We start from the raw sequence: 72,089 nt of genomic DNA, 5'->3' as shown, positions 1-72,089 counted from the left end.
TCAGAAGCTAATGCCCAGACACCGAGATCCCATAAGCAGAACTGGGTGCTGGTGCTGTGGTGGTGGAGGGGGAGGGGGCCGGTGCAGGAGACGCCCACTCTTCCAGCACAGTGATGGCAAGCTTCTGTCCGTAGTTGGCACAATGGTCGTTTACACCGCAAATATACCACTTCCTTCCAGGGGTGGCCAGTGTAATCACATCATTTCCAGTGGTAAGAGCTTCATTTGGTGGTGGTATAGTGCAGTTCGTGAAGACGGTACCATTCACTTTGAAGACATTGTGCCGCCCCGCCGTGTATTTGAAGACTGAATGTATGAGAATTGATAACAGGACTTTTAGCAGCTTGAATCAAAAGAAACTACAAAAGGAAAATAAAGTGACAGTTTAAGGCTAAAGCCACATTACCTAGTTCATCGCCAACCCGAAATACTTTGTCCTTGGCCCAAGCTTCGTAGTCGAAATTAATGGTCCAACCTTGATCATCCCCAACAGTAAACTCAGTTGCCATGGCCACAGCGGGAAGAACAATTGCGAAGACTGCAAGGGCAATATTCAACAGTTTAGACGCCATTGCAGCTGATTAAAGTTGAGGAGTACTGTAATTCAATGGTTTCTTGGATTGTTGATGTTCATCCTAGGCTCTAAAGGGTGTATTTATAGTTAATGTTTAGACCAGAATATTGTTGAAAGCGTCTAAAACATGAAGAACGGGATGGGTCTGCAGGCCACAAAGCGTTGCCGCGGAAAAAGCTTTGGTTAGTGCGCAATTATTCCATGACTAATTAATATTATTGTATGACAATTGTAAAGCCATAATTCTCTTGGCCGTTTTCTTCGGTCCAGACATACACACTCGAGCATTGAATGGTCAATGTTTAGCTTTAAAAGCACAAATTGAAGTTCCCTGGAAAAGTGAATCTTGGGGCCGGCTTTGTGGCTAGGTGGACATGCACAACGACAAAGTGCTGTTGTGCCAAACCCAACTCAATTTTCATCACCTTAGCCTAAGTTGATGCATGGGTTTTGGTATTGGGCTTGTGGTAACCCTAAGGTCCAACCTATCAGGGTTGAGGAGCGTTTTTTTGTTCTTAGCTCAGTTTTTTGTGCCCATTATCATGGGCTACAGCTGGCCCTGTCTTTGGCCCAATATATCAGTTCGAGTAAAAGTAGATTACAGGGCAATAGTACAGAAGAGTATCCACCAGTCCTCTTCCTAGGGTTTTAAACTTCATCATTCTCTTGCAATCTCCGTCTTATTCTTTCTTCATGCTTAAGGAAGGACTATAGTGATGAGATTTGTTCCTATTTCTTTCTAGTTGTGGGCTTATCCTTGTATTAATTGAAAGCTTATATTCTTGATCACGGTATTACCTAGGATATCTTAAATTAATAACCTGTAGACTTATTTCTGATTGATTAAATTAAGTTTATTTTCTCGTTTTGATTGATCAAGTGCATTTGATAACAATCATGAATATTCAGTCACACATGGAAAATCACCAATAGAGATTGTCTCAACGCTAAACATATGGAAAACCACTAACTAGTCAACTGATTTTAGTCAAATTTCACTAAATATAAAATACTAGTACACAATTTTATAAAATTGACTGGTGTGGAATATTTTTTTTATTATTATAAAAATTAGTTTAATTAAATTGTTTCCTTTTTTTTTTCTTTTTGAACATTTATGAAATACAAATGTAAGTTTGGCTTTTCACTAAAAATTTATAATTTGATACCATCCCTACCTAATAGTCCTTAGGACGGTAGGTGGACTTAGCAAATAAGAGAAATAAATAAGTAGTGAGGTTTGAACTTATAACCTTTGATAAAATAATATACTTTGATATCATATTGTCAATTAAAGCTTTGTTAAGTACAAGGATTAAAATATCGAAAAATACAGAAATATTGATGGTTGAATTTGACAAAAATATCAAATCAAAATTTGAATAAAAAATATCAATAGAATAGAAGTAAATAAAAACTTATAGAAATATCGATAAAACTACAAGAAATGATAAAACAATGAAAGTTATTTTTTAAAGACCATATTACCAATATTGAACTTTGGATAATGATATATAATACTTGAAAACACATTTAATATTAAATAAATTATTTATCTAGTTTATACATATTTAAAGACATAAAAGAAATTATGACATATAACATTATTTTTATTTAAAAATATTTATCATTTTATTTATAAATTTATGCTTCATTTATATTTGATAATTATAATGAGATAGAAAAAAAATTATTAAAAGGATTTTTCAAATTTTATATTTTAAAAAATCAATCTATTCAAATTTAAAAACAAAATAATTAAAATTAGTTTATTTACTAAATTAAACTTATTAGAATTTAATTTTAATTTTAGTTACCTTATTGGTAGTTGAAACAACATTATATATAGAATTTTGGGTCAAGTTAGCCGTTGATCCAAATAAAATATTAGCTTAATTTGAGCTTCTTTTGAAACTATTGTTCAAATTAGTAATTTTGGTTTTGTTTTGTTTTTTTGTTTTTTGTTTTTTAATTTCTATGAAACTACAATTTGAAAGTAAGGTTTCAATATAAATTTATAGACACAATTTTAATACTAAAACCATATTTTGAAACCTTATTTTCAAAATGTGATTTTAAATTTATACTGAAATCACATTTTCAAAATGCAGTTTCAATTTCTTTTTCTTTTTTTCTAATAGAAGATAAAGGATGAAAGAGAAAGAGGTCATTTTGAACAAAAGTTTCAAATGAGGGCCAAAATGCATATTTGTTTGGCCAATGGGGTTGTTTTTAACCCAAACTCTTATATATATAGACATACACAAGTCTGTGTGTACTTTTTTTGCCACTTCTAGGCATTACTAATACAATCTCTCATTTACTTATATATATATATATATATATATATATATATATATATAAATCTATACATACTCAAGGATGAAAATATCAATAAATATAGATATATTGATACTTGAATCTTACATATATATTGAAAATTATGTCAGTGGATATTTTGACAAAAATATCAATGGACTGAAAATTGTTCAAAATTCATAAAAATGCTTGGAAATTTTTTTAAAAATGATAAAATAAATAAGAATACACATGTTAAAGTTATTTTGTAAGTGTAATTGATATACGTATGTATTATTATTACTTTTAATTAATTAATTAATTAATTATTGTTTTATTGCTTTCTATTTGTGTATATCAATTGGGGAATTGGTGGAACTCCTACATAAAAATCATTTTTCAAAAACCTTCTTTTGATCAACTTATTCAATTTATTGCACACTTGAAAATAAAATTTAATTTGACCTATTTATGATGTTTTTTTAAAAAAATTTAGTGATTGTATGATATTTTAGACATCTTGAATATGAAGTTAGAACTTTGTTTAAATTAAAAAGCAATTCTAAAATAGAAGATATAAATGACTCTTTTAGGGATTCTATTTTCACCCGATTTTGGACATTCAAAATATTTTTGTAAAAATAAATTATTAGGTGACCTTGTAAATTTTATTTGATATTTTTACTTGATTATAGACTTCTTGAAATTGACTTTACACACATAAAATATTGAAAATAGTTTCCCTAATCAAAATATATTTTTTTTCCTTGTTGCATTCACTGTATTGCCCTAATTTTGAATAGAGGAGTTGTTTGATTGTTTTTAAAATTGATTTGCCTTCTGATCACCTTGTATTTATTTTTCTTGTAAAGTAGACATTCTAAACATTTTGAGTGATTTTTTTGTATGATTTTTTGGCACTTCTATGTTAGTTTAAAAAACCATTTTATGCATACTATTGAATTTTGTTATGGTCTGGACCTTTAGAGATGTTTTTGTAAAACTGGAATCAATCAAAGCTTTACTAAATTTCTTGGCCTTTTGGTTGATAATCTAGACATATAGAAGAGGCCTCCAAAATTTTTTTTAATTAAAATCTACTTCTAGATATTGTTTTAGGATTTATTCTTTAAAGGTTCTTGTTGTGATTGCATGTTGGGATTTCTATACAATGTTTAACTTACCTTTTAACTTGGAGTTAATTGATATGTCTTTACTTGATTTTGGCTTTGGTATTGTAATATAGACATAATGAGAATGCCATATGATTCCTCCCATGTTGAAATGATGTCTCTAGATATTTGTTTAGGATTTTTCAAGTGAATGCAATTGTTCTACCCATTTACTGCATGTTTTTGTCTTAGTTACTAACTTTGATACTTATGACTACCTAAAGTATTAGTTTAAATTTAATAATGAGCTTATATGTATGTCCTAGGTGATAGATGATATTCCTTTGGAATCTTGCCTTTTTTTAGCTATACAAATGTTATATATATTAGTGTTTTTTTTTTATCATAGTTATTTATTATCATGAATTATTCTAACCCTATTTCATCATGTGTAAGCACATTGTAAGTTATGCATACTATCCAGGTATGTCTCTCATGCCTTTTATCCCTATAATTATGCAAATATACAAACTTTGAGTGTGCAAATTTAGATATATGTTGTTGGTTTGTATGTTTTGTTTGTTACTTGATTATTTGAATGAGATGAAATGCATGTTGTATGTTATATTTGTTAAACTAACTTCAATATTTTTATGAAAGCGCTTTGGGATGTAGCTCAGGTACGCCAATCCCTTCTTACTACATGAGTGTTTCTTGCGGTATGATTGTTTGGTTATGAATATTATGTTGTTTACTCTTAAGCTTGATCACCTTTGCTATCTTTGCAGTTTCAATCAAGCAATTAATTATCATCCTTCCCTCAACCTAGCTAATAGAGACCTTTTTAGGGTTTAGAGGGGTGCTACACTTTAAGGTATCTTCCTAATAGGTAACTTGATCCCTAGACCTAGATTCGGGTTTTTCAAAAGTTTAAGGAGTCATTTTTTCTTAGGGTTTTAGTTTCTTATTTTATTTTTCCTTAAATAAAATAATAAAAATAAGTGGCGACTCTAGTTTTTTATAAAATACAATATTTCAGTCAACAAAAACAAGTCTTGCCGATTGAGTGGGGATGCATGTGAAAAATATGGGTCCATAGTATGGTTGATGATGAAAATATTAGTAAATACAGATATATCGATATTTGGATTTTAAGGATACAAAATATGAATTTTGGAAGTGCACACTTACAATTAGGATAAGAAATATTTGGTTTCATTCAGTGAGAACAATTTATACATATTATATGGTAATAGTACTTTAGTACCAAAATGAATATCGTTGTGGTTTCATCGCATTATTAGACAAAGGGACCCCATTTTGTTGAAAGGATTGATAGTATTGATTGTAAGTTTGAACATGTCATACATAAATTTATGATATTAATAATAATATGTCAAACTTGAAAATATATTTAATATTAAAACTATAATCTATTTAATTCAAATGCATTTAATGATGTAAAATAAATTATGATATATGTATGATTTTTTTTAATATTTATATTATTTATATTTAATTATCATATAAATGATATAAAAAAAAGACTTACTAAGAAAATTATAATGATGGTTGGTAATCAATTAAATGAAATTTAAAATAAAATAATTATAATTAATTTGTATATTAAAATATTCTTTTAATATTAAAATTATAATCTATTTAATATAGTAATGTTTGTCTAAATACAACAAAGTGCAAAGTTGGCCCAATGGCTGCCAAGGGTTCAATTTGAACTTTTTAACTTGGGTTTGAGTTGGCCAAGTAAGACGATAAGAGGAGCATGAAAATATATTTGATAGAAATATTGGGAAATTTTTTAAAATATCGTTGATATATCAGCCGATGATAATCAATGATCAATTTCATATTTACCCCTCCCTTTCGTCCATGTGCATACTTGATGGTTAAAGTGCCCATGACTCCATTCCTACCTTTTTAAAACACCTCAATTCCTTGCTTAGTTGCCCCACCTATAGAAAAGTTTGTAATAAAATCATTGGTTAGTCTTTCCTTATCATATTTCGTATCCGTGGAGCCCGATACCTAATATTGCACCAAATCCCATTGAAACTCTAATCCTTGCTTAGATCATGATGGTCAATACTATATATTAAGCTAGGCAACAAAGTTACAATGCCATATTTGGCATTTCATCACATAATGAAACTTTATTGTTCCACGTGAATTTGATTCATAAAATTTTCCATTTAAAAAAAGTTCAGGATCACTTTAGTCAATCATAAAGCCGTAGAAGTTCATTATCAACCATGGAAACTCAGGTGGAGTCGTTGATTAAAAGTTTGACATTGCTTGCTTCTTGCTAAATGTTCTAAGACTCCCAATATAATCAGCCCAGGTTAAGGTCATGTAAATTGAGTTTGGATTGGGACTTTTGTTGTTCCACTTTCTAGTTTTGTAAGAATGGCCTAGTGTCCAAGCTGGCCAGAATAACTTCTTCAAGGGACTTCCATTTGTGGTACTTTTGAAGTTAAACGTAATCATTATTTAATTTATACTTAAAACACACTAGTGATTGCTCAGAGAAATTATCATTCGATATTTGTGTATATATGTGTAGGCCAAAGGAAACCGCCAAAACATACATGTTTTTATAATTTTCATACAACATTAGGCATGGCTTAACTGCTTACCAACCAAAGTTTTCTCCGGCAACACCCATGGTCGGCGATCCGGCCTGTTCCTCATTTTTTTTTTTTAAGGCTTTCAATGAGATTCTGTAGGTCAAAACATTTTGCTATAAATAGACTTTTAATTTAGACCCCAAGATGAAAATCACCGGTTCAAGTAACCATTGAAGTTGATCATTAGAAGAAACTTGGTGCCTACTCAACTTCAATAAGCTCCAACGACTTCTAAGCAGTTTGTTGGCGCCATAGCAATCTTGGCATTTGTTCTTCCAATTGTAGCCATGGCAACAGAGTTTACTGTTGGACATGACCAAGAATGGACCATTAATTTCAACTATGAAGCCTGGGCTAAGGACAAAGTATTTCATGTTGGAGATGAGCTAGGTAATGTAGCTCAAGCCTTAAGCTAAGCTAGGATTTCATGTTCCTTTTATCACTTCCTTCGATTCAAGCTGCTAAAAGTATTACGGTCGATTCTCATACATGTAGCCTTCAAATACACGGCGGGACGACACAATGTCTTCAAAGTGAATGGTATGGCCTTCATGAATTTCTCAAAACCTATATTTTTTTCTTCAAATAATTTTCAACAATAAATAAAAATCATAAGGCATGAATGCATCAACACTCTCCCAATAATTTATAAATACAAGTCACATGCAAATGCTTCAATACTCTCCAACACAAATTTATAAAAACAAATTCCTTCTTCATATATTTCCAATTACTTGATATTTTTATCAAATTGAGCATAAAATTATTTAAGAATATCCAAAAGATAATTACACCAATTTCAACTCATATTTCATCCATTCAACTTACATGCTCAAGTAATATATGATATCAATAACTGGAAATAAATCAAAAAAGCAGAATGAGAGAAAGAGAGACAATGACACCAGATTTTAGGTGGAAAATCTCTTAAGAAATAAAAATCCACGGGTATACAAGTGATAAAAAATATTCATTATGAAGAATAAAAACTGAATAGTGCAAAGTTTTATATAACTCAGGCCTACCAATCATTTTCGAACCACTTAATTAATACCTTTCTATTTTAACTTCACACCTTCTTTCGAAGCATACTTGAAGTCCACACCAAACTCAATATTAATATCTTCTTGAATTCACACAAGAAGAAAATGAGTTTTTGAAAGTATTAAGTAGTAGATTTGAATGTCCTATTTATATATTCTCGATGAATAACAAGTATGAAGCCAAATTTCAAATCCTGAATTCTAATTTCATATCAGCCTAAACTTTTGAATTTTCATAGTCTATCGTAGATTTGAACTTGATTAGCCAAAGGACATCTTTAAATCCACAAATTGGGTGGAAAATATATATGTTCTTCTTACTATTCTCAAGCTATGATTTATTTATTTTTTTAAATATTATTAAAATACGACCTTTTGCAAAATGTTAAGACTTTTTCAATAAAAATTATCACTTGAAACCCATCTCTTAAAAAAATGAATTTACTGTAAATGGGTGACCCTTAATCTTGTATTTTTGTTCTACATAAAAAACATAATTTTTTTTTTTATATATACAAAACTCATAACATGGATTTCATCAGGCATAAAATTACTGTAGTTTTAGAAATGTTTTTTTTTTCTAATTTTTTTATTAGAGAATGATATTTTAAAAAATAAAAACCACAGCACTTGTGCAGAATGATCTTTCAAGTTAAATGATTTACTGTGAAGCAAGCAAAGAAATGCACGACCAGAATTCTAAGTGCCTGCCTGTGTCTTGTCTATCACTTTTTTCATTGAAACATATGCTAATAAATTTGCATGTAGACATTATAAATATATTGGTGTTTGACTCTTGTTCTTAATTTCCGATGTAGGTAGAGATGCCGAGGAGGCATACATTCAAAGGACTCCACTAGTCTCAAGTATGTATTGAAACTGCATTATCAAAATCCGATTTCCTTTTTTTTGAAAGAACAATAAAAAGTAAAGGGTGAAAGAGAAAGAGATCATTTTGAACAAAAGTTTAAAAAGAAAAGCTAAAATGCACATTAGTTTGGTGAAAAAGGTTGTTTATAACCCCAAAAAGGTTGAAAAATTGGTGATGAAATCATTGGACTTTCTTGCCTTGTCGTATTTGTATCGAAGGAATGTGACACCCGATGTTTCAAGGCATTACATTGAAACTTTAATCCTTGGTTAGATCATGATGTCCAATACTATATACTAAGCTAGGGTACAAAGTTACAATGTCATATTTAGCATTTCATCACATAATGAAACTTCAAAATATTGTTCCACATGAATTTGATTCATAAAATTTTCCATTTAAAAAAAGCTGTAGACGCTTATTATCAACCATGGAAACTCAGGTGGAGTCGTTGATTAAAAGTTTGATATTGCTAGCTTGCTAAATGTTCTAAGAGACTCCCAATATAATCAGCCCAGGTTAAGGTCACGTAAATTGAGTTTGAATTGGGACTTTTGTTGTTTCACTTTCTAGTTGTGTAAGTATGGCCTAGTGTCCAAGCTGGCCAAAATAACTTCTTCAAGAGACTTCCATTTGTACTATTTTCAAAGTTAATCACTATTTAATTTATACCTAAAACACACTAGTGATTGCTCAAAGAAATTATGATTCAATATTTGTGTATATATGTGTAGGCCAAAGGAAACCATCAAAAGAAATATGTTTTTAAAATTGTCATACAACATTAGGCATGGCATAAATGCGTACCAACCAAAGGTTTCTCCGGCAACACCCTCTGGCCGGCTGACCCAGCCTGTTCATGTTGTTTTTAAGGTTTTCAATGAAATTCTGCAGGTCAAAACATTTAGCTATAAATAGACCCTTAATTTAGACCCCAAGATGAAAATCACCTGTTCAAGTAACCATTGAAGCTGAACATTAGAAGAAACTTGGTGACTACTCAACTTCAATAAGCTCCAATGGCTTCTAAGCGGTTTGTTGGCGCCATGGCAATCTTGGCATTTGTTCTTCCTGTTGTGGCCATGGCAACTGAATTTACTATTGGAGATGACTAAGGATGGACCATTAATTTCGACTATGAAGCCTGGGCCAAGGAGAAAGTATTTCATGTTGGAGATAAACTAGGTAATGTAGCTCAAGCCTTAAGCTATGATTTCATGTTCCTTTTATTACTTCCTTTTATTCCAGCTGCTAAAAGTATTATGGTCAATTCTCATACATGCAGTCTTCAAATACACGGCGGGACGGCACAATGTCTTCAAAGTGAATGGTACAGCCTTCACGAACTGCACTATACCACCAGCAAATGAAGCTATTACCACTGGAAATGATGTAATTACACTGGCCACCCTTGGAAGGAAGTGGTACATATGTGGTGTAAACGACCATTGCGCCAACTATGGACAGAAGCTTGTCATCACTGTATTGGAAGAGTCTGCGTCTCCTGCACTGGCCCCCTCCAACCCCACAGCACCGGCACCCAACTCTGCTCATGGGATCTCTGGGTCCAGGTATCAACTTCTGATGGCAGCCATGGTTGCTCTTGCCTTCCTAGCTATTTGATGATCTGCTTTTACTCCAGGAGTACCTTTGATCATCTAGTTTTCAAGAATTTTCTTCTGGCTTATGGTTTTTTTATTCAATTATTTTTTATATGATTGAAAGAAAATGGTATCTTCGAATATGAAAGATGGAAAAGAAAAATGAGGATGAATACCTGTTGTGACAGTCTGACAATTTTTTTATTTTTTTAAAGTTTATTGATGTTTTTATACCTTGCTGTTTTATTATTATTTAATCAATATAATATAAAGTTAATGTAGCAGTATGAAGAAATAATGTGAGCCTATAGAAGCCTTTAGATTATTGAAGAATGATGAGTTATACTTTCAAAGACCACTCAAAGAATGGGAGGATATTTTTAATTTGTTTTCCATTTATAGAGACTTATGCTTTGTTTGGATTATGAAAATAATTGGGAAATATTTTTTTTTTTTTAAAAAGGAAGAAATCTCACATTCTCTTATTAGGTTCAATGTAAGAAAATTAGAAGGAAAATCAAATTCAATAAAATTTATTTGGTTTCAAATCCTTCACTATCGGATGAACTTCCTCCCCTAGTTTGGTGTGATAACAAAAGTGCAGCTGCCCTAGCTGCCAATCCAATCTTCCATGCCTTCTCAAAACACATTGATATAGATCTTCATTTTATTCTTAATAAAGTCCTTCATAAAACCCTTAGTAAGTATATTCCCTCATCTGGTCAGGTCGCCGATATCTTCACCAAGCATCTTCCAAGCTTACAGTTCTCCACCTTTTATGTCAAACTCTCCATTGTCCCATGCCCTATAACTGAACAACATAACATTACTAGGAGTAGTAACTGAACCTCAACACTTGCAACAACAAGAACATACTACCAGAAACAACAACCGCACCTCAAGACTTGCAACAATATGAACAGACTATTGTTAATGATTAGTTAGACTGTTATCAAGAACTGCTAAAGCAACAACTACAGTTAGAAGGATTTGTATATATATATATATATATATGTAGTAGGCTTCAGAACAAAGTAATCAATAATAAATATCCCTATGATTGTTTTTTTGCTAAAACAAAAAAATCATTCCCTGGTAACTCGTAGCCTACTATGAATAGTGGCAATGATTGTCGAGGGTGGCCCTAGAGGTGGAAGGAGGAGTCTCTCTTTGTTATCTTATTCTTCTTCTTGCAAATCCTCTTCTTATCCATGAACTCCTTTAACTTCCCACTTTTTACAAACTCTTTTATATGTCGTTTTGGACTTCAATACTTGTCGGTCTGATTCCCTCGATCCTCATTGTAGTTGCAATACTTATGAGGCTTGCACTCCCCCACTATGACCGAAAAGGGTTTGGATGGTCAAAATCCTTTTAGTGACTTAATCTCTTAGAGGATGTGTTAGTAGGACACTTTCTGCAGCATATAGTTGGTTTGGAACGATTTTCTAGATGAAGGTTAATATTTTCTCTACATTGCTTCTTCTCTTCCCTTTCAATTTGAGATACATCTTTCCTATTACTTCCCGACTAGTTACGAATTTGACCGAATGATGCTTCAAAAATGAGGGCACCATAGGAGGTAGCTTTCTTTATCACTGAGACTTCAGGTCTTCTCTGGCATGGTCTGTTTCCTTGCTTTAGCAAATAATCCCTATATGGTTGTCCGTGTTGAATTAGAGAGTGAGTTAATGAGGTTTAGACCCTTTAGAAGTCCTTTGAAAGCCATCATCACTGCTTGCGTGGTGGATCACCAAACTTGAGATATTTCAATGTTAAATCACTGCAAATATGCATGCCTTTATTAACTCTCCTACACCTTTTGCTTCCAACCCCTTTTCCTATCAAATAGAGTGAATATAGTATGCTATAAACACAACTTCCAAAGCTCAAGATTAATTCGGACAAGCATTGATGGAAGCATAATAATGTTGGTACCTTCAGACATAAGGGAAGACTTTGCATAATAAGTGGTTATGTACCATCATTTGGCATAAATGCATTAGATACTTGTGGGGATCACTAGTACTGCTAAACATGTTGAACTTCGAGAGAACATACTCATTGTCGTAGCCTCCTCATGGAGAATGTCATGAGTAAATGGTGTTAAGACAATATCTCACAAGAGATGAAGACGATGAGCTCTACATTACTTTCTTGTACCAATAGTGGAGTCTTATTTGGTCCACCCCAGTTGCCTATTAAGGCCTTCCTCTAAGACAACAAGGTCATGCACCTCAGATAATGTTTTGATAACTTAGAATCAACAAATCCCTTTCTTGATCATTTTCTCTGTAATGTTACTGCAAAGGGCATCAGAATTGGACATGTGTCTGCACTTCTTTACTGAACTTTCGAAAATAATGAAGCTTAACATGGACTGAGTTCGGATCAGTACATACTTTCCTTATGTTCCCTTTGAAATATTAAATGGTACAAACTTTTGCATGTTGGTCACAAAACATAGTGCAGGTTGCTGTGTATGCCCATTTGAGTCTCAACATTCTGCACATCTCCCTATCTTCTTTTAATGCTAGAACCACTCCACAAATTCTGTCAAACATCCATCAATTGGGTAACAGAATCATCTTTGTGCATTGTCATTTTTGAGTGTGATCTGCTACCTTCTTTCTGTTACTTGTTTCCAGATTGATTCCACTTAAGGTGATTGAAGGAGACTTGAACGAGCATGACAGAATTGTTGGTGAACTGTGTGCGTGAGACAATGAGGGACTATCTGAATTTGATTGATTTAGGTCTCAAAAATAAGCATGCAAGAATGTATGACATGGTAGTGGCACTTAAATTTTTTTGCTAATTCTTGGTTTTACATTACCAAGTTGTAATTGAAACGATGAGCATTTCATTCTTATTTTACCATCTGGTTTGTATGGGAGAGATTGATGCTCATCACTTAGAGAGAAAGGATTTGGTGAAAATGACAACACTAACTTAAGTTTCTTATTGAGTTTGATATATATAACAATTACTTATTAATTTTGATATATATAGCTATTACAAGAAGGATTAGTTAGTTACTTATAGTCTAAGCTGGCATAACAAACTCTTAACAAACTTCCTAATAGGTAATAAGCTTAATTTAACTGTATCACTAATATACCCCTCACAAGCTAAACGATGGTACTAAGTGAAAGCTTGTTACACAGAAAAAGAAAACGAGAAATAGACAAAGGCTCAGAAAAGACATTAGTTGTTTGCTCTTTATATGGAATATAACAAACATCCACTTCATTATTGAGCACTTTCTCAAGCACGAATGAAATATCAATCTCGATATGCTTAGTTTTGGCATGAAAAATAGGATTTGAAGTAACACAATAACACCAATGTTATCACACCACCACATGAGGGTTTTTCAAGAGAAAGATCCAACTCATGAAATAGAGATTGAATCCAAATCAATTTTGTAGTGGTAGAAGATGAAGCACAATATAGGAACAAATACTTTTTTTTATTAAAGAATTGATTGAGACACTTTGACAACTAGATTGAGAAACACTAGGCTCTTGTAGTAGAGAAAGCAAGGCCTTAAACATAGAAGATGACTTGGACTATGAAGATTGTGATTGTGTGAGATCAAGTTGATAGAGACCATTCCTAAGAGCTCGTTTCACCATAATTTTCTTTGAAGCTTTGTCCTTGCTTAGACAATAGTCATAACAGAATTCAATTAAAACATTATTATATTTTGTAAATTGAGAAATACTGAAAATATTTTTGGTAATATGTGGAACATGTAAGATGTTATTAAGGAGAAGAGGTTTAGAAGAATTTTTGTAAGGTAAAAAGGAATTTCCAAACTGAGAAATAGCAAGTTTAGAACCATTACCAACCATAAGCTTCTCATTGCCCATATAATCTACCTTGATAGTCAGATTGTTCATATCAACAGTGATGTCGTTTGTTGCGCTACTATCGACATACCACTCGTGATATGCAAAGTTAGAGGTGAAAGCAATATTTGCCTAATAACTAGTCAAATCAACACTTAAAAAGCTAATATCAAACCTTTTGTAGCATTTAACAACCACATGACCAATCTTGCCACAAAGTTGACAGATTGGCTTGTTGCCATGACTAGAACCACCATTGTCAAGGCCATGATGACCACAGAAATGAGAGTTACCACCATGATTGGCATTACTCAATACAACAAGAAAAGATCTGCGATAAGCAACATTAGTAGAGGGAGAATTTTGCAAATCAGTTGGCAAAAAGACCAATTGATGTTGAATCATCATTTCATGAGTCTATATGACAAATTGAACCTCTTGAAGAGTGAGAGCATTGTTTCCTGAAGTAAGATTAACAATGATTGACTCATATTCAGGATAAAATCCAATAAGAATATAAAGAATAAGATCTTTATCAATAATGACCTAACCAATAGAGTTAAGATTGTCAGTCAAACCTCACATCTTAAGAATATACTCCTCTACACTAAGAGCTCATTTCTTCAATGTCTATAGCATAATACAAAGTTGCATCACTTTGGCCTTCGATTGAGACCAAAAAAGTTATTCACGTGTGGACCAAAGTTCAATAGTAGTAGCACAATGATTGACATGATTAAGCATTGATTCGCTCATCAATAAAAGAATCTAGCTTAGAAGAAACTGATCATGCCTCATTCAAATTAGGAAATCAAGATTTTAAACCCTAGTTGGTGGAGAACTAGGACTATTACAAGGAACTTTGACAAATTAAGGCAGAATTAGAACAGATCCAAACAGAAAGCCTTCACATCCTTAAGCTCGTATAGATGAAAGCACTTGAGCTTGCCATTAGTAGCACTTAGAGGCAAGAGGCAAATTAGGAGCACCAAAGGAAGTAGAAGAGGTCAAGACATGTTTCTAGAGAAAAATTTTGAGAAAAAAAATGGAAGAATTTAGAAAGAGAAAAAAGAGAAAGGGAGAGAGAGATAGAGAAAAGAATTCTCAAATGCAAACTTGCTTTGATACCAACTTAGAGAGAGAAAGGATTTGGTGAGAATTACGACACTCACTTAAGTCTATTATTGATTATGCTATATATAGCTATTACAAGAGGGTTCAGTTACTTACAGTCTGAGTTGGCATAACAAACTCTTAACAAACTTCCTAACAAATACAAGTGTAATTTAATTATATCACTAATATCATCAAATGTGTTTGTACATCTTTACAAGAACGGAAAATATTGTTAAAATATTGACTAAAGAAATGCAAGTTGTATTCTTATTAGGCCACTCTTCTAATCAAGCTCACCAAGAAATCCTTATAGTTTCCAAGAGCTACATCTTCAATCTTCTGGGTTAAAGGAACTTTATATTGCTTATCAAATTCTTCTATGATTTCCTTCATATCAACATTGCTCCATGTCATTATTACTCGGGTTAGGGCTTCTTTTGTATTCTCGTCTGCATCATCTTTGAATGCATTATTTAAGACCTAAAAGAATTGAAACAATCAATCCAATACATGATTATACAAACAAATATAAGATCATTTCTAAGATGTTGGTTGTGATGAATTAATCTTACCTTACTGAAATATGATTGGGGATTGCATAGGCACTGAAGTGTCTCCTTCAAACTCATTAGAGTGTCAAGATCCTAAGCAGATTAATGAGAATCATACTAAATTGGTAATTTAAGATGATAAGAAAAGTAAATCAAAGAAACCCTTCATGTGATTTTTCATTGTTTTTCCTACTTAATTCATTCACTTTTTATAAAAAGAAAAAAGAAATAAAATATGAAAATATTAAATTGTTTTCCTTTGCTACATTTCATTTTTTTTTTAATTTATAATTCGGTAGGTATGTTATACTCCTTCCCCAAAGATTTAGACTTAGTAACTAGAGCTCTCTTGGTAAAAATCTTGGCTCTTACTCACCATGGTTTTTAAAACAGATGACATAATTAAGAAAAGTCTACTATATAAAAAAACACCTAAAACTTCTCTTCTAACTAATATGGAATATGATATTACATTTTCAATTTTATTATTATATATCTACTAAGGGGTTTACTTATCATTGTTATTCCTTCAAACAACTATGGTACCTTCTTTTTTTTTCTTTATTTAAAATTTATTTTAATTCCAACTGTTGTTGAATTAAAGTTTAAAGAAGAAAAATTAAGGTATATTACACATTTATTATAATATCATTCTCGTTCCTTACCTCATCTATATTTTTGCCATAAATCTTCTTATAGTACTTGACCACTGCCTTGAGATGGAACTTGCTCCTTGTTGTTAGAATCCTCACTATCCCATCATCTTCAATTGGGTTCTTCTTATCAACATTCTTAACCACAATTGCAAGTGTCATGGCCTCTAATCTAGCAATCCCCTCATTAACCCGCAACCCTTCATATCTATACGAACTCACAAGGGCTACTAGGAGCTATCAATGTAGGAAAACAAATTTTCGTTATACCATAATTTACATTAATTATGGAAGTATTTAACTTTTATTAAATACCTTTAAAATCAAAGATGTCAAATAGGGCCTTAATCTATCATAAACAAGTTAGATTTGTGTTCTTTTGCCCTTGTACTAATTCAAATTGGGTCAAACATAAGATGAGGCATGAGAGGGAAGAACTTTGGTGTTAGCCAACTATATTGTCATGCGTTTGAGGCTTAATTTTTAGGTTATCAACAAAAGAGCCATGCATATTATGGCACAATGATTGGGCCACATTGCTTGGGCTAGCTCAATCTTGAAACATATGAGCTGCCCTAGTTTGAGCACAAAGTGGGCTCTTGTCATCATATAAAAATCAATCCCACAAACCATAATAAATGCTTTTAATTTTATAAAAATATTATAATATATTTTTAATCATATAAATAAAACCGTTAAGAGAAGTATTTGAAAATTTTAATATTTTACAAGAAGTAATAAAACTATCATGAAATGGATTCTCAAAAAGATTATAAAGTATAACAATTGTGTGATAAAATTGTTATTTTCATATAAAAACTATGTTCATGCTTTGAATATCATTCATTTGATGTGATAACCTGACTGAAGTGGCAGGAACCTTGCGTTTGATGCCTTCAAGTCGAGAAGCAACATCCTCGATCGATTGGTCGAAGAGGGATTGATAAGCTTTCCTAGCACCAAGCAACTCTTCTGATGATCTTGTGCATGCAATCTCAATGAGCAAGCCATATGCTTGAGGACCCTTAGAAATAGCCTCATGCACCAAACGAGCATCCCTTTCCCAAGGATGCATGATCCATTGCACCACAATATCCTGACCATAAAAAAATTCAAAAGAGTCATAAGATTGCAAAAAATTCAACCATTCATAACTAACATATTATCACATCCTAATATATGTGCCTTGGCAAAATATAATACAATACTCTTAGGAAAATACTAAGATACTAAATTAATGCCTCTAAAACTTTGAATTTCAGTTTCTAGAAATATACAATGAAATTTGGATCATTGAATAAAAGTACAAATATAAAGAAAGAATCATGGTATAAAAACAAATTAAATTAAGGCATAAGGGAACAAAATTAAGGTATAAACAAATGAGACCAAGGTATAATGGGATAAAACCAATATATAGAGTAAGGAGACCTCGAAATGTGATACAAATGAATGAGCTTGGAATAGTACAAAATAATGAGACTTGAATTACATATGCGACACCATTTATTGGTGGTGCCTTTTGAATAGGTTCCACAAAAAGTATATTTGGATATTGTACTAAAATGTGTCATCGTGTCAATTAAAAGCACTTAAAAAATAAGTCAATCCAATTGATCCATGAGTACAAATTGGGCATGAAACAATGATATGAAAGGGTAAGTGTTAGCAAACAATAAGTTTATGAAAAGAAAATTTCATTTTATTTTATTTTTCATTATTTGAAGTAATGGTACTATATCATTATATATATATATATATATACTTTAGAATTTTCTCATATTATATATTGCAATTTTTTGAATACAAAAAAGTATTTATAGGTTATATCTAGTACCAAAATACATTAAACTAGGTTAAAAAGAGAACATTTTTCATCCATTTTCCATGTGATATCCATAATTATGACTTTCAGCTAACATTTCTATTACAAGAAGAAGAACATGAGTACCTTAAACCGCAGAAATTCTTTCGTTAAGCAAGCAATATGGTGATCATCCCACCTCTCAAAAAGACGTTCATCCTCCAAGAAGAATTTAGGAGTTCTCTTTCTAAAGGATTCCAAGTGCTCCGAATGCCACTTTCCTAGGATCGATACCATCGAATCCTCATCAACTCCAAATCCTAAAAAATGCAAATTAAGGTTGCTTCAAATAGATGGACTACATATAATTCTTGGTACGCCTATATAAAATAAAGCAAATAGAAAATAACAAAAGGCTAAAAAAGTTGAATTTCACAATTTAAGACTATTATACCATAATTTAGAGTGTAATAGGCTGTGATTTTAAGAAGTATTTTTAATATTTCTAACATTTGAAAATTTTTATCTTTTGAATATTAAAAATGTTAGAAACACTTCTTAAAATCACTATCAAATACATTCTTAAAGTTCGTTTAGTTGTAATTCTAAAAAATGTTTATAACATTTCTAACATTTGAAAATTTTTATCATTCAAGTACTAAAACAACGAAAAACATTTCTTAAAATAATTTCTAAACACATTCTTAGTGTCCAACTAAAATAAACAAAATTAAATAAAAAAAAATGATAAGAAAAATATAAGGGGCAAACCTGAGAAAGCCTTGGTGAGAGCTTCAAAGTCATTTGGAGGATCTATTTTGGTTGTTTTTCTTTTCCCGAGTCACGCAATAAGATGAAAGGCTTCTCATTCACACATGAATGTGAGATGATGATTTAGTAAGCGATCCATCCAAGGGGATGGATGCAGTAGAATAAAATGTACACAAAAAATGGAATGACTTGTGGGAAGAGGAAAGGCATCTGTCCTCAAAGGACTGCATGTCAATATCATGGAGTCCTTTCACTGATTATGAGATTCCGACTATAGTGTTTGAATTTTGCTTTTAAGACTTGATTTTCTGATCAAGACTTTGACCTAGGTTTGGGTGATTTTAGTTCATGGAATAATGATTTTGAACAATTTGAATATGTTTTGATCTAATAATAATGAATTTATAGTTGGGCTTGGGCTTGGGCTGAGCTCCTATATCTCTTGTGGGCCGGCATGGGAATTGAATACTAGTACTGGTACAGTGTTGGTCAAAGCTGCTTTAGAATTTTGTCGTGAAAAGATTCATGGAAACATAGGCACTCATCACGGTGCTGAATGTTCATGTGCCTCTTCTATGGGGGTCAAATTATGATGAATGTATTGTGTGATCAAGTCCTTATGTATATACATGATCCTACACAAAAAAAAAAAAAAAAAAAAAGTTGATTAGCATTTAGAGCCCGTTTGATAGTGATTCTATGAAACGTTTTTAATATTTCTAACTTTTGAAAATTTTTGTCATTTAAGTATTAAAAATACTAAAAATGTTTTCTAAAATCACTCACAAACGCATTCTTAGACTCCATTCGATAGTGTTTTCGAAAAACACTTTGAACCTAAAAGGTATTTTTGAAAAAAATAATTTTTTTGATAAAATTTAATAAACACTTTTAAAAACCATTTATAGTATTAAAAAAATAATTAACAATGTTTTTTAAAGAAACATTTGATAATTGATTCTCTTAAAAAACTTTTAGAAAAAAAAAAAATTCGGTAAAAAAAAAAAAATTGGGTAAAAACACTATCAAATAAACTCTTGAACCTGTTTGATAGTACTTTTAGGCGAAGTGTTTTTATTGAAAATGTTTTCTCTATAATATTTCTATGAAAAACTATCTTATGAGATTATGGAAAAATGATTTTAATAATGTTTTTGACAATATGTTGCATAAGTATAAAAATATTTTAATATTAATAAATTATCAAAAAGGACATATAATTTAATTACAAAAAGTAAATATTATAATAAATCCAAAACTTTTCATTGTAAAAGAATGTGTAAACATTTATATTGTTAAAAAAACTAAAAATAATAATTTTTATAATTACAAGAAAATTTTGGAAAATATATATTTTTAAATGGATTAATAAATAAACATCAATCATAATATAACAATTTTTTTAACTAAAAAATGAAACAAACTATTTGATTATATATTAAATTAAAAATAATAAATTTTTATTATAAAATGATGGGTGGTAGCTACTTAATATTCAAAAGTTTTCTTAAATTGTATTTGTTTAAAATTAAAAGAGTCAAATATTAATTCTTACCCCGTTGTATTCCTATGTGGAGTGGAGAGTTGGGTTATAAAATATGGTTAAAATTATACCTTTTATGATGCCCACATAATGTCCATTATAAGCATATGCGAGTTTCTTTCCTTTTGTGAGGTAGGAATGCCTAAAAGCATTCATTTCCAATATATATTTGCAATGTACACATTATTCACTTTATAAAACTTGCTCATCTAGAACGGAGAGTACTTTGGAGCAGATTTCAACGATGTCGAACGAGAGTGATAAAAGCCTTTGACTGTAGAGTCTCCACTCGGATGGAGAGGGAATGAGGAAGAGAAAAGTGAAAGGGAAATGGAAATGGAGGGTATCAGAAAACACTTGGGGGTATTTCAGAAATATTTGTAAGCTTTTAAAGTGATTTTTAAATAAATCACTTCCTAAGTGCTTCTCTAAAAATCGCTATTTCAACGATGTCGAACGAGAGTGATAAAAGCTTTTGACTGTAGAGTCTCCACTCGGATGGAGAGGGAATGAGGAAGAGAAAAGTGAAAGGGAAATGGAAATGGAGGGTATCAGAAAACACTTGGGGGTATTTCAGAAATATTTGTAAGCTTTTAAAGTGATTTTTAAATAAATCACTTCCTAAGTGCTTCTCTAAAAATCGCTATTTCAACGATGTCGAACGAGAGTGATAAAAGCCTTTGACTGTAGAGTCTCCACTCGGATGGAGAGGGAATGAGGAAGAGAAAAGTGAAAGGGAAATGGAAATGGAGGGTATCAGAAAACACTTGGAGGTATTTGAGAAATATTTGTAAGCTTTTAAAGTGATTTTAAAAAAAATCACTTCCTAAGTGCTTCTCTAAAAATCGCTTCAAGTATTTTTCTAAATTTTTAAAAGTGTTTTTTTTTAAATATTATCAAATACCTATTTTTTACCTTAAAAATGCTTTTAAATATTTTTAGGACAAGAAACACTTTTAAGAAGCATTACCAAATGGGCTTTTAATTATTTTTTACATAAAAGTTTAAGACATATTTGGATGTATAGTATTGTTAGACACCTTAAGAGCTATGTGAATATATAGGATCTAATATTAAAAGCTTCAAAAAGCATCCATCCCTAAAATTGGAAACCCTTTTTATGATCCCCTCATTTTTTAAGCTCTTAAATTTATAAAAAAAAAAAATGGTAAAGATCCTATATCTTCATTTCTAATATTATCGGAAATGATTATTTGTTTTTTTTATTATTCTAAAATTATAATTTTTAGAAAAAAAAATTATTAGAGTTATGAAAAGATTAAGAAAAAAAAAAAAGTGGGACGATGATCTGAATTAATTTGTAAAAAAATTTCAATCTTCTCACAACTACTTTTATCTTTAAAAAACCTATAATTCTAATGGATATATAGAAAGTTTATCCTTGAAAAATCACAATTCTAATGGATATATAGAAAGTTTGGTAGATGCCAATATAATTTCTCTTTTAACACTTCGAAACAATCCAATAAATTGGTGCTAGCCTACTAAGCCTTGAGGCCAAAAAGAGAGCGGGCTTGAACAGTGAAGGGATACTGCCCAGCCCGTATAATTACATGGTCATACTATTTGGGTCAGCCTAGTCTTGAGATCTATGGGCCATCTTGGTTTTGGCTCACTAAGGTATCTCTTAGGCAAACTCAACATGCTTGATGCACTTCTTTTCTTGGAATAAGCCCAGAGTTGGGATGACCCAATTGATTACTACTCAAAAAGTACTATTTCATAGCTTGTAATTAACTCTTTTAAACACTTTTGAGTAGTAGTTATCACCTTTTAACCCAATTAACATATTAAGGACCCTTGCAATCAATTCTAATCAAATTGTGTTAAGTTTTGGTGTTTTGATAGCTTTTTTTATCACCAAAGCAATCCCAGATTGAGGAGAGTTCTTTGGAATCCTTAAGCAAATCCAGAATACAAGGAGTATGGGATCCTGCACATTCCACCCGGGAAGGAATTCCATCCGGCTGCTAAAAGCTTTCCCATCCGACTGCCGCCACTTTCCACCCGGATGTATCACATCCGGAAATCGGCTGCCGCCGCCATTCCATCCGGCTGCCGCCACTTTCCACCCAGATGTATCACATCCGGAAATCGGCTGCCGCCACTTTCCACCTGGATGTATCACATCCGGAAATCTGCTGCCACCGCCATTCCACTCGGATGTTCACATACGGAATTCTGACGCAGGATAGGAGTGGAGAACGTTTCAACTTCCCCGGTCACACATTTCCGGATCCGCTTATAACGCTTACCCGGAGAGTTTCGCAGCCATTTTGCACAATGCCGCGGGGTTCTCCTGAAGCTTCCCAATATGTGTGACCAACATTTTGAGATATTTTGCGATATTTTTGCTTTAGATATTTGATGTCTAAATCCCCAAACTCTCCTTGTAACCCACCAATTATAGGATTCCTTAGTTATTAAGTTAGGAAAAAGGGTGAATAACCTGGTAGATATTATTATTGTAATTTTCATATAATGATCTCTCGGGAGCCTATCCAGGGGGGGACACAACTTTTGTATAGTTTTAAAAAGAAGAAAAATACAGAGCTTTGCTCTGCTTTTACTTTCTCATTTTGATTGTATTTTCTTACTTGCCAAACAACCTTTGAGGATGTTTTCCCAGAGGATGAGAGGCTAAACCTTTGGTTTCTTGGAGTGAAGAAAGCTAGGTGAAAAGTCCAGATGCAAAAGTGGAAAACTCTCGTGCTTTAAATACAGGTAGTTGGAGTTCATAAATGGCTTTTAAATCTAAAGTTTTTCTTTAAATCCCTTAGAATCACTTTGAATGGCCAATACATGATAAGCTTTTAGATCTCTGTGGATACTTATTGTTAGATCCACTTAAGACCATTAGTTATCATGTATGAGCCATTAGGAAGTGGCTCAGGGTGAAGACCCCTAGTGTCTAAAGCCATTAATGGAACTCGACTACCATTTCTATTAGACTTTTTATGGATTAAATCTTCATTGTTAAACCTATACCGGTTCGGGAAACAACCATCCTTTATGTTGTTGTCCCCAATACGAGGAGAAAAATCCGGAATTTCCCACTTTGCATTCTGAACTTGATTCGTGCAAGCTTTAGCTCCGGGAGACTTTCTCTCTTCCATTTTTACTTAGTTCTATGTTAGTTTAGTTTCAAACACCACTTTCAAAACAAATTTTATTTTCTTTTAAACTTTAAGTTTTTGATAAAGGAAATCATCAGATTCAATTTCTAATCTTGAGTCTATCACTGGTAGAATGAAAACCCATCCCAAAGTTCGACCCTAGAGCTGCTATACTATAGTAGCTTTGCTACGCTAGTATGAGGTCATAGGATTTATAAATATTTTTTATTAAAATACCCAACTAGGCACGAATCAAAATGGCATCGTTGCCAGGGATGGTGCCACGATACAGTGATACAACTTTTTAGAGGCTACTTGTGATTTCCATCACAAGTTTGGTGAATTCCTTTTTCACTAACTTCATTTCCTTTCTTCTAATTGTAGAATTCCTTTTGTTAAGTTTATTTTCATTTTCTTTCTAACCTTAACTTTCTTCTAGTTTTCTTTTGTTTTTTTTGTCTTTGTTTTGTTTTAGGGAAGTGGTAACTTGTGCATGCCCTATTGGATTCGGGACCAAGAGGGAAGACTAGTAAGGATAGGGAATCCTCAAGACACAGAGTTGGATATCTGTGTAAACGTCATGGACCCTCCAAAAGAGGATCAGAATTCTCAACATGGTCAAGGGGATAATCCAAATGCATATCTATCCATGAGGGATAGAATGCACCCACCAAGGATGAGTGCACCCTTATGCATCGTACCTTCTCTTGAGCAGCTGATTATAAGGCCCCATATTGTGCCCCTCCTACCAAATTTCCATGGAATGGAGAGTGAGAACCCATATGCTCACATCAAGGAGTTTGAGGAGGTGTGCAATACTTTTAGAGAGGGAGGAGCTTCAATAGACTTGATGAGACTCAAGCTATTCCCTTTTACTTTGAAGGACAAGGCAAAAATATGACTTAACTCTTTAAGGCCAAGGAGCATAAGGAATTGGGTTGATCTTCAGGCCGAATTTTTGAAGAAATTTTTCCCCACCCATAGGACCAATGGGTTGAAGAGATAAATCTCAAACTTTTCTACACAAGAAAATGAGAAGTTCTATGAATGTTGGGAAAGGTATATGGAGGCCATTAATGCTTGTCCTCATCATGGCTTTGATACATGGCTCTTGGTGAGCTATTTTTATGATGGGATGTCTTCCTCCATGAAGCAAATTCTTGAAACCATGTGTGGGGGAGATTTTATGAGTAAGAATCCAGAAGAAGCCATGGAGTTTTTAAGTTATGTATCTGAGGTATCAAGAGGATGGGATGAGCCCAACTCAAGAGAAATGGGAAGGATGAAAGCTCCTGTAAATCCAAAGGGTGGAATGTACATGTTAAGTGAAGACATGGACATGAAAGCTAAGGTGGCAACAATGGCAAGGAGGTTAGAAGAACTTGAGTTGAAAAAAATGCATGAAGTCCAAGCCATTTCCGAGACACAAGGCCATGTCATGCCATGCACCATTTGCCAATCATGTGATCATGTGGTAGATGAGTGCCCAACCATCCCAGCTGTGAGGGAGATGTTAGGTGATCAAGCCAATGTTGTGGGGCAATTTAGGCCCAACAACAATGCATCTTATGGAAACACCTATAATTCAAGCTGGAGAAACCATCCAAATTTTTCATGGAAACCAAGGCCACCTCCATACCAACCACAAGCCCAAACCCAAGCACCTCAACAAACCTCTTCAGTGGAGCAAGCCATTGTGAACCTAAGTAAAGTCATGGGTGACTTTGTGGGTGAACAAAAGGCAATCAACTCCCAATTGCACCAAAAGATTGAAAATGTTGAGAGTTCTCAAATTAAGAGAATGGATGGGATGCAAAATGATCTATCTCAGAACATAGATAATATTCAATACTCCATCTCTAGGCTTACCAACCTCAACACAGTGAATGAGAAGGGAAAGTTTCCCTCTCAACCAAGCCAAAATCCAAAGGGTGTTCATGAAGTTGAAACCTAAGATGGGGAGTCTTCAAAGTTGAGGGAGGTCAAAACTGTGATCACCTTGAGGAGTGGGAAGGAGGTTGATCAACCTTTGCCTAAGGTAAGGCAAGATGAAGAACTCATGTCAAGGAGAACCTTGGTTAAAGAGAGCAATAACCAAGAAGAGAAGAGTGGGAAGAAAAATGCATCTAATTTAAGCATTGAAGAAGAGACAAGGATAGTGATTAAAGAGGATATGATGAAGAAACATATGCCTCCCCCTTTTCCTCAAGCTTTACATGGAAAGAAGGGAATCAAGAATTCATCAGAAATTCTTGAAGTTTTGAGACAAGTGAAGATGAATATACCCTTACTGGATATGATCAAGCAAGTCCCCACATATGCAAAATTTTTAAAGGATTTGTGCACGGTCAAGAGAGGGTTAATTATGACAAAGAAGGCATTCCTTACTGAGCAAGTAAGTGCCATCATTCAGTGTAAGTCTTCAGTTAAGTACAAAGATCCGGGATGTCCCACCATTTCGGTCAACATTGGGGGGACAAATGTGGAGAAGGCTTTACTAGACTTGGGGGCAAATGTGAATTTGCTCTCATACTCTGTGTATAAGCAACTAGGACTTGGAGAATTGAAGCCCACAACCATCACTCTCTCCTTAGCTGATAGGTCAGTCAAAATCCCAAGGGGGGTGATAGAGGATGTTCTAGTTCAAGTGGACAAATTCTACTATCCCGTGGATTTTGTGGTGCTTGATACTGATCCCACTGTTATGGAAGCAAATTATGTGCCAATCATCCTTGGGAGACCTTTCCTAGCTACCTCCAATGCCATCATCAATTGTAGGAATGGGGTGATGTAGCTCACATTTGGAAACGTGACCTTGGAACTAAACATATTCCACCTATGCAAGAGGCATCTTCAACCCGAAGAGGAGGAAGGATTGGAGGAGGTGTGCTTGATCAACACTTTGGTTGAAGAGCATTGTGACAAGAATTTAGAAGAGAGCTTGAATGAAAGCCTTGGAGTGCTTGAAGTAGGGTTACCTGAACCCTCTGATGTGTTAGCCATCATGTCTCCTTGGAGGAGAAGGGAAGAGATCTTACCCTTGTTCAATAAGGAGGACTCATAAGGAGCAGCTAGGGAGGACCCTCCAAAGCTAGTTTTGAAGTCAGTTCCTGTTGATTTGAAGTATGTATATTTGGAGGAAGATGAGAAATGTCCAGTGGTGATTTCTTCAACTCTCACAAGTGATCAAGAGGATAGTCTTTTGGGAGTCCTCAAAAAATGCAAAAAAAGCCATTAGATGGCAAATTTTTTATCTGAAAGGGATTAGCCCTTTGGTATGCACCCACCATATCTACATAGAGGAAGATGCAAAACCAGTGCGGCAGCCCCAAAGGAGGTTGAATCCTCACATGCAAGAGATGGTAAGGGGTGAAGTTCTGAAGCTACTTCAAGCAAGGATCATATATCCCATTTCAGACAGCTTGTGGGTGAGCCTAACCCAAGTAGTCCCAAAGAAATCTGGAGTTACTGCGATCCAGAATGAGAAATGGGAGGAAGTCTCTACACGTCTTATCTCAGGATGGAGGGTGTGTATAGACTACAGGATGTTGAATTCAGTGACTAGGAAGGACCATTTCCCATTGCCTTTCATGGACCAAGTCCTTGAGAGAGTCTCAGGGCATCCTTTCTACTGTTTTTTGGATGGTTACTCGGGGTACTTCCAAATAGAGATTGATTTGGAAGATCAAGAAAAGACAACCTTCACTTGCCCCTTTGGTACTTTTGCCTATAGGAGGATGCCCTTTGGTCTATGTAATGCACCTGCAACTTTCCAAAGATGTATGCTAAGCATCTTCAGTGATATGGTGGAGCGCATCATGGAAGTCTTCATGGATGACATCACTGTATATGGAGGTTCTTATAAGGAGTGTTTGTTGCATTTAGAAGCTGTTCTCCAAAGATGTATTGAGAAAGACCTAGTGCTAAATTGGGAGAAGTGCCATTTTATGGTACAACAAGGAATTGCCTTAGGACATATAATCTCCAAGAATGGCATTGAGGTAGATAAGGCAAAGGTGGAGCTAATTGTTAAGTTGCCACCTCCCACAAATGTTAAAGGAATTAGGCAATTCCTAGGACATGTCGGGTTCTATAGGAGGTTCATTAAGGATTTCTTAAAAATCTCAAAACCTCTTTGTGAACTCTTGGTAAAGGATGCCAAGTTTGTGTGGGATGAGAATTGTCAGAAGAGTTTTGAGGAACTGAAGCAATTCCTCACAACTGCACCAATAGTGAGAGCCCCAAATTGGAAATTACCTTTTGAGGTAATGTGTGATGCAAGTGATCTTGCTATGGGGGCTGTTTTGGGGAAAAGAGAAGATGGAAAGCCCTATGTGATTTATTATGCAAGCAAAACTTTGAATGAGGCTCAAAGGAACTACACAACTACTGAGAAGGAGTTGTTGGCAGTAGTTTTTGCCTTGGATAAGTTTCGTGCTTATTTGGTAGGGTCCTTTATAGTGGTGTTCACTGACCATTCTGCTTTAAAGTACTTGCTAACCAAGCAAGATGCCAAGGCAAGATTGATAAGATGAATCCTTTTGCTTCAAGAATTCAATCTCCAAATCCGGGATAAAAAGGGAGTAGAAAATGTGGTGGCTGACCACTTGTCAAGAATTGTGATAGCACATGACTCACATGGTCTACCTATCAATGATGACTTCCCTGAGGAGTCTCTCATGTCAATAGAGGTAGCTCCATGGTATTCTCACATTGCAAATTACTTGGTTACTAGAGAAGTTCCAAGTGAGTGGAGTACCCAAGACAAGAAGCATTTCTTTGCTAAGATCCATGCCTATTATTGGGATGAGCCTTTTCTCTTCAAATATTGTGCGGATCAAATCATAAGGAAATGTGTTCCTGAATAAGAGAAATCAGGAATTCTATCCCATTGTCATGATAGTGCATGTGGAGGTCATTTTGCTTCCCAGAAAACAGCTATGAGAGTGGTCCAATCAGGTTTTTGGTGGCCCTCTCTGTGGACCCGCATTTTTCACGTGCGCCCCCACTCGATCAGCGAGACTCGCTTTTTATTTGTGAAAAATTAATTTTTGGAAAAAAGTTAGAGCCGCCACTTATTTTATTTTTATTTTAAAGGGAAAATAAAACAAGAAATAAAACCCTAAAAAAAATGACTCCATAATTTTTGGAAAAGCATGTCTTTGAAAAAAACCCGAGTCTAAGTTCGGAGATCAGGTTACTTATTGGGAAGGTACCTCTAGGAAGTAGCACCCCTCTAAGCCCTAAAGAGGTCTTTACTGACTAAATTGGGGAAATGGGGCAATTAATTGATTAATTGGGGATACCTAGATAGACTAAAGTGATTTTAAAAAATAACATGCCAAATAGGATCAAATTACCATAAAAGAGAGTTAGGGTGCATACCTGGACGGCTTCTCAAGCGCTATCACAATACATCAAAGGTTAGTTTGAAAATACCACGCATAATATGCATTTTTATCAAAGATGATCAAACAAGCATCAAGGCAATCAATTATGGCATCAACATGGACATGGCTCATGATATCATACACATTCATAGAATTTTAGAGCTTGAGGGCAAGAAGAGCGTACCGGGATAGCAAGCTAATACTCCTCTATGGGAAACAAGTTTGCTTAGTAACAAGTGCAAAATACGATACCACAAAGAGGAAGCACAATCAATCAAACATCAAACAAACAATATTGATGAGAATATCATCAATGTCGGGCCCCCACCAAAGCCCTAGTTGATTTCGCATGAGTTGATCCTATGAATTCCATTGTTTTGGAATCATGGAGTTTGTTCATGCTTGGAGGAAATCGAGAAAATCATGAAAATAGTTGAAAATAAAAGAAAATAGTGAAAATGCATGCCTAGAGGAAAGTGGTAGCATATTTATTAAAATTTGGATTTAAGTGACTAGAAAGACTCTAAAGATGGATTTTTCAAAGCTGGAAATGTTTAGTTGAAAAAAAATAATTTAAAATTTCAATTTAAAACAATAAATTCTCAATCAAAGAAGCAAAAGGAAGAAGAAGTGTGTGTAGCAAGGTAGATATGATGGAGTGGAGTCTGGGAGGTTTAGCTGTATCTAGATTGCTGATGGTTGTGTGAAGAGACCTTTGTACATTGTTAGCATGTTTGGAGAAGAACTGGCCATATTCATTTCAGAGCACGTGCTCACTTGCTGCCACTCATTCTCAAGCTTCAAATCTTCTTTCAGAAGTTCATCTGATTTATCAATTTTCTTATAGTTCACTTCCGGATTTTTCTGTAGTTCAGAATATGAGTTTTCCAGCTCATCACAACTTCATCCTTTGCCTTTTCTGTAGTACTAATTGATCTTCTTTAGCTCGCATAGGGAAATTCACTGATGTAGCTTTTCGAATAAATACATGGACTGTTGCAACATCTCCAAGCTGTATGTGTGTGGTGCCCCTTTTGAATTTTGGCAAGTGCTTTAAAGCTCATTTTCTTTTAAGGCGAATTCCAATGCTAAGTGGTCCGAAGGTTGGATCAATTCTCTCTGTAAGGATGCAAGAGCGTGTCTTGAAGTTATATCTTCAACAGTTTGTACAAGTAAGAGCAGATTCAAACCATCTCTTCCTCTGAAGTCAATAAGCCATGATCAGGCCTTTCTAAACTGAACTTGGCTCTGATGAATCTACTGTTGGTTTAGGACTCTCTAATTTCTTTTTAGCTGACTGCAATGGGAACTCTGAGACCAAAGGTTCGCTTGAAGATTCTTTTAGATAAGATTTTGAAGGAGTATCAAAGCAACTTTCTTGTTCTATACGATTCGAAGTATCGATTTGCGGAATCCATTGAGAAATTAGTGGTGTAAAGCACAAGATTCTGGTCAGTATGCAATATAATCATGGATCTTCCTCTCGAGTTATTCACCTCTGAGAAACGTGCAACAAGTTTACTGCCTTGATTCAGCATCTGAGTGGGTAGTATTGTGTCTGTTGGAGGATTAAAACTCTGCCAGAAATAGGTGGGATCGCAGCCCGCAAGCATAAGATTTCCAATGTCCAGCATGGTAGCATAGGTGACTTCAGTACTATTCAAATCAGCCTTTGAACATGAGAGAGAGAGAGAGCATTATAAATTCTATTTCGATTTTCCCATTTCTAATAGCATTTGCCTCAGCTTTTGGAGAAGAGCTTCATCATCTGACCTGGCCGTTTGCAATGCTTCCAAGAAATTCTTGCAGCCTGCGTCATCTTGATCGCTTGGTTCGCTTTCCACATCGTAAAAAATGACCTTCAATAAATTTAGAAGCTGCTCCAGATGAGCCATATTCCTCAAATAAAAGGGTTGTTTCAAGAGGATCAACAGCAAAGCGATAGATAGGTATCCTTCATAATGCAGCCTTTTATCTACAACTTCATCCTCAAAGAATAAATAGCACTCATAAATCATTTTTTATGCTTCATTGAACCGTATTCTTCTCTCTTCGGGCGCATTTGAAATATGTATTCTGGTTGCTGGCATAGTAGAGTAATTCACCAAAATTTCTCATGAGCATGTTGGGCAAGATTCACAAAGGCGACCTTATTGAGAGGCTCATTATGTTTCAGCTTCAGAAAATTATCTATAATAGACATTAATTCAACACATTGGTAAGAGTTCAAGATGAATCTGCATGTCCACTCTTGAATGACTCAAAGATGACCCCGTCTGAAACTCAAAGCCTGTAGAATTCTCCAACAGCATCCTCTAATAGCTTATCCTGCTCATTAGTTGCTTCTCTGCCACTCCTTGCATAGAGCTTCTTAATATTCCAGAGCCTATTCATGACTTATCTCAAACGCAAGCAAAATAGAGAATCAGGACCTTCAATTGATGCCTGCGTTCAGAAGCTGTAACTGGGCATCAAAATCATCTAGGCATAGATCACAACCCTCAACATGATCAGTTGTAGGTGATCGAGCAGCCAATTCATCATTGAGCAAATCAATAAAAGCTTGGATATCATTGCCGGGTGGCCTAAAATCATTGGATAAATCATTAAAGTCATTAAGTATATTATTGATCTCCATGAAAACCCTTTTCCTTGCTTCTATAGAGCGAACACAAGCTGCCACTAAAATTGGTTAGCCCGGATTGCTAATTTATGCCTCCAATCACTATCGATTTTTCTTTTCCTTTTTAGAACTTCTGGAATATGGATGAAACATGTGAAGGATACGGTGGAATTGCAAGTTTTGGGTTCAAAATCCAGCAGAACTTTGTTACTTTTCCTGCAGCTGCTATGCGTACTTCAGCCTCATTGTCATGAAGCAACCGAACATATGCAGGAACCAAGTCTGACCTGGTAGGCTCAGGACCAACAACTTCACATAGCTCATATAATTGATTTGCAACCATATAGCGAACACGCCAAGACTTATCCTGAGAGAAATTCATAATTTATGGGAGGAATATGTGCTACACAATCTTGAGGTTCCAACAGTTTTCCGAGAGCTGCACAACCCTTAACAGCCAATAACCTAACAGAATCTTGATCATCCTTTGTCAGATCCTCAAATATTGACATGATGTCAGCCTTTGAATGAGCAGTTTCAACAGTAGCAGCAAACTTTCCCAGATTTGATGCAGCGGATCTCTTTACCATTGGCATGTCATCTTGACAAAGCTGGCTATATATTGCTATTCTGAAGTAGATGACGTATTCTGGAAAACTGTGCTTGTCAACTAGACTAATTTTTCATGACATTCAGAGGAACCGTGTACTTTTTCATTTGAATCTTCCCACCAGGCATTTAATTGAATTCTGGATTCTTATATTACCAATAGGATAAACAAACCAATTCTTATAGCTTCACTTACAAAATCGTAAATACCTTGCTGCCATGTGTTCAATATTAGTCCTGTTTCTATCTTTTAGAGCATATATAGGGACATGCTTTAGGAAGTCCTGCATTATTTGCATTTTGCTTAGTTTCTTGCTCAGTAATTCAATCTGAATATGGGGTTGAGGCATCTAGGATGAAAAGATGACTATGGATTGTGCATTTGCTTGTTTGTCCTCTTATCGTTTTCTGAATCAAATCATCTGCTGCTGTGTCCCCTGAAGCTGTAGCCTCATCCAACAATCTCTCAAAAGCATAAACACCAGATTCTACAGCTGTGCTGTTCTCAGATTGCATCAGCAATATAAGGGGTTTTATGCACTCAGAGGCCCTCGGCGAAGCTCGAATTTTTAGAATATTAAACAAAGCAAAGCAGAGTTGTGCAACATTTCCCTTTAGATCTGAGGATGAAGTAGAAGATGACAAAATTTTGCAAAGACTCTCAAGGGGGTTCCCATCCACGTCTGTCATCAAATATGTTTTTTTGATGAATTTCCTATAGTCAACTTGATTAAGACAACAAGAGTAGCTTGTTGCTCACTCTCTGATGCAGCATTAAGCACGTTAATCAAGAGCTGAACCGCCTGCTTAGCTAACTCAAAATCTCTGACATTCTTAGCATCGAAAAACTCATGCGAAGCTCTAGTAGCATCGAATCTATCATTTCTTGACTCCAAACGCAGCACGACTATTAGTTGATTTAAGGAACTGATTGATGCTTCCTAACGAGGAAGATCAAGATTACTAAAAAGTATTCTCAACAGCTCAGACACTGTGGCCTCAGAAAAGTCTTGAGGGCTCAAGGACAAGTACTTGGTTAGAGCATCCAATGCTCCAGCTTCAGCCATGATCAGTTTGTTTGTATCACTTCCATCTGTAATACCAGTCAATTGTTGAGCAGCAATTGGAGGGGCACTTGATCTATCTGGAATTGGTCTCAAAAGATCCATTAATAAAGGTATAAATTTGCGAGCAGTGGAACCAACTCTTATGTCTTCAATTTCAACAAGATTTTCAAGAACAACTTGAACAAGTTTCCGAACCAGACAAAACACTTCAGATAAAGCAACAAGGTTTGGCATATCTGATTCTACGTAACCAATTAGAGTTATTAACCCAGCAACTGCATCTGCATTTATAATCGTAAGATTTATTTCCCTGCTTCTATTACAAACAAGACTTGCCATTGCCTGGGCAGCAAAGAATCTGTCAATCACTTCATCAGGCTTCAGTGCAAGTGATGGTATGATGCACATGGTTGCAGGGACCAGAACAACATTTGCATCTCAGGACAAACAAGCAAATGCACAATCCATAGTCATCTTTGCATCCTAGATGCCTCAACCCCATATTCAGATTGAATTACTGAGCAAGAAACTAAGCGAAATGCAAATAATGCAGGACTTCCTAAAGCATGTCCCTATATATGCTCTAAAAGATAGAAACAGGACTAATATTGAACACATGGCAGCAAGGTATTTACGATTTTGTAAGTGAAGCTATAAGAATTGGTTTGTTTATCCTATTGGTAATATAAGAATCCAGAATTCAATTAAATGCCTGGTGGGAAGATTCAAATGAAAAAGTACGCGGTTCCTCTGAATGTCGTGAAAAATTAGTCTAGTTGACAAGCACAGTTTTCCAGAATACGTCATCTACTTCAGAATAGCAATATATAGCCAGCTTTGTCAAGATGACATGCCAATGGTAAAGAGATCTGCTGCATCAAATCTGGGAAAGTTTGCTGCTACTGTTGAAGCTGCTCATTCAAAGGCTGATATCATGTCAATATTTGAGGATCTGACACAGGATGATCAAGATTCTGTTAGGTTATTGGCTGTTAAGGGTTGTGCAGCTCTCGGAAAACTGTTGGAACCTCAAGATTGTGTAGCACATATTCCTCCCATAAATTATGAATTTCTCTCAGGATAAGTCTTGGTGTGTTCGCTATATGGTTGCAAATCAATTATATGAGCTATGTGAAGCTGTTGGTCCTGAGCCTACCAGGTCAGACTTGGTTCCTGCATATGTTCGGCTGCTTCATGGCAATGAGGCTGAAGTACGCATAGCAGCTGCAGGAAAAGTAACAAAGTTCTGATGGATTTTGAACCCAAAACTTGCAATTCCACCGTATCCTTCACATGTTTCATCCATATTCCAGAAGTTCTAAAAAGGAAAAGAAAAATCGATAGTGATTGGAGGCATAAATTAGCAATCCGGGCTAACCAATTTTAGTGGCAGCTTGTGTTCGCTCTATAGAAGCAAGGAGAAGGGTTTTCATGGAGATCAGTATTATACTTAATGACTTTAATGATTTATCCAATGATTTTAGGCCACCCGGCAATGATATCCAAGCTTTTATTGATTTGCTCAATGTTGAATTGGCTGCTTGATCACCTACAACTGATCATGTTGAGGGTTGTGATCTATGCCTAGATGATTTTGATGCCCAGTTACAGCTTCTGAACGCAGGCATCAATTGAAGGTCCTGATTCTCTATTTTGCTTGCGTTTGAGATAAGTCATGAATAGGCTCTGGAATATTAAGAAGCTTTATGCAAGGAGTGGCAGAGAAGCAACTAATGAGCAGGATAAGCTATTAGAGGATGCTGTTGGAGAATTCTACAGGCTTTGAGTTTCAGACGGGGTCATCTTTGAGTCATTCAAGAGTGGACATGCATATTCATCTTGAACTCTTACCAATGTGTTGAATAAATGTCTATTATAGATAATTTTCTAAAGCTGAAACATAATGAGCCTCTCAATAAGGTCGCCTTTATGAATCTTGCCCAGCATGCTCATGAGAAATTTTGGTGAATTACTCTACTATGCCAGCAACCAGAATACATATTTCCAATGCGCCCGAAGAGAGAAGAATACGGTTCAATGAAGCATAAAAAATGATTTATGAGTGCTATTTATTCTTTGAGGATGAAGTTGTAGATAAAAGGCTGCATTATGAAGGATACCTATCTATCGCTTTGCTGTTGATCCTCTTGAAACAACCCTTTTATTTGAGGAATATGGCTCATTTGGAGCAGCTTCTAAATTTATTGAAGGTCATTTTTTACGATGTGGAAAGAGAACCAAGCGATCAAGATGATGCAGGCTGCAAGAATTTCTTGGAAGCATTGCAAACGGCCAGGTCAGATGATGAAGCTCTTCTCCAAAAGCTGAGGCAAATGCTATTAGAAATGGGAAAATCGAAATAGAATTCATAATGCTCTCTCTCTCTCTCATGTTCAAAGGCTGATTTGAATAGTACTGAAGTCACCTATGCTACCATGCTGGACATTGGAAATCTTATGCTTGCGGGCTGCGATCCCACCTATTTCTGGCAAACTTTTAATCCTCCAACAGACACAATACTACCCACTCAGATGCTGAATCAAGGCAGTAAACTTGTTGCACGTTTCTCAGAGGTGAATAACTCGAGAGGAAGATCCATGATTATATTGCATACTGACCAGAATCTTGTGCTTTACACCACTGATTTCTCAACGGATTCCACAAATCGATACTTCGAATCGTATAGAACAAGAAAGTTGCTTTGATACTCCTTCAAAATCTTGTCTAAAAGAATCTTCAAGCGAACCTTTGGTCTCAGAGTTCCCATTGCAGTCAGCTAAAAAGAAATTAGAGAGTCCTAAACCAGCAGTAGATCCATCAGAGCCAAGTTCAGTTTAGAAAGGCCTGATCATGGCTTATTGACTTCAGAGGAAGAGATGGTTTGAATCTGCTCTTACTTGTACAAACTGTTGAAGATATAACTTCAAGACACGCTCTTGCATCCTTACAGAGAGAATTGATCCAACCTTCGGACCACTTAGCATTGGAATTCGCCTTAAAAGAAAATGAGCTTTAAAGCACTTGCCAAAATTCAAAAGGGGCACCACATACATACAGCTTGGAGATGTTGCAACAGTCCATGTATTTATTCGAAAAGCTACATCAGTGAATTTCCCTATGTGAGCTAAAGAAGATCAATTAGTACTACAGAAAAGGCAAAGGATGAAGTTGTGATGAACTGGAAAACTCAGATTTTGAACTACAGAAAAATCCGGAAGTGAACTATAAGAAAATTGATAAATCAGATGAACTTCTGAAAGAAGATTTGAACCTTGAGAATGAGTGGCAGCAAGTGAGCACGTGCTCTGAAATGAATATGGCCAGTTCTTCTCCAAACATGCTAACAATGTACAAAGGTCTCTTCACACAACCATCAGCAATCTAGATACAGCTAAACCTCCCAGACTCCACTCCATCATATCTACCTTGCTACACACACCTCTTCTTCCTTTTGCTTCTTTGATTGAGAATTTATTGTTTTAAATTGAATTTTTAAATCATTTTTTTTCAACTAAACATTTCCAGCTTTGAAAAATCCATCTTTAGAGTCTTTCTAGTCACTTAAATCCAGATTTTAATAAATATGCTGCCACTTTCCTCTAGGCATGCATTTTCACTATTTTCTTTTATTTTCAATTATTTTCATGATTTTCTCGATTTCCTCCAAGCATGAACAAACTCCATGATTCCAAAACAATGGAATTCATAGGATCAACTCATGCGAAATCAACTAGGGCTTTGGTGGGGGCCCGACATTGATGATATTCTCATCAATATTGTTTGTTTGATGTTTGATTGATTGTGCTTCCTCTTTGTGGTATCGTATTTCGCACTTGTTACTAAGCAAACTTGTTTCCCATAGAGGAGTATTAGCTTGCTATCCCGGTACGCTCTTCTTGCCCTCAAGCTCTAAAATTCTATGAATGTGTATGATATCATGAGCCATGTCCATGTTTGATGCCATAATTGATTGCCTTGATGCTTGTTTGATCATCTTTGATAAAAATGCATATTATACGTCATATTTTCAAACTAACCTTTGATGTCTTGTGATAGCGCTTGAGAAGCCATCCAGGTATGCACCCTAACTCTCTTTTATGGTAATTTGATCCTATTTGGCATGTTATTTTTTAAAATCACTTTAGTCTATCTAGGTATCCCCAATTAATCAATTAATTGCCACATTTCCCCAATTTAGTCAGTAAAGACCTCTTTAGGGCTTAGAGGGGTGCTACCTCCTAGAGGTACCTTCCCAATAAGTAACCTGATCTCCGGACTTAGACTCGGGTTTTTTTCAAAGACATGCTTTTCCAAAAATTATGGAGTCATTTTTTTAGGGTTTTATTTCTTGTTTTATTTTCCCTTTAAAATAAAAATAAAATAATTGGCGGCTCTAACTTTTTTCCAAAAATTAATTTTTCACAAATAAAAAGCGAGTCTCGCCAATCGAGTGGGGGCGCACGTGAAATATGCGGGTCCACACTCTCTTTTCAAGGATGCCCACTCTATGTGCAAGGGATGTGATTGGTGTCAAAGGCTTGGGAAGCTAACACGCCGGAATATGATGCCCTTGAACCCCATCTTGATAGTGGATGTCTTTGATGTTTGGGGGATAGACTTCATGGGACCATTTCCAATGTCATTTGGACACTACTACATTTTGGTGGGAGTGGATTATGTCTCTAAGTGGGTAGAAGCAATCCCATGTAGGAGCAATGATCATAAGGTGGTTCTCAAATTTCTCAAGGAGAACATCTTTTCAAGGTTTGGAGTGCCTAAGGCCATTATCAGTGATGGAGGAACCCATTTTTGCAACAAGCCTTTTGAGACTCTTCTAGCCAAATATGGGGTCAAGCACAAGGTAGATACACCTTATCACCCTCAAACAAGTGGCCAAGTTGAGTTAGCCAACTGGGAAATCAAGAATATACTGATGAAGGTGGTGAATGTGAATAGGAAGGATTGGTCTATTAAGCTCCTGGATTCATTATGGGCTTATAGGACCTCTTATAAGACCATTCTTGGAATGTCTCCTTATCGCCTTGTTTATGGCTAAGCGTGCCATCTCCTAGTGGAGATTGAATATAAAGCATGGTGGGCAATCAAGAAGCTCAACATGGATTTGACAAGAGCCGGGTTAAAGAGATGATTGGATTTGAACGAATTGGAGGAAATGAGGAATGATGCTTACCTCAATTCAAAAATTGCAAAAGAGAGGTTGAAGAAATGACATGATCAGTTGGTAAATCAGAAGAATTTTACCAAGGGACAAAGAGTCTTGCTTTATGACTCTAAAATTCATCTTTTTCTGGGAAAATTGAAATCAAGGTGGACGGGTCCTTTCATAATTCATGACGTGCAATCAAATGGAGTAGTGAAACTACTCAACATCAAGAGCACTCGAACTTTCAAAGTGAATGGGCATCGTCTCAAGCCCTATATGGAATCATTTTCCCGAGACAAGGAGGAATTCATCCTCCTTGATCCACCTCTAACATGAAAACACTCAATTCATGGTTGAACTTAGTCTCTTCAAAGACTAAAAAGTTCATCATCTTTTTGTTTCCTTTTGCATTGATTTTAGTTTAATCTAGTGTTTTTTCTTGTATATATGCATGTTTTGATTTTTATTTTTGACCTTAACTTCATTCTAATGTGGTTTGAATTGGTTTTTGTGTTAACATGCAGCTAGGAAGGCTTGAAGAATGAAGTCAAGGGAAAAACAGGGGAAAACAGGGGAGAAAAGCCAAGACATAGGGAATTTCGCACTACTCAATTCTCTGGTGCGAAATTCGTACCACCCTACCCCCTTGTGCGAATTTTTGGGCAGCCACTCAAAGTAGCCTTGCTCAGGAGATGTCAGCTATTCGTTCTCAGTAGGAGCAGATTTTGATCACCCAGACTCAGCACACTACCATCCTGAGGCAGCTTTAGCACCATCTGGATCTTCCATCAGCTACTGAGCATCTCACACCTACCACTGCAGTGCCCCACTCAGAGACCGCAGAGCCCCATGCCCCTCCTGAGCCGGCTACTGAAGATGCAGAGATCTCTACCTGAGCCATCAGTTTACCAGCATCATCCTCCCCATTTCTGATCATTTACATACTTTACTTTATGTATTTATTTTATAATTCCATATTTTGATGTCTTATATTCTGGGATTGCATGTATTATTGATGATGCATCATATATAGACATCATTTTTGTTTAAACTTGACATATTTCTATTTTCTTTACTCACTAACTTTGTTGTTTTTTTGAAACGTGTGGTTTCTCCTACATGACTCAGATTCCATGTCACTCAGGAGGTACCACTTCCTCCCTATTTTTTAATCGCTTTTATCACATTGAGGACAATGTTCAGCTTGGTTGGGGGGAGAGTTGAGGAAGAAAGTTTTGTTATTAATGCTAAGTTATTTTGGTAATTTAGTTGCTTTTTGCTTAATTTTAAAATATTTTTAAGTTTTTATTCTACTCTTCATGGTTATTAAGGAAAAATTTTCAAAATGAAATGGGACAAATTGAATTTTTGTCTTTTTACTTGACTTAGATTTTGTATTATGTTTATTAAAGCTAATGAATTGTTGAAATTTCTATTGAATTCAAGCTTATGTCTTCCACTTTAAGCTATTCACACACTGTGCACAATAGGTTCCGATTATAAGATGAAAAACTATTTCCCTCTTGACTTAGGAAAATTTTAGACTTGGTACCTTTGACCTCATTTTAATAGTGTTGGGACACCTTGTAAAAGGCCAATGAGCCTTTGAAAAAAAGAAAGAAAGAAAAAATGTTTACTTGCCTTGAAACCCGAGCAAGGTCTGAAGGGTATATGGTGAAAATCTTTAAAACCTAGTGCCCTAAGCCTTAATTGGTTGGGAGTCACCGACCTCAATGCTCGTTACAAGGGTGGATGGGTGGAGTTTAACATACTGTAGGTGCTTGGGTATTAAAATTTCATTCTCAAAAGTCCGGGGTAAAATCCGAGGAGTTAGTGGTTGAAAGATCCTTAAAACCTGATGCCCTAAACCTTAATTGGTTGGGAGTCATCGATGGACCCCCGTTACATGGACAATTTAGAAAAAAATACCTTTAAGCCTTGTACTCCTACAAGAAAAAAATTGTGAAAAAAAAAGGTGCGTTCTTAGCCTATTGGAGGTTGATCAGTTTGCTAAGCTGTGAAAAAAGAACTAGGTTGGGGGTGAGATTAGTTTAGCATACTATATTCGGAAACTATCATCTCACACTTAGATTTTGTGGAAGAGTAAGGATTGGTCATTTGGAAGTGGAAATGATTTTAAAGCTTAAATTTGCATAATGCCTTTTCTTTAAGAATTGTGATTAGATAAGTTATTTGATAACTCTTGTTGAAGTTTGAGTTTTATTTCTTTAATGTTCCATGTGAGAGTTAGATCATCATGCCGCTTGGAAATTGTTTTTTGATCAGCATGATGTTGTAAATTATAATACTGTTTATTTTTATTTTTTATTTTTTCTTCTCTCCTTCATTACTAAGGGACTAGCAATATGTCGGTTGGGGGGAGTGATTACTACTCAAAAAGTACTATTTCATAGCTTGTAATTAACTCTTTTAAATACTTTTGAGTAGTAGTTATCACCTTTTAACCCAATTAACATATTAAGGACCCTTGCAATCAATTCTAATCAAATTGTGTTAAGTTTTGGTGTTTTGATAGCTGATTCGTCCCTAGCAGTGGCAGTGGCAACGACACCATTTGATTCGGGGTTCGATTCCCCGGTAACGGCGCCATTTGATTCGTGCCCAATTGGTGTCTCAGCTGATTCGTGTCTAGCTGGTGCTCCTTGATTGAGGGAGTAATCAACAAAATTTATAACCTATAACACCATATACTAGGGTAGCAAAGACAAAGCTACTATAGTATAGTGGCTCTAGGATCGTTCACTGGGAAGAATTAACAAGCTATCAATGATACCAATTCCAAGTGAATTGGTTTTGTTTCATTTCATGGTTAGCTTAAGAAGTAAAACACAAACTTTGATTGGTAAAGGTTTAGACTTAAACTAACTAACATAACAGAAGTTTGGAATAATTTAGGAAGAAAAGCATTCCCTGGAGAATTAGGTTCACTGGGGTGGTTCCTCATGCAAAAGACATAGCTCCGGTCAGATGGTTCATTTCCTCGTGTTAGAGATTCAACATATAGTCAATTCTCTAACCGGTATTGTACAGAGACTCCTTCAATTAGATTTCACTTTAATTCTCTCACTGATGCAACTTGCAATGGTTTAAGCCTCTCACTAAGCCTTAACCATTCAAGGTGATCTTTAACCTTGGATTACCCGTCAAAAGCTTGCAAGAGATAACTAATGGATGTCTCCTTGGAGTCCAAAAGCTTACCATGTGTTGGCTATTCTAGAAAATCCTACCTTGAAGTCACCTCCCAAAGGCTCGCAAGGGGTAAACTAGTGCATTTCCATGGTTGGAAATCACTTGCCTTACCAAGTGTTGGCCCAGGTGACTCTAAGGTGTTTTAAGTTAACTAAAAACATAGAAATCATTAAAGGATTTCACTTCCTTTTCATTACTAGCTAAAACCACAAAGCTTTGCATTCTTGCACTTGGAACCTTCCCCGGCAACCTTAGCTCCAAGGAATTAGAGGTTTAGTTACTCATTCTCTGGGGAAAACTCCTCAGAGAATTCATAACTTAGAAATAAAATAAAAATACAAAGTGAGAAGGTAAGGCAGTAGAAAGAACTGAACTTTACTTGCTTACCCAAACTTTTTCAGAAGGAACTCTTCTTCTGAGAACAGGCTCACGAGAGGTATATATATGTACATAATATAAAACTAATTATTACATAGATATTTAGTCTTTTTACTAACTTAAAAGCTAAGGAATCATGTAATTGGTGGTTTACAAGGAGTATTTTGGGATTTAGACAACAAAAATCTAATGGAAAATATCTCCCAATGTCGGTAGCAAATATCGGGAGGCTTCAGGCACCATTTCGTACGAGAAAAATGGTGTCTGCGAGATTTCGCAGACACTCAAGAGGGCTGCGAAATAATTTCGCAACACCAAGCTATCTTCACAGGGCTGCGAAGTTGGCTTCCACCTTGAGGTTCCAAGCTTCCTTCTCGCGGTATATGTCGGGAAACTTCAGAAGGAGATACATCACACTGTACAAAAAGGCTGCGGAATCACTTCTCAACAAAAGGGTGATTTCGCAGCACTTTGCAAAATGCTTCCTTCAGCTCGAAGTGATTGGCTTGTAATGGCTGTAACTTCTTCGTTTCAACTCCGAATTGCACACCGTTTGAAGCATTGGATTGTTGACTTCCTGAGCTTTGAAATGGTATATAGTATACATCATTTGGACCTCAGAAAGTGCTCCAAAAGTGGCTGCTACGACTGTCATCAAGAATATGCTTCATGGCAGATTCTCTTTGCTTTTTCTCCTTGCAATCCGGATTTACTCTTGGAAAATGACTTCTAAGCTTTGCCCAAGATTCCTCATAGCTCTCCTTAGTCTTGACTTGCTTTGGTGATCAAAATACTAACAAAAACACCAAAACTTACACAAAGTGATCAAAATTGCTTTCAAGGGTCCTTAACATGCCAATTGAGTTAAAAGGCCAAAACTACTACTCAAAAGTGTTTAAAAGGATTAATTATAGGCTATCAAATAGCACTTTTTGAGTAGTAATCAATAGCTTTTTGATCACCAAAGCAATCCCAGATTAAGGAGAGTTCTTTGGAATCCTTAAGCAAATCCAGAATACAAGGAGTATGGGATCATGCACATTCTACCCGGGAAGGAATTCCATCCGGCTGCTAAAAGCTTTCCCATCCGGCTACAACCACTTTCCACCCGGATCTATCACATCCGAAAATCGGCTGCCGCCGGCATTCCATTCGACTGCCGCCACTTTCTTCTCGAATGTATCACATCCGGAAATCGGCCGCCGCCGCCATTCCATCCGGTTGCCGCCACTTTCCACCCAGATGTTCACATACAGAATTCTGACGCCGGATAGGAGTGGAGAACGTTTCAACTTCCCCGGTCACACATTTCCAGATCCGCTTATAGCTCTTACCCGGAGAGTTTCGCAGCCATTTTGCACAGTGCTGCGGGGTTCTCCTGAAGCTTCCCGATATATGTGACCAACATTTTGAGATATTTTGCGATATTTTTGCTTTAGATATTTCATGTATAAATCCCCAAACTCTCCTTGTAACCCACCAATTATAGGATTCCTTAGTTATTAAGTTAGGAAAAATGGTGAATAACCTGGTAGATATTATTATTGTAATTTTCATATAATGATCTCTCGGGAGCCTGTTCCAATGGGGGACGTAACTTTTGTATAGTTTTAAAAGGAAGAAAAATACAGAGCTTTGCTTTGCTTTTACCTTCTCATTTTGATTGTATTTTCTTACTAGCCAAACAACCTTTGAGGATGTTTTCCCAGAGGATGAGAGGCTAAACCTTTGGTTTCTTGGAGTGAAGGAAGCTAGGTGAAAAGTCCAGATGCAAAAGTGGAAAACTCTCGTGCTTTAAATACAGGTAGTTGGAGTTCATAAATGGCTTTTAAATCTAAAGTTTTGCTTTAAATCCCTTAGAATCACTTTGAATGGCCAATACATGATAAGCTTTTAGATCTCTGTGGATACTTATTGTTAGATCCACTTAAGACCATTAGTTATCATGTATGAGCCATTGGGAAGTGGCTCAAGGTGAAGACCCCTAGTGTCTAAAGCCATTAATGGAACTTAACTACCATTTCTATTGACTTTTTATGGATTAAATCTTCATTGTTAAACCTATACCGGTTCTAGAAACAACCATCCTTTATCTTGTTGTCCCCAATACGAGGAGAAAAATCCGGAATTTCCCACTTTGCATTCTGAACTTGATTCGTGCAACCTTTAGCTCCGGGAGACTTTCTTTCTTCCATTTTTACTTAGTTCTATGTTAGTTTAGTTTCAAACACCATTTTCAAAACAAATTTTATTTTCTTTTAAACTTTAAGTTTTTGACAAAGGAAATCATCAGATTCAATTTCTAATCTTGAGTCTATCACTGGTAGAATGAAAACCCATCCTAGAGTTCGACCCTAGAGCTGCTATACTATAGTAGCTTTGCTACGCTAGTATGAGGTCATAGGATTTATAAATATTTTTGATTAAAATACCCAACTGGGCACGAATCACCAATCTTTGACTAAAGCCCATGTAAGAGCATCTAGGCTTTAGGCAATTACATTTAGGGTTACTCAGTGTACTAATGCATGTGGCAATTTTGACACAGCCTAACATGAGTGAGAAAAGACATAAATTTTAGTGGGTTCGAGTCACACATAATCACGTTTTTGTTATAATCATATAACTCATATAACTCATTCAATTAGTCATGTTTATGATTTGTTTATGAGAAAAGACATTTATGATTTGTTTAACCCAATTTATTAATTTTAAATATTTAAAAATTCTAAAAATTTAAAATACCTTTTAATTATGAATAATATCATATCGTTAAAAAAACTTAAAGAACTAAAGTATAATTTCATAAAAGATTAAAAATATTTTATAATTTAATAAATAAATAAAATTATAACGAGCATATAATTAAAATTTTAATTTAATTTTTATTTTATAAATGTATTCTAACTTAAAATAAATAATTAAGTTAATGAAAAGTTTAAAAATCAAACTTAAAAGTTAAGAACAACTAAAAAAATATTTTAAATTAATATTCTTATAAAATTAAAATTTTAAAAAGGTTAATTAAAATACAATCATATTAATGAGTTTAATGAATTAAAATTATATTAATTAGTTTAATGGGTTATAATCATGTTAACAACTAGGTTTCATAAGAATTAGTCTCACCCATTTACTTTGAAATTCTCTAATAACATGCAGTACAATTTGATTGGGGAAAAAAAAATTAAACATATCATTATTTTCCATGCAAAAATTATGCTCATATACTTTGAATGTCTTCTAAGTGGCACTATCTCTCTTCCATTTGATGTCTTAAATTTGGAAGTCAACATTCTCAATTGATACGTCAAAGAGAGATTGACAAGCTTTTTCAGGCTTTGTGCATGTGATCCCGATGAGCAAGCCGTATGATTGTCGACCCATGCATGGTCACAGCTTCTCAGCATGTCAAATGAGCATCCCTTTCCCAAGTATGCGTGGTCCATTGCACCAAAGCATTCCAACCATGACAAAACTCAAATCTACCACAAGATCGCATTGACATCTTGTCACATCCTAATATGAATGTCATTTTTTTAGAAGAGTTGTGCAGTTCTCTCACTAAAGAAGTATAAATACTCTGAATCCCATTTTCCAAATATCATTATCATCCATTTCTCATCAACTTCAAATCCTATAAAAGCAAATTAAAGGGGTTTCAATATCTAAAAATAATAATTAATATAGGAATTAAATTAATTATGATTGGGTCGAGAACTTTCTCTCTATTGCTGCTTATGATGAAAGCTATTAGAGAATTGCTAAATGAGGGGAACGAGGAGATCTAGGACATGCCAAAACCTAGAGGTGGGCACTTGTAGGAATCTTCCTTGCATATAGGAATGGCAACGAGGTGGGTTCAGGAGGGGTCCCCCCATCCCAATCCTGTCCCGTTTATTCAAAACAATTCTCATCCTCGTCCCATTTAAAAAATTAAACGGGGCGAGGCAGGGTGGGGTAGGTATGATAAATTCTCATACCCGCCCCGCCTCGCCCTGTTTATTTTATTTTATTTTTTTTTTTAAATTTACTTTTAAAATTTTTAATTACATTAAAATAAATATATTTTATAAATAATTAAATTATCATATTTTTTATAACTTATTTTATTAAAAATATTTTATTATTTTCTATATATTAAAAATAGTAAAATAAATTAATTTTAAAATTTAAATTAAATTAAATTTTAAAATTAATTTTATATATAATCGGGACGGGGCGGGGTGGGATGGGGCAATACCCAAACCCGCCCTAGGTTTTAAAAAAAAATCCCATACTCGTCTCAAACCTGTTTATTAAAAATTGAACCTCGTCCCATTAGGGGCGAGTAACCGAAACCACCCCCCCGCAATTGCGATCCCTACCTGCATACGTGTTGTGAGCAGAGAGGGTGTGGGGGCCATTTTGAGAGAAAATAGAGGGAAACTCTATTGAAATTTTCCTAGTCAGACATTGTTTTAACATTTAAGTTCAATTAAAATTTGGTTATTAATTTCCTTTTTTAGAGGATGTTTGGTAAATCAATATGAATTAATGATTTAATGACTTAATTTAAGTCATTAAGTAGATTAAGTATATTTGGTAAAATAACTTAAAATCAAAATTTAAAGTAAAAAAATGACTTTAAGTTTTAATTCAAAATAATGAATTTATTTTTAATCTCAAATATCTTTTATCACATTTATCCATATTTACTAAGAGTATATTTTACAATTATGGCTCTACATTCATAACCCATCTTTTGTAGTAAATATTTTTATAATTAATTTATATATCTACAATATTTTAAATATTAATGTTTAACAAATAAATTTATTATTTAAAATTAGTAAAAATATAAATATTAATTAAAATTAATGAGAGTAAATATGTCAATTTGATGATTTAGAATCAATTTTAAATTAACTTTATCAAACAACCTTAATACTTAATACAAAAATAAGTGATAAGTTTTAAATCAATAACTTATGAATAATTTAACTTAAGGTCAACTTAAGTCATTATTAAGTAATAAGTATTAAGTTTTTATCAAACACCCACTTACTAAGTTACTTAAATTAAAAGATATTGGAGTCATCATAATTTGTCTTTTTTGGTTCTTAGAATCAGGTAAGAGAATGAGAGTAAGAATGGGAGAGAATGCATTGGGTAAGAATAAGCATTGTAGAAGTTTGGTTACAATAGGAAACAAATCGAAGAGTAATGACTTGGGAAATGAAAGGGAATAAGATATAGGATTGCTAATGCACGGGAAAATGGGTAAATAGTAGGGCTATGTACAAAAAAGTGGATTCTATGCTTTTCATTTTTTTTCAATATGTTATAACCATTTTTAAATTGGATTAGATATACTAAATGCATACCTAATTGTTAAGATTTTAGCTAGCTCAATCTCAAGTAATCATTGTAAAGAGAGGGGGAGGGTGAATGGGTGAAGGTCACTTTTTGCAAATTTAAGCTATGTAAGGCAAGTGACAATTATGTGCAAATGTATAACAAATATAATGGAAATTAATTGCATATAAAATAGAGAAAGGAAGAGAAATTATAAACACGGGATTTAATGGTAGTTTAACGCAACTTGACTTATGTCCACTCTTCTCAAGCTCCTAATTGAGTGAGAGTTCCACTAATCCAAGACTTCCAACACAAATATTCAAGATATATAATTGGATTTTTCAACTCTAATGGGCACTACAAATTTCTTCAAGAGATGTCTCACTTTTGAATTCCTTAAGTGATATCCCATATTTGGCAAACACTAAGTGATATCTTATACTTAAATTTTTCTGTTAAGTGATTCCCCACACTTGAGATTTCTTTGCAAAGGTTACAAATTGATAGGAAATATAATCTCACAAGATCCTAGTACAAATTTAAGCTAAGCTCAAATAATATGAAGAAAAACTAGGATTGAGGTGCATTAAATGGATATGCAAGTTCTGAAATAAGGTGCACCTGGATATGTAAGCTTTGAAATAAGGTGCATTAAAAAAACACTCCCCCAAGGTTTAAATATAATCAAGAAAGATTTTGGAATGTTAAACTCTTTTAAACAATGAAGAATGAAACCATTTTATAAGAGATGAAAGCCCAAACTAGCCATAGGCACAGTTTGGGGGTTGATTGGTTGAGCATCGACTTGACTAGTTCACTATCCATTGTGCATTAATTGCATAAGCAATTGACCATTGGGGTTCAATGCTTCAACTAGGCCCTGATCAAAACTCGGCTAGTCCTCGATTGGTCTCAACTTGTTGAACACATGCTACTAGAAATCAAGGGTGCACAAAATGCCCCTCGATTGATAAAGCCTAACTGGCTCAACCAATTCCCTAGACCGTTGACCTATCGCATTGTGAAGTGCTCAAATAATCCGGTTTTGAGGTTTGGAACCTCTAACAACTTGTGTAAAGCAACTTAAAACCTTTAAAGTAAGTTTATAAAGAATTTGACTAAAGGTTTTCATTAAAAACATAAAATCGTCCAAATATAAAATATTTTAAGGCAATTTAACTCTTGGATGATTATGGGTGCATCAATAAAAATACAACATATAATCCTAATGTATCAGCAACCTTACAAAAAGATCCTAAGGAATGAGTTTTCATTGATTTTCTCCTTGAGGTCTTCATTTTCTTTTTGAATTTCTTCTGACTTATTTTATCTTTATGATTACCATTTATAAATCTTCTTGCCTAAACACATTTAAGATAAAATATTAGTTTCAAGCTTTATTTTATTATCATCAAAATGGAGATTAACCAAATCTTGGTTTAACATCTCCACTTTTTTTTGTTTTTTTTTTTATGATGACAAAATCAAGGTTGCTAATTTGCCCCTCCTCAATATATGATCCTTAATTTTTAGAAAATATTTAAGTTTAAGAACTTTAAGGAGTATATTAAAAATGTTAAAAAAATAAATATACCCAAATATAAATAACATAAAGAGCAATTATGAATATGACAAGATAAGACATTAAATATGATGCATGCATAATTGACCAATTATGCACATAACATCAATAATTAAGATTACGAAATACAAGATTGTCATTTTAGTACAATGATAGCCTAATAATAATATTTCATTGTAATTACATCCACTCATAACTGGGGAGAAAAATCAATCATAATACCAACTCTTAAAATTAGCAACCCTTAATTTTTTTTTTTTTAATTATTAAGAGAAGACATTTTGCTCCTATTTTTCTCTATATGCTTGTGGGTGTTTGAAGCTATCTTAGATATATTTGTGGATAGTAGAGAAGAAATTCGTTAAGCAAAGTACAAGGAAAATAAAAACAACTATTGAAATAGAAAGCTCCAAAAGTATTGTTTTTAATTAAAACGATGTTAATTTTTCTTTTTTATTTTATGGCATAGAGTTTAGGTGTAAATAAAATATTTTGATTTAAAAAGATTGCATTTTGTACCCTATCCAATTCTTGCCATGAGATATTGTTGATATCTTTACCATGATGATCAATTAAATAAGAGGGTTAATGCTTTAATATATACTATAGCACAATGAAATTGGACTTGAGAATAACCAATTTATTTAATTGTACAAATATATAGGTCCTTGGTACAAACAAATAAGAGCATGATGCAAAAGCAATAGAACTTTGGTACAAAGCTATAGGAATAACCGTTCAATTGTATTGGTCCAAATGCATAAAGAAATGGGTCCAAAATAAAAGGTAATAAGATCAAAGATACAAAGCAATGGGACCATAGTACAAACTAATTGAACAAATGATTTATAATTCTATCATTGAGAGTGAAATTAGGGATAATAGAAGATGAGTGACTAATTTAGGGGAGGAATGATCAATTTATAAATTGGAATGACTAATTTCATGAAGACAATTAATAGTTAAAGGAGCACAATGTGCCTCAAAAGAGGGTGAAGGGAGGAGACAATAGAGTTTTTCATGTACCCTCTCTTTCCATTGATGGTGGAGTGATTTTTCTCTCTAAATTAGTGTGTCTAATATCATTCAATAATGTAAGTGTGGTACCTCTTGCATATAGTTGTTAAAAAATAATTTTTTTTAAAATTTAATGTTGTTGTATAAGCTAGATGTTGAAGTTAAAAATTAAGAACAAACCAGGGACATGGTAGGACAAATAAAAAATGAGTCTTCACACTGTGATTTGTTAGGGAACATGGGAAATACTGCTGAACCTTGAAACTCAAGTCACTTGCTTCACTATTAAGAAAGAACTAATGGAGCTATTAATTGAAGATTCCTTTAACACATGAAAGCAAGATGCTTAGCTGTTGTTGGTTCATTTTCAGGACTAAGACAAGGGTTGATTTTGGGAAAAAACACATTAAAGAGGGTTTCCACGGTTTTAAAATTCTCCCTTTTAAGTCAGAAAGTTAAGCTTTCTTTATTGGCTTGGAGGATAGAGCATTTTTAGATCGATAAGGTTAGATATTAATTTGGTGTTATAATTTTATGTATTTTTACTTCAATAAAAATTGATATTGAAGTCAATATCACGATTTCCAAAGAACAATGTTGATATATATTATGAAAGTTTACACTAAACAAAGCATTTGCTTGCATAAATCAAAAAACGGTTTTTCCTAAAATCAATATAGTTGGAAAGCATGATATTACCGGCTCAAATTCTATAAACTTAAACTTTTAGAAAATATGATTGTCCAATATGATATCACAATCTCATTTGATAAGAGATCATGTGTTCAAACATTACTACAAGGACATTTATTTGATCATATTTAAGAGGTGTTAAAGACTATAATTTACATTATAGATGTAATGTAAATTATTCTCATTCAAAGAATTTTATATTCTTAGAGGTTACCTAATTTAGGTTTTACTAAGGATTGAAATTTTGGATTTTATCGACGATATTTCGTAGATATATCGAATATTGGACGACCTTGAAACGATTTTGAGCACTGATTATCAAACGAGAGGAATATCGGGAAAATGTTGGAAATATCGCCGAAATATCGGCGATATATCGGTTTGGAACTAATAATCAATAATTAAATCAGTTGTGGAGTGACGCGTAGAGCAATGGGGAGAAATGGAAAAAGTCGTTGATATATTGTTGATTTTTTCAAGCATTTTTTTAAAAAAATTTGAAAATTCATCCAACGGTCAAATTTGAATTTTTGATGATCCGATGGCCTATATTTGACTCGTGTTTTTTTAAAGGCATCCAATAGTCAGATTTGTGATCCAATGGTGGAAAAGCAATATTGACTTGATCCAACGGTCAAAATTAATTTATAACAGCTATTTGACCATCCAACAACTAGTTTGACCAAAAAAAATCCTATAAATACCCACAATCCATTCTATTTCATACATAAAAATTTGATCTTGTTCTATTGCTCTAAATTTTTATTTTATTTTATCTCTAGCAAAATTTTAAAATTTTGAAAATTTGATGGTGAAGGGGATTAACTCTAAGTTAAGGCTAATTAAGGTATACTTTACCTTTCACAAAATTTATTTTTATTATCCATAATTCAATTTTATTTTTTATGTATAGTTTAATTGATATTATCTAATTTTAAAATTTGTTATATTAACATTATATTTCATATGGAATGGAAATTGATTTGACATCTATGCATATTTAGTTTCATTTTTTAATAACTTTAAAATTAAATTTAATTCATATGGAAATTTAATTGTAATGTTTATCTATTTCATGCATAATTCAATTTTAATTTTAATTTTTATTAGTAATGATTCTTATCAATTTCATGAATATGGAAATTTTATTTAATTTAGTTTAATTTAATTTAAATTAAATTAAATTCATATGGAAATTTAATTGTAATGCTTATCTATTTCATATATGCATAATTAAATTTTAATTTCAATGGACATTACATATATGCATAATTCAATTTTAATTTCAATTTTTATTAGTAATGATTCTTATCAATTTCATGAATAATATTAATATTAAATTTCTTAGATGTTTTATCTTTAATAATTTTAAATTTGATATTAGTTTTGTATAGGAATTTAAAATACATGTTTAGCAAATGGCTAGTGGAAGTGGAAACGGTATCATGGGTCGAGATCCTTATTGGAAATATTGTACACTTATGGAAGGGAACAAAAATGGAACAGTATGCAATTACTGTGGGTTGACAATAAAGAGTGGTGGGATTACTCGTTTTACATTTTACCTATGTCATACAGACCCTCATTCAAATACAAAAAAAGTGTTCTAATGTGCCTCCATAAGTGAAACAAGAAATAGGACGACTTCTAAAGGTAAAAAATGAGGCAAAAATGAAGAAAACTACAAAGATAGAAGAGATCCAAGCTGAAGTGAGACACAATAGGAGGAATACATAGACATGTAACTGATAAAAAGGATGAGAAGAACCTTGATGATGATGATGATGTGTATATGTATTTGGTTGACATGCACCCTGATGAGCGGCATGCTTATAGAGCAACAGTTTGAGCATCAAAAGCTATTGAATGGAATCGACAACAAAAAGAACATTTTGTAAGAGGCAAAAGAAAAACAAGTATAATATTAATTTGAATTATTACTATTTCTTATCAACTTCATCAATAATATTAAATTAACATATATGTTTAATTTTAATAATTATAATAGGTGAGTCTTCACATCCAACTAGTCCAACAAGGCATATACGAAGATCGCAAAGTGTTCGATATTCAGATCCATCACCGCCTAGTGCACCCTCATTGTACAAATCTTTAGTAGCAAGACAGAAAAATGCGAAAAATCTTTTCAAATGTGGTGCCATCAAGGAAACCATGGGATGTTTGATTAGTAAGTTCTTCATATATGATAGTGTTGCGCCTAATAAAGCAGACTCTCACCACTTCAAGAACATGATTGTTGGTGTACAACAAACAGATAATTAGTATAATTTTAAAAGTTGTATTTATTTTAACAATATCATTATTATTTATGAAGTATGATTGCCACAAATGTTCTTATATGCTTTAATTATATATGGATTGTAGTTATGGGTATAGAACCACTGTCTCCTTATGAAATCAAACACAAGTACTTGGATATGGAGTACAAAGACATGGAAGCTTATGTTAATATTCAAAAAGAAAAATGGAAGACTTATGGATGCATGATTATGTGTGATGAATGGACTGGGTCCACAAAATTAAGCATAATTAATTTAATGGTATATTCAAAAGGTAGCACAATCTTCCTCAAATATATTGATGCATCAAATTATATAAAATATAACAAATACATATATGGTTTGTTAAAGGATGTGATCAAGGAAGTTGACAAACAAAATGTGGTATAAATAGTGATGGATAATGGGTCGGCATTCGTGAAGGTGGGGAAGTTTTTAATGAAGAAATGCAATCTTAATTAGTCTTCGTGTGTAGCACATTGCATCGATTTGATGTTCGAAGACACCGATAAAAGGTCGAGTATTGCAAATGTGATTACAAAGGCTCGAAAGATAACCAACTTCATCTATAATCATAGTTGGTTGCTTGTGCAAAAGCGCAAGGTGTGTGGTGGAGACATAGTTCACCTTGGAGCAACAAGACTTGCAACCAATTATATTGCCCTGGATAGTCTTTTGAAAAAGAAGGTGGACTTGAAGAAAGTGTTTATCAGTGATAAATGGGCACAACACAAGTTAAGTCGCAAATTAATCGGCAAAGAAGTTGAAAAACTTATGTTCGACCATGCGTACTAGGAGAGAGTGGGAAAGCTAGTGTCAATCTATGAGGCGCTATACACAATTCTTCGCATTGTCGATTTCAGAAGTTGCTCCTACAATGCCATTTGTGTATGAATTGATTCAAGTTATGAAAGAGAACCTCATTCGACTTAATGCTAAAGAATGGGTGTTAGAAATAATTGCATACCATTAGGATATGACTCTTAAACATCCTCTTCATGTAACAAGTAACTAAGTATTATCCATCTTTGAAAGTTATTGGTATTTAATATGTTTCTTTCATAACATTCTAATTCTACATATCTATTTTACTATTGTAGCATTCTTTCTTAATCCAAGGTATCAATATAAATGTACTGATCCTGGTCTACTTCAAGTTGTTCATGAAGTCTTTGCGAAATTAGATCCTGCAACCAAAGGTCTTTGTCAATTTAGAAATTAGGTAAATTATTAGAGTTATAATATAAATTAAAAATTTGAATTTCATTTACTCAATTTTTGACTTTCAATTATTTAATATATATCTTATACTATTCTGAGATGCAAAAAGAGAATTTGGTGATCGAGCAGCGATTGCTTTGAGGTCAGAAATGGTTCCCAATGAGTATTATTTGTGAATTAATAATACATTTCATTAGCATATTATTGTAGCTTTCCAATATAAGTATTGATATCATTTATTTGGTTGTAGCTGAATGGTGGTTCATGTATGGAAACCACACTCCTACATTAAGAAGGTTAGCCATCAAGGTTTTATTGCAAACTGCGTCATCTTCAACTTATGAGAGAAATTAGAGCAAGTTTGCCTTAATTCATACAAAGCAAAGAAATCGGCTTGCTTACCCGAGGTTCCAACTATTAGTTTTCGGTTATTATAACATGAAACTAAAGACCCGTGATATGAAGACAAAAAATGACAAAGTTGCGGAGAACGATTAACTCGATTTACTTGACATTATAGCTAAGGTTGGTGAAGAAGAAGATAACCAATTGTTTTAATGGGTTAGACCTTTTCATTTAGATGATGAAGATGGAAATCTTGACCTACGAATTGTCGCACATGTCCGAGAAGCAGGTGTTGATGTTGAACGGGTGTTATTCGAAGAAGTTCATACTAATAGTTTCATCCAAGACACGAGAGATTCATTTCTACAAGGAACTTCTCAATTGGCAGTCACTTTTCGGCCTTCTTTTGACTCCACGAGCATTGAACATAGTAACAGAACTAATGTTGCTGGTATTTCCGCTTTCGGTTATGATGGTTCAAGATGAGAGAGGACCAATGATGGTAGCGACCCTGGAAATGATGGAGGGGATGCTAGACAACAACAAAAAAGTGGAGAACCATTGGCATTTATTTGTGAAGATGATTTCACACATTGTACTCAAGATGAAGATCACGACTCTAGAAGAGCTAGTCCAATTGTTGGAGCCATTGGAAAGCCATATAGAGGAAGACAACGAAGAATGACGCCATACAACGAGGACTCATTGTTGGCCAATTTTGAGTCAATGAGTATAGAGACTCAATTCAGTGACTCGTCAAATGAAGCCAACATTTATGCCCTTTATGTAATGAGTTATGGTCAACCTCTTCCAAATCTTTCAAATTCCACTGATGAAGAGTGTGAAAGGTATAACTATCCTTTTTTCCACACAAATATTGTACTACCTTCCATATCAGATGCAACAACAAGGATTTCAAATGAGCACATAGGAAAACCCTGGATTTGGTGTCCATGGACAGGTTGTGGGTAGGGCTCAACCTGTCTATTGACTATGAGTTGTAGGGAATCCATTCATATTAAAGTATAATTAAATATTAAAGTTATATGTTATCTTCATTGTGTTATTGATAAGAATGAACACAATTGCATTTTCCATTTGAACCGATAAAAATATACAAGAACACTTAGTAATTACCCATGAAGTAACTAAAGTTCAAAAAAAGAAAAAGGTTTGAAATCAATCTCCTTGTGTATAATTATAAATTATTTTCTATAGAGGATTTTGAATCGATTGTTGAATATTCACTAGGTTTATGAATATTATCAATGGACTTCAAGCCTTAGAAATGACCTACACCAAAATGAAGAAAGTTATGAAGATTTTGAAGTATCTACCAAAGAAATAGGGGGCAAAGGTAATGACAAATCAAGATCTTATTAAGCTCTTTCTTAAAGAATTCATTAGGTCAATTATGACTCATGAGATAAACATGAGAAATCATCAATAATCAATAAGAAAAGAAGAAGAATAATATTGCATTCAAAGCTTTAAAAAGAAGGTTTTATAGTTTCATATATATTAAAAACACATGTCAATTTAATGAAATATAATATATATATATATATATATATATATTATTTACAAAAGAGTATCAATCCTTTTATTAGTATAACATATTTTTTTAGTAATATTTATTTTAGAGAAAAAAATTGTAAATTCATTTACATAAATATTTCAATACTTTTTTTTGTATATATTTCATTACAAACGATTTTTTATTTGATATATATATATATATATATATATATATATATATATATATATATATATATATATATATATATATATATTTTATTTACAAAAGAGTATCAATCCTTTTATTAGGAAAAATATTTTTATTAGTATAAAAGATTTTTTTATAATATTTATTTTAGAGAAAAAAAATTGTAAATTCATTTACATAAATATTTCAATCCTTTTTTTTGTATATATTTCATTAAAAATGATTTTTATTTGATTTTATTATAATAGATTTATTGCAAATTGATTTTATCTTTATTTAGTTTAAGAAGAAGTCTCCCAAGTTTGTTACAAAGATTCTTGCAATTTAGTTCTAAAAAGGTTATTTCTACTTTATAAAAAAAAAAAAAAACTTCAAATTTATTATTTTAAAAAAAGGCTTCAAATTTATTTCAAGAAAACATTAGGAAAAATTTTGTCCTTATTTTATTTTTAAAAAAATCTAGTTTATTTAAAAGATCATATCTCACTTATTTTAAAAGCAAAATGATTTTTTAATTTATTTCTTTTAAAAGGTTTCATAATTTTATTTTTATTTTTTTTAAAATGTTTAAATTTTTTTTTAAGAGAAAAAGGGTTCATATTTATTTTTAAAAAGGTTTGGGATTTATTTTTGAAAAGAAAGAAAGGGTTTCATATCTTATTTTATTTACTTACTTAGTGACTCAAAAATAAAAACAACTAAAACTATCCAATATACAAAACTAAATAAAATATATAGAATGGATAAATATAAAGGGAAAAAAAACAATAAACTATAACCATTTAAATGAAGTATATTTAAAAAAATGAGATCGATTCTTTCAAAGATAGAAACTCATATTCTGTCATGCATTTTATCATCAAAAAAGGTTTTTAATCTTAAGCTTTCAAATGGAACCAATATGAGCTATTAAAGGTCACTTGTGCATCAGGTTCCAATGTTTATTGTATGTTTGATTTGTGGTTGACTAAAGTGGTCAACCAATTGACCTAAATAGTTGATCGATTTAGGGGAATTTTCTTAAATGATTGGCAAAAAGCTTTCAATTGAAGGAGAGCCTTGATCGGTCAAACCAGAGACTTGATCCATTGACTCAATGCTACATTAATTATCATCTTCTACTACCCAATAGCTTGTAAACATTGGTTGAGCCTTATTGTGTTTAATAGTTAGGTTGAGCTTCTATCTCCTATATAAAGTTCTATTCTTCATTTTCAATTATCTATAGAGCCTTAGAAAAGAATTTTGAGTGTGCTAAGTTTAAACTTTAATTTCATTCTTAGTATACCTTATCAATCATACTTTATACTATATCCAATGAGCAAAATTATAAATAATGAGTTTTAAGCTTTGTAAACTCAATCTTGTAACCTTGTGAGGGTAGACTCAAATGTGTGGTATCACTTATGGGAAAATTCAAGTATGAGACATCACTTGATAGTTTTCCAAGTGTGGGGTATCACGTGGAGAGTCCAAGAGTGAGACACCTCTTGATAATTGTTGAACATCACTTGAAACCAAGAATCTAAATTTTCAAATAGATGATGTTTGGTTTGAAGCTTTAAATATAGTGAAATCTGAGTTTGGAATTGAAATGAGAGGATAGTGGATGTAGATTGGGTTGAGTTCGAGGTCGAATCATTACAAAAATCTTGAGCTAGTATTCCCTTCTTTATATATATATATATATATATATATTAGTGTCTAGATAATTGCTCATAACAGTTTAATTTGTTATTTGCATTCATTTTGTAAAAATTGTTAAATTAATAGAAATAAAAATGATAAATGTTTATTGTATTTTTATTTGCAATAAGTTGTTTCATCTATTATGATTAAACAATAATTAATGTGTAATAATTAGTATTTTATTTTTTAATAAATTAATATTTTATAGATAATCATAATTATTTCATTAATAATGGTTCAAAATCAATATTGTATTTATAATAGTGAAAATATTAGTCATAATCTAATTGTTTCCATTTATAGCATTTATTTATTTTTTTCAGTTTTTTTTTTTAATTTTAAATTTCAAGGCATTCTTTGAAGTTTATATGAAGGATAGTTTAAAATTTTCAAATAATTTCTCAATAGTACTTTAATATTAAAATGAGCCCTTAAATTAAAAAAAAAAAAAAAAAAAAAGGTTTTGCCCAACAACAATCCCATGCATGAAAATTCTTAAGATTCCAAATAAGAAAAGAGAGAAGGGAAACCTGAACAAGGAAGAACACGACTCCAATGGGGATCAAACCCAGAGTCTCTGGTTTCGTAGACTAACGCCTTATCCATTTGGCCATGGAGTCCTGATACTTAATACAGAGGTTAGGCATAATCCACATTCTCACTCTAATTGATTTTTTTTTTTCCTTCAGCCACTTATGGCTTATTTGAAAGACATCCTTCCTTTTATTTCTTTTCTATTTTTATTTTTGTTTGAGTAGTTGACAACTTTAATTTATTAACGTTCATCTTTTTAATTTCATGTGTTTATAAATAAATTGAGATGGATCATTTTTATTAACTTCTTGTAATGTAAAAATGGGTTGGTTGTTGCTTATTTTCATATTTGTATTTTCTTTTCATTTTTGGATACTCAAGAGGAATTTTATATTGCTTTTTTATTTGAAATTAATTTAATACATAGGAAAAAAGTTGGGTTATGTTTTAAGATTCGAGTTCAAATATATATTGATTAATCGTCGAATCATATTTAATTATTATATAAATAAAATAATTAACTTGCAAGATGTGATTGGATTAATATGTGCATGGATAAAAAAGTAATTAATTTTTACATAATTAAAAGCTTTTACTAGAAAGATGGAAAAAATATAAAAATATATGGGTTGTTTAGAGGGATGACAATGGGTAGGTTTTTCTTTGAGTACCTATAATGACCTGCACCCAACCATGTAAATATTGTCTACTCTAGACCCAAAGGGGCTCTCATGACTTTAAAACACGTCTACAGGTTAAGGGGAGTTCATACTTATATAACGTCAGAAACTTTTCCCCTATTCAATGTGGGATGCCACAGACACCCCTATGAAGACATAACATTCTCGTTGTATCCTACAAGATTGCGGGGCCAAACAAACCCTTACACTGGGGTCGAGGATCAGTTCTGATATCATTCTATAACGACTTGCACCCAACCGTGTAGATATTGTTCGCTCTGGACCCAAGGGGGCCCTTACGGCTTCAAAATACGTTTACAGGGTTAAGAGAAGTTCATACTTATACAACGTCAGAAAATTTTCCCCTATTTGATGTGGGATGTCACAGTACCCACCTCATCGGGAATGTAATAGGATAGGTATGGGAGGATTGAGGAGTATAAATGGGTCATGATTAGGTTTTGAAAATTTTTAAAAAACTTTAGGTAAGGTTTGGGGCAAGTTCAACTATTGTCTTAGCCCATCCCACCTTGATTATGAATATAATTGAATAAGAATGATTTAATTTAATTTATTTTTATTTTTCTTTTTTATACTTATAAAATAAAAAATTAATTTTTTAAAAATAAAATTTTATAATATTCATTTATTTGTAAATTATATTTCTCATTAATATATTTATTTTTTTAGAAAATAAGCAATTGAAAAAAAAATAAAATATATCAAATAGGGAAGGGAGGGTATGAGAAATTCCCATACCCATTTAAAGTGTTTTTATTTATTTATTTTTGGATGGTTATAAGAATAAGTGTAAATAATTGACCTACAGTCAAGACAAAAGTGACCTATCCTAAACTCATTTTATTGTCATCTTTGGTTGCAAACTTTTTTTTCTCAACATGGTAAAGAGTGGAGATAAGATTTATTTATTTATTCATTTTAACAAAAGTCTACTTATATTACTCTTAAATCTTCAAATAATCATACAAATCACTTATGATATTTTAAAACAGGGTAACACCCTTTCATATTTATTTTTCTAAAACCTTTTCTTCTATACAACACTGTAAAAATTTAACTTAAAATATTATTATGTCCACATACAATTATTTAATGATGAATTATCAAGAGAAAGGTCATTAGTGATACTAATAAATCAAAGAAAAAAAATGAAACATGTGTTTACTTTTCTCCTTTCTTTTATTGGATGGAAGAAATACTTATAATATTTTGTAGAAAAAGAGTTAGAAGAAGGAGAACATAGAATGCTCAAAGAAAAATATTGTCTTATTTCATTAGCGCTAGTTAAAATTTTTCAATATTTATTTGCCCATTTCTCCTATTCCACAACTTCTTTGCTAAACTAAAAACTATCCCAATGAAGAACTACACCTTCGGGCTGAGAGGTGGGATGTGGGGAGTGGGTGGGTTGGGTGAATAGGTGATTTTATAAAAATTCAAAAGGTTCTTCCTTTCTTCCCACAACCATTCAACAAAGGATAAAAATCACAAGCAAGCATGAATGCAACAATACTCTCCTAATAATTTATAGATGCAAGTCATGTGCAAATGCTTCAATACTCCCCAATTACATTAATTCATAAGAATAATTATTTCCCTAATACATTTTGAATTACCCTTTGATACCATTAACAATATGAACAAAAAATTTATTGAAGAATATCCAAAAGGTAATCACACCAATTTTAGCTCATATTTTATCATTTCAACATACATGCTGTAAAAAATAATATCTAACACTGGAAATAAATCAAAGAGTAGAATGAAAGTAAGAGAGATAATGACACCAAATTTTACATGAAAAATCTCCTTAGAGATCAAAACTATGAACCTACCAACGATAAAGAATTCCTCTATGACGAACAACCAATTTGTACAAGGTTTTACTTAACTTAAGCCTGCTAATCCTTCATAGACTACATAACCAACACCTTCTCACTTTAGCTGCATGCGTTCATCTTCCATAATATACTTGGAGTCCTCACCAAGTTTGATCTTGATCTCTTCTTGAAGTTCAATCAAGAAGAAAATGAGTTTTCACCCAAAACCTAAATAGATAGGAAATTGAAAGATGAATGGAATAGAAGAATCAACCCTTTTTTTTTTTTTAAGGAAATCTATTGGAATATAGTTTGGAAATCAAGATGAAAAAGGGAATTTTTGACAACCAAACACCCTTAACTAGATAAGGATAGAGAGAGCTCAAGAGAGAAGGAGAATGGTTGCAGATATCTATTCCCCAAAATAGGAAGGAATTTTAGGTTTTAAATGGAAAGAAGCCCTTGATCCAATGGTTAAGAAAAAAAAAACCTAAATCGATTTGACCAAAACCTGGATCAATTTTGGAACATGACATTTAAACACCTAGACAAAAATAGTTGTCCTGGCTTCCTTAACTCTTTTTAGAAACAAATAGTTCTAGAAGAAACACTTTGAAAAACTTTGGTTGATTCCATCTCATCCATCTACAACCTCAACTATATACCTTAGTCCCTTAGTAAATTCAATATCTTGATCTTCATTAGGCTAGTAGTCCGAGGAAGGATTTGGAAAAACTAAGTTAAATACTTAGGAAATTTGTCTGGAATTACTAATCTAGCTAAACACTCATAAAAACATAAATACTTGTATTACTTTATCATAAAGTTTCCCTTATTGTTTTTGGGTCTTTGCAAAATCATCAAATAAGAACAAGTGAGAACAATGTGCTCTCCATATGTCTTTTAAGTGTTTTTTTTTTATTCTAACCAATGGAAACCACAATTCCCAACAAAGCCTTTATATTCCTCACAATGCTCTCCATGGATAGTTTATGCTATCATGAAGAAATAATTCGGATATTGATGAGTACAAGAAGCAACACATCGCTTATCACAACTTTTAACCTCTACAAAGATGAACATGACATTTCCATCACTAAGTTACAAATGATAGCAATCACTTCATCTTCTTTAACTGAAGCACAATTTTTTTGGTAGTTGAGTTTGAATTTCTAGTAGGGTTTTTGCATTGAATCAACTTCAAGGAAGCATTAGTAGATCTTTAATTAGATTTACAAAAGTAGTACTTGTGTGCAACATTCCAACTAGTCCTTTCTACATATTGTTAATGAGTAAAAAAAATGCATGCAATTCATATTTGAGTCTATCTATTTTCATGAAAACTTGAGGAACTTCCAATCCATAGGCACTTGATGCCTGCATTGCATGAAACCTTTTGTTGCATCAAAAACCCTAAAAAATAATTTGCAAATTGAAATTTCGATAGCTAGTACTAGTAGAAACTAATGATTTCAAGAACCCAATCAAATTATGTTATTTACATATTTCACAACAAAAAGAGTAAATTTGATCAAGATATACTTTGTGTGATTGCTATGAGACTTGAGAAGGACTAGAAGGTGATCAAAGAGCTATTCTACAAGAGGAACAATGTCTCTCTTGATGATGTGGTAGTCAAGACACTTCAAACATTACAAGGATGGTATAAATAGGTTTTTTTTTTTTTTTTTTTTGCATGCTTGTTAATGTATGAATTGAAGCAATTAAGGCTAGATTAGTTGGATTGACATCAACTTTAGAGCTTGAGTTGATTTGAGATATCACTCAATTAGATTGATTAATGTACAACCTAAACTTGATTAATGTACATCTTCAATCTTCTTGGTTAGAGGAGTTCCATATTGCTTATTATATTCCTCAGCAATGTCCTTTATATCAACATTGGCTCGGGTTACAATAACTCGAGTTAGGGCTTCTTTTTAATCCTCATTTGCGTTAACTTTCATTGCCGAATCTAAAATCTAAGATTAAAAAAAAAAATAGTCCAAGAAATGCTTCAACAAAAAAAAAAAAGATTATTTTTTTAATGTGTTATAGTGAATTTATCTCACCTTACTGAAATACATCAGATGAGCATACAAGCAATAAATTGTGTTCTTCAAACTTGTCTCATCAAGATCCTAAACAATGAGGAATTATATTAAAATGAATATTTTTGAAAGCTAATTCAAGGAAAAATGAGTTCTAATAAATATTAAAATGAAAAGAATTGTTCAAAGTAACACATGAATGAGAATTGTTTTTTTTTTTTAAAGAATTTATAAAAAAGACTGGAGTTTAAAAACAATATAATGAATAAGAATAAAAATAGAGTAAAAAAAAGGCACATGAGTGGACCACACAAATAATGTTCCATGATTCAAAACAATATGTTTTTCCTTATAATTTGTATGTCCATAATTTTACATGTTAAACTATTAGCAAAGTATATATTTCAATTTTATTACTTCTTAGAATGTATTTGGCATGTGAAAATAAAGATAAATCATAACATCACGTAAAAGAGAAAAAATTAAAATCTAAAAAACAAAAAAAAAAAAAATTTGTATCCACAAGATTGAAATTTTAATTTCATTCTTATATTTAATAAGTAATTTGGACTTAGAAGAAATAAATAGGAAATGGAATAGGTTCTTTTTATTCCTATACCCATTTTCTATTCTAGTGTTTCAAATATGTAAAGTGATAATAGTAGAGGAAAAGGGAAGAGAAGGAAATACAAGGAAGAGGAAAAAGGAGCAAAGAAAGAGAAAAAAAAGAACATAAAATAACAAAGAAGGATAACAAATACTAACTTTTAAGTTAAATACTAATTACCTTTCATTTTTTTTTCTTTTTCACTTTATTCATTTATTATTGTTTAAGTAATGAATAAAAAGTCCATTTGATATGGAGGAATTAAAATACGATAGGAATGTTGGATGATGTGTATTATGTAAAAAAAAAAAAATAATTTTTTTATAATAATATATATACTTAAAGAAAAATTGTGTTTTCACACATTCACTCATGTAAAAATAAGGAAAAAGTGTGTTTTCATATACTTGCGTAAAAATAATTACAAAATAGGAACTTTGTAAAAATAATTCAAGTTTTATGCACTCATCTAGTTGAATATAGTATCTATATCATTAAAATATAGTATTTGAATGATCAAAATTGTAATTTGAGCAAAAAGTGCATGAAATGCTAATTATTTTTAGATAACTACTTGAAATTTGTATTTTATAAACTTGAGTTTCCATTTGGTGGTTTTTTCATATAAATGTAGGGAAACACATTTTTTTTTTTTACTTCTCATTTCCATTTTTGAAATAATTCAAATATAATAATGATTGGAAAATAGAATAGATTTCCTATTCCTATTTCACATTCTAATGTTTCAAACAGGCCATAAGAATTAACAAATATAATATCATGATTATGTTATACCTCTTCAATTTTCTTGTTAAAAGTCTCCTAGTAACATTTGAAGACGACCTTGAGCTGAGGTTTGCTTCTTGTTGCTAGAATCCTTACAATCTCTTCATCTTTGAATAGCTTCTTCTTATAACCTTATCTATTAATGGTTATACCAAGTTTTACAGCCTCTGATCTAACTGCCACATCACTAATTTGTGATCCTTCATATCTGTACGTACTTACAAGTGCTACCAAAAGCTGTTGATACAAGAAGCAATTTTTCATTACATTATTTCATGTTGATAATAATATTTGTTACATGGTTTCTTTATGTGGTTATGAGTTTTTAGTTATCATTAGAGAGAATGTGTTTGATTAAAGCTCTCCAAAATCAAAGATGTGGGAGGGAAAGAACTATGTTTGGTTGGTGGGCAAAATGGGCTTTCAAGTTTCAAATTACGACATACAATGGGCTAGGTTCAGTCAAGAACAGTGTTTGTCTTTTTAGCTTTTTATTGAAAGCAATTTGCTTTTGGACTTTAAGTTGTTTGTTTTTCTACTTTTCATGACTTATTATAAATTTTTGGTTGAATAGAAAAAACTAAAATATTTGGTTGAATAGAAAAAATCAAAATATTTGGCTTTTTCTAAATGGATAAAGTACCATGTTGTTTTTCTTTACCTTTTAATGCTTAATATAAATAAAATATTAAAAAAACAAACAACCTAATACTTAACAATATTAAGCACTATTTAGTTTTAATTTCTATTTAAAATTAAGTAAGAAAACAAACACCACCTTATGCTTTTTGGCCCATAAATGAACTTCAAATTGGATCCAAAATATGATAAAGCTTGAAGTCCAATTTATTATGGTTGGGTTTAGGGGTTGTACAGATTATTGGATGGAGTTTTTGAAGTGTTGGACCAAACTAAAATGAAATCTCAACTATTGAGTTGATATTTGATGATATTGATAGATAATTAAACTAAGAGCCCGTTTGACAATGATTTTAGGAAGTGTTTCTAACATTTTTAATGCTTAAAAATGTATATCATTCAAGTGTTAGAAAGACTAGAAACATTTTATAAAATTACTATCAAACGCACTCTAAAAGTATGTTTGACAATAGTTCTAGAAAGTGCTTTTAACTTAAAAAGTGTTTTTGAAAAAAATTAGATGTTTAGTAAAATTTAGGAAACACTTCTAAAAATATGAAAAACCACTTGTAGTATTGAAAAGTCACTTATAGTATTTTTTGGAGAAACACTTGATAAATGGTTTTTGTAAAAATATTTCTAAAGAAAACACTTCCATTAAAAATACTTTAAGTTGCCAAACGCACTTTAAGAGTGTATTTGACAGTGTTTCTTCTTGAAGTGTTTTTAGCCTAAAAAGAGTTTTTGAAAAAAATTGGATGTTTGGTAAAATTTAGGAAACACTTCTAAAAATATGAAAACTCACTTATTGTATTGAAAAGTCACTTATAGTATTTTTTTGGAGAAACACTTGATAAATGATTTTTTTTAAAAAAAAAATTGAAGTGTTTTCTACATTTTTCCAAACAGTTGATTTTTCTTCAAAAACAGATTTCTTTTTTCTTTTTTATACTAAAAGTGCTTTCTAGAAATACTATCAATCGGACTCTTAAATTACCTTTCAAATATGACCAAGTTGCTTTCTAAATATGATCATCTTACATAATTATGACCACAGTAATTCTTGATTGGTTCATTAACATGATTATATATATTACCTCTCACAGTATCCTAACCAACACTGCACCATATAAAACTCCATTATTGAGAAAAGACACAATTATAGGACTTTCTAGAAGTCCAACTAATGGGGACAAAAAAAAAGTTCGAAACTCCAATTGGAGAAGAGTAGGCTCAAAAGATCATTTTCAATTGCATACTTTATGGAGAAAATATATGTTAGAAAGATAGACGAAAGCCATCTTTTTAAGAAATAATTAGTCAAAATGCTTCAATAAATTAATAAGATAGAAATGCTCTTTACTTGATTAAAAATTGCATAATATCTCACTAATCTAAGTCAATTTTTATTTTCAAATAAAACAACTAAAAATAATGCTCATACACTTCAAATATAGTTTGATGCAAAAAAGAAAAAAAGAAAAAAGAACGTAACTAAAATTAGTACTAACCTGGCGTTTGATGCCTTCAACTCGGGAAGCAACATCTTCCTCGATGGATTCACCGTAGAGGGACTGGTATGCTTTCCTAGCTCCCAAGAGCCCGTCTGATGATTTGATGCATGCAAGTTCAATGAGTAAGCCATATGCTTGAGGGTGTCTGTCCAAAGCCTTCCTTGCCATGCGAGCATCTCTTTCCCAAGGATGCATGGTCCATTGCACCACAACATCCTGACCACAAAAATGTTAAAAAACTAATCATATTATTGTAAAAACCAATATTTAAGTCATCATTTGTCTCCTTGTCTTTTCTAATTGGCTTGTAATTTTTGTTTTCTCATAAGAATTAATTTTTTTTAAAAATAAAATAATGTATAAATATCTTTAATTTTATGTTTCGCATAAATACCTAATTTTATATTGGACATATAATACCTGAAAACGCAGAAATTCCTTTACTAGAAATGCAATATCATAATCTTGGCATCTCTCAAACAAGAAGTATTTATCCTTAAGAAAGATGGAAGAACTTTCATTCCTAAAAGTTGTCAAGACTTTTGGACGCCATTTTACTAAGATCTCCATCATTGATTTCTCGTTAACTCCAAGTATTCCTAGAAAGGTAAATCAAGATTATTTCAACCTTCTAATCAATATTAATAATGAAAGAACAAAGAAACAATTTGAAATCATATGGGACATGAGATCACATGAAATCATCCATATTGTCACAAATTTTCACTAGAATTATTAAAAAAATAACATACCACAATAAGTACAACTAGAGTAAACAATTTGAATGTAAAAGAATGCAGTTGTTTGTGATTTAGAAAAAATAAAGTCAAGGGAGAAGGAGAAAGAACCAGAGAAAGCCTTTGTGAGAGTGCGGCTCTCATTTGGCAAAGACATAATTTTTCTCCCTTCTTCGCTTGTTTTCTTTTTCCTTCTTTTGATGGAGGCAACAAGAATGGTGGCCTTCTTTACCTCCATCATGGAATTAATTTTATAAGTAAGCTAAGGGGTATTTAGGGTAAGTAAGAAGACTAAAAAATGGAATGACTTGTGGGAGGGGGGAAATGTCTTAATTGCATGTCAACATCATAGTGTACTTGCTTAAGTTATTTTTGAAGTTTTATCCATTTTAAGACTTGAATATTTTCAATTTGATTTTGAGTCAGACTTGAGAGTGATTTTAGCTACTACAACTATTTTTATAGAGAATTATTTAGTGTCTATGTAAATAAAAAGGCAATAATTTTGATAGTATTCCTAGTAATATCAATTTTTTAGAAGAAGCATTTACCAATAGGACTAGTTTAAGAATCATTTCAAGAGATTCTTAAAAAAAATTTAAGTAATTTTTAAAATTTTATCAAATGCCTAATTTTAATAAAATTTCCAAAATCGTTCATTTTTTTTCCATTAAATAAAGTGATTTAAAATTTTTATTAAATATCTATTTTTTTAAATTTTCAAAATCACTCTTAAACACCCTCTCATAATCAATTTTCTAAAACCTTTTCTTCTACACATTATTGTAAAAATTTAACTTAAAATATTATCATGTCCCCATACAATTATTTAATGAGGAATTATCAAGAGAAAGGTCATTAATGACATTAATAAATTATAGAAAAAAAGATGAAACATGTGTTTCATTTTCTACTTTCTTTTATTGGATGGAAAAAATGCTCAAAATATTTTATAGAAAGGGAGTTGGAAGGAGAACATGGAATGCACAAAGAAAAATATTATTTTATTTTATCAACATTAGTCCATTTTGTCTATTTCATGACTTCTTTGCTGAATTAAAAATCGAAGGTGAATCTTAATGATGAACTACACCTAGAGAGAAAAGGGGGGGGGGGGGGGGGGGGGGAGTGAATAGGTGATTTTATAAATACCTTTTGAATCTATATAAAATCACTTATTTGCCCCTCCCAAGTCCCCTGATCCCCTAACATATATTAACATTCCCTTTGAATCGTCACAATTTATATTCCTTTCTTTTAACAACTATTTATTTATATTCATTTCTTTTAACAACTATTCAACAAAGGATAAAGAATATCACAAGCAAGAATGAATGCAATAATACCCTCCCAACAGTTTATAAATACAAGTCACATGCAAATGCTTTAACACTCCTTAATTACATTAATTCATAAGAACAATTATCTTCCTAATGCATTTCCAATTACCTCTTGATATTATTAACAATATGAATAAAAAATTATTCAAGAATATCCAAAAGGTAATTACACCCATTTCAGCTCAGATTTCATCCTTTCAACATACATGCTTAAGTAACAAATGATATCTAACATTGGAAAGGAATCAAATAGTAGAATGAGAGCAAAAAAGACAATGACACAAGATTTTATGTGGAAAATCTCCTTAGATATTAAAAAAACTATGAATCTACCAATGATAAAAAAATTCCTCTATCAAGAGTAACCAATGCGTAGAAGGTTTTACTTAACTCAAGTTTGCTAATCTTTCACGGATTGCTTAACCAACACCTTCTCACTTCAGCTGCATGCCTTCATCTTTTAGAACATTCTTGAAGTCCTCACCAAGCTTGACCTCGACTTCTTCAAGTTCAATCAAGAAGAAAATGAGTTTTCATCCAAAACCTAAATAAATAGTAATTGAAAGATGAATAGAATAGAAGAAGAAAATGAGTTTTCAGCCAAAACCTAAATAAATAGGAAATTGAAAGATGAATGGAATAGAAGAATCAACCCATTTTTTAAGAAAATCTGATGGAAAACAATTTGGAAATCAAGATCAAAAAGAGAATTTTCTTAACAACTTAACACGCTTAATTAGATAAGGATAGAGAGAGCTCAAGAGGGAAGGAGAACGGCTGCAGGTATCTCCTCCCAAAATAGGAATCAATTTTAGGTTTGAAATGGAATGAAACCCTTGATCCAATGGTTAAGAAAACATAAAGAAAAAAGCAACCTGAATCGACCTGACCAAAATCTAAATCCATATTGAAACAAGGCGTTTAAACACTTAGACAAGAAAAGTTGTCCTGACCTCCTCAACTCTTTTAAGAAATAAATAGTTCTAGAATAACTAATTGAAAAACTTGGTTGATTCATTTCGTCCATCTACAACCTCAACTACATCTTTTGGTCCCTTAGCAAATTCAACATTTTGATCTTCATTAGGCAAGTAGTCCAAAGAAGGATTTGGAAAAATTGAGTTAAGAGACAGTTAGGAAATTTGTCCAAAATTATCAACCTAACTAAACACTCACAAAAACATAAATACTTGTATTACTTTATCATAAAGTTTCCCCTATTGTTTTTAGGTCTAGAAAAATCATCAAACAATTTCTGGACAAGGTGTAACTAGATGTTGCCAATGCCAATGGAGTTGTGCTTGTAGAGATGAGTCTCAAGTAGAGATGGAGCATTGCTAAAGAACAAGTGAGAATGATGTGCTCTCCATATGTCTTCTAAGTGTTTTTTATCTTTAAATATGTTCTCTGAAAACACAGTTTTGAGAAGACATAGAACAACATTGTTTTTTAAATCACCATTTGTCAAACATGTTTTTAAGTGTTTTTTATTCTAAAGAATGAAAACCACACTTTCCAACATAGCCTTTATATTCCTCACAATGCTTTCCATGGATAGTTTATGCTATCATGAAGAAATAATTTGGATATTGATGAGTACAAGAAGCAACACATCGCTTATCACAACTTCCAACCTTTACAAAGATGAACATAGCGCTTCCATCACTAAGGTGTGGATGATGGAAATTACTCCATCTTCTTTAACTGAACCACAATTTTTTTTTTTTTTTTTTGGTAGCTGAGTTAGAATTTCTAGTAGGGTTTTTGCATTGAAGCAACTTCAAGGAAGTAATAGATCTTTAATTGGATTTATGGAAGTAGTACTTGTGTGCAACATTCCAACTAGTCCTTTCTACACATTGTTAATTAGTAAAAAGTGCATGCAATTCATCAATGACTCTTTGCCTATTTTCAGGAACTTCATCAGGGACTTCCAATCTATAGGCACTTGATACCTACATTGCATGCAACCATTTGGTGCATCAAAAACCCTAAAAAATACTTTGCAAAGGTGAAATTTCCATAGCCAATACTTGTAGAAACTAGATTGTATTTCTTGATTACTAGTAAAATTCTAATGATTTCAAGAGCACCCAATCCAATTGTGTTATTTGAGTATTGCATAACAAAAAGAGAAAATTTGATTTAGTTATACTTACTTTGTGTAATTGTTATGAGACTTGAAGGTGATCAAAAAGCCATTTTCTGATTAATTAAATTTTATGGCTAAAAATAATTGCTCATAGACTTAGAGCAACAAACTCGACAAAAAAAAAAAATTTGTGGAAAAAAAATCTTTTATCACAAGATACTAATTTTTAATCAAAAATTAGTTTGTGACAAAACCTCATATTTGTTGTAGTGGCATTACAAGGATGGAATAAGTAAGTTTTTTTAAAAAAAATTTTTTGCATGCTTGTTAATGCATCGATCGACATGATTAAGGTTGAATTAGTTGGATCGACATCAACCTTAGAGCTTGAGTTGATTTAAAATATCACTTAATTAGATTGATTAACGAACAATCCAAACTTAAATTAGGGTTCAGAGTTTATGATTTGGTTTGGAGAAGAAGTTGGCCAATTAAGCTAATGCCCAAAAGACCAATTTTTAAAAAAAGAAAAAAAATGCTATGAAGATAGGTTTTTTGAAATTAAATGATATTTGATTCGTCCCTAGCAGTGGCAGTGGCAATGGCACCATTTGATTCGGGGTTCGATCCCCGGCAGCGGCGCCATTTGATTCGTGCCCAATTGGTGTCTCAGCTGATTCGTGTCCAGCTGGTGCTCCTTGATTGAGGGAGTAATCAACAAAATTTATAACCTATTACACCATATACTAGGGTAGCAAAGACAAAGCTACTATAGCATAGTGGCTCTAGGATCGTCCACTGGGATGGGTTTTCACTTCACAATTGATATTAATTCAAAGATGAATTGGTGCCTTTTCATTTCAAGGTTAGCTTTAAAAGAAAACATAAATTTGTTTGAATGAAAAAAAAGTTTGGTTTTAAACTAACCAAAAATAGTAACTGATTTTACTTACAAAGAAAAGATGTTTCTTCGAGTTCAGATCACTAGGCTCAGGTTCTTCATATAAAAAGGAGAGTTCCGGTCACTTGTTTCTTTTCCTCGCATTAGAGAATTAACATATAGTTCCTTCTCCAACTGGTGTTGTACAGATGCTTCCAATTAATGGGTTCAAACACTAAATCCCTCTCACTGATGCATCTTGCAATGGCTCATACCTCTCACCTAGCACTTGCCATTCAAGATGATCTTTCACCTTGGATTACCCGTCAAAAGCTCGCAAGAGATAACTAATGGATGTCTCCTTGGAGTCCAAAAGCTTACCAAGTGTTGGCTATTCTAGAAAATCCTACCTTCAAGTCACCTCCCAAAGGCTCGCAAGGGGTAAACTAGTGCATCTCCAT

The 72,089-nt window shown here is 33.0% G+C and overlaps 2 protein-coding genes and 1 pseudogene across 2 annotated transcripts in view; 1 reads left to right on the top strand and 2 right to left on the bottom strand.

Annotated features, from left to right (window-relative positions):
* The window catches only part of LOC104878013 (blue copper protein 1a-like), an 863-nt gene extending 252 nt beyond the window's left edge, over positions 1 to 611 (bottom strand). Inside the window, exons 1-2 of the mRNA XM_010647685.3 lie at positions 407 to 611; positions 1 to 306 (exon numbers count right to left, since the gene is read on the bottom strand). The exon at positions 1 to 306 is cut by the window's left edge and continues 252 nt beyond it. Of these exons, the coding sequence (XP_010645987.1) occupies positions 8 to 306; positions 407 to 572 (465 nt within the window). The 5' untranslated portion in view covers positions 573 to 611 and the 3' untranslated portion in view covers positions 1 to 7. The remainder of the gene's footprint in view (positions 307 to 406) is intronic.
* An 8,951-nt stretch (positions 612 to 9,562) lies between these two features.
* Positions 9,563 to 10,166, top strand: LOC104878025 (blue copper protein 1a-like; annotated as a pseudogene).
* Positions 10,167 to 15,118: 4,952 nt separating this feature from the next.
* LOC100253323 (annexin D4) lies at positions 15,119 to 22,786 on the bottom strand. Its single transcript, XM_059742001.1, has 7 exons — positions 22,713 to 22,786; positions 18,894 to 18,952; positions 18,270 to 18,442; positions 17,199 to 17,414; positions 16,331 to 16,555; positions 15,687 to 15,758; positions 15,119 to 15,594 (listed from the first exon to the last, which is right to left on the bottom strand). Exons 1-7 carry the CDS (start codon positions 22,784 to 22,786, stop codon positions 15,385 to 15,387), a joined length of 1,029 nt encoding a protein of 342 aa, XP_059597984.1. The 3' UTR covers positions 15,119 to 15,384.
* Positions 22,787 to 72,089: the final 49,303 nt, after the last annotated feature.

This window comes from Vitis vinifera, chromosome 13 (assembly GCF_030704535.1).
Source record: "Vitis vinifera cultivar Pinot Noir 40024 chromosome 13, ASM3070453v1".
In the NCBI taxonomy this organism is placed as follows: Eukaryota; Viridiplantae; Streptophyta; class Magnoliopsida; order Vitales; family Vitaceae; genus Vitis; species Vitis vinifera.
The sequence above is the reverse complement of the archived record's forward strand: the minus strand, read 5'-3'. Positions and strand labels throughout refer to the sequence as shown.

What these genes read in the sequence shown, in the direction of transcription:
- LOC100253323 (XM_059742001.1), bottom strand. Translation starts at nt 22,786, where the DNA reads ATGTTGGTCACACATATTGGGAAGCTTCAGGAGAACCCCGCGGCATTG. An exon ending in TCTCACCAAGGCTTTCTCAG is followed by an intron (nt 18,443 to 18,893) that starts GTTTGCCCCTTA and finishes TGCATTTTTTAG; the next exon opens with GATTTGGAGTTGATGAGGAT. An exon ending in ATGGCAAAAATATAGATGAG is followed by an intron (nt 15,759 to 16,330) that starts GTAAGGAACGAG and finishes TAATCTGCTTAG; the next exon opens with GATCTTGACACTCTAATGAG.